The 65835-nt window shown below is 41.4% G+C and overlaps 1 protein-coding gene across 1 annotated transcript; it reads left to right on the forward strand.

Moving 5' to 3' along the window:
• The first annotated feature begins 18382 nt into the window (after positions 1–18382).
• SHTN1 (shootin 1) lies at positions 18383–60444 on the forward strand. Its single transcript, XM_054382379.1, has 14 exons — positions 18383–18477; positions 20601–20769; positions 23994–24091; positions 25131–25212; positions 26819–26913; positions 37437–37583; positions 38892–39045; positions 40717–40822; positions 42487–42569; positions 46644–46753; positions 47403–47456; positions 50720–50840; positions 51731–51914; positions 60234–60444. The coding sequence occupies exons 1-14, from the start codon at positions 18391–18393 to the stop codon at positions 60442–60444; spliced, it is 1701 nt and encodes a 566-aa protein (XP_054238354.1). The 5' UTR covers positions 18383–18390.
• Positions 60445–65835: the final 5391 nt, after the last annotated feature.

A 65835-nucleotide genomic window follows, 5' to 3' on the forward strand; every position in this document is an offset into this window, starting at 1 on the left:
AACTCAACCCATCAGAAACCCTCCAACCCCCTCCCCCATCTGTGCAAACTTCCCGCTGATAACTTGGGGCTCACCCTGATACGCCGTAAGTTCCTGCAGAGCCTTCGTATTGCCCGTGTAAGTGAAAGCATTCGTCCTGGGCTGGTTTGGTTCCATGTGTGAGTCACTCTCGGTGCTTTTGTAGGAAATTTCAGTACTTCAGCTTTGTGGGTGTTCAGCTGCATGAGTGTGTAGTTTGGCTCAGAAACTAAGCAATTGTAATATTCCATCTTTTGCAAGAAGGGAAGGGAAAAGAGGCAGCCTATTGTTTCACATCCTGGGTCAGACTGTCCCCCAGCCAGGTAGGTCCAGCAGAGTTTCTACCTTGGTTAAATAGGTAGGCAACATTCCCAGACCCTTGAATTATAGACATCTGCTTGTGACCATGCATCAGGTGTCTGGTGTGCCAGCTGTTTCCCAGCTTCATGCAGTAGTTGCAGAGTAGGAATGCTGTAATTCACAGCTGGTAATTTCCACAGTTGCATTCTCCCAGCCTGGGAGGAGCTGTTTAGAAAGGACCCGCTGGACAAAGTTGTGTGAAAGCATGAAATTAACAAGGTTGTGATCAGCACCCCTTTTTCTATCATTCATTCTGACCATAAATGCAGTCCATCACCTTTGCTGTTCTTCACCAAACTTCAGCTGGACATGCATGAGTTAGTTATGACCTGTTTTGGCACTTTTGGTTGTTTCTGTACGTTCAGCGTTGTGAATCCATGATTACCAGCTATGCTGGATAGATTCTTGACTTGCAGAAAATTCATGATAATCTCATAGCTGTGTATGTTGATAGTACAGGACTATAAAGTGAGGGTAAAAAGATAGGTTTTGCTGACTGACTGCTTCCCTCCCTCCCTCCCAGTTGGCTCCAGAGGAGTTGTTGGTACCAAAAGGACAGTTGCTACAATGTCAATTATCAGTTGCAGAAATAGACAGATTTAGGTTATTCTTTAGGCAGTTCCTAGCCTCTTGAAACTGGTAAGACTGGGGCTTCAGTTCTGATGTTTGAAAGTCTTCTGTTCCAGTGGGCTGAGAATCCTTTAGTGTCTAATGAAATTTTACAGGACTGCAGGAATTAGTTCAAGGGAAAGTTACTGTAACTTGAGGACCCAGATCCACTTAATCTATTGAAATAGAATCTGTACTCAGCAGACCCTATCCCATTGTTCTGGGTGGGCATTTGTCCCTACAGCAACATACTAATGTTTGTCCCCACAGTAACATACTAAGTAATAATGTTTTTGTCATTATATGACTGGCAAGAAAGCTGTTTTTTATGGGTGAAAAGTTACCCAGTGGGAAACTTCTGAAAATACTCTTCAATATGCTGTTTTGCATCTAAACCAATGCAAAATTATGGTAGCATGCTGTAGTTCAGTTATGTTCAGTGACAAGACAAAGAGTCCAAGTGATGAAAAAGTAATAAGATGCATAAAGTTATCCAAATAGTAATGACCTAAATATTATTCCCGTAAGTAAGCAAATTTGCTTTCTCTTTACAAACTGCAAGTTTGAATCTGTAGTTTGCTCTCCATTCTTATTGACCATAAGACTTATTTGAGATCCTAACAACTAACAACAAAAGCAATTTTAGGATGCTTTGTTAAATAGAAGCAGCCTGGAAAGAGAAAAAAAAATTCTCTTTACTGCGTCCAGATGTAGATAAACAGTATTACTTTGGAAGTAAATGCAGTTGATGGAAGGATCTGCTGCCTGAATATTTGGAATAATGTGTGTACATACTTTTCAGGAGGCTTGTCCTTACTGCACTCAGAAGGGCTTCTGGCTTCAGATCACTGTAACGTTATGGTCTGTAGTCAGATTTCTGAAAAACATGCTTTGATTTGAAGGAATCTCAGAGAAAATTTGTTCAGTTTGTTTGGTTTCTCTTTTACAATGTGTTTTTCTAGTCTTGAGAAGCTTGCCTGACACCAGGTAACTAAACCAAAAAGTGATGTGTAAGGTAGAGGGGAAGGCAAATAGCAGCCTGGGTAGACCATGGCTGATGATTGACACATTTCAACTGCTGCTCATAGTTCTCCTAAACAAGGTCAGCAGATCTAACCTAAGGCAGGTGTTTTGTAGCTGTCTGCTCAATTCTCAATGGCAGCTGTGGCACTGACTTGTGTCTGGGCAAATTCACTTGGCTGTTTGGCAGAGCTCTGAACAGGGACAATGACACTGAAGCTGTCTGTGTGCAAGATATGCTTATCTTTCACTCATGCTGAATTTTCCAAGTCCTGTGTGTTAGACTGAGATATCTGATACTGATCATCCTTCAGTGTGCTCCATTACCAAGTTTAAGGTGAGCATCATGAAGAAACATGATCTCTGTGTTGATGGTATTTAGGACTTTAAAGTATTGTTTGAGTTTTAGTCCAATGAGTAGCTTTCTGAGGTGGCTTGGTTAGATAAAGCAGGTCTGCCATGAATATTTGTATTACCTAACTGTACTCTAAGAGGTATTTCTAGCAGTGCATATTTTGGTTCAGCTAGCTGTTATAATTCTTATAGGCAAAGACTTGAAACAAAATCTTCTGTTGTTGATGGTTGGTTGTAGAACTTGAGGAACAGTAGCAAGCTAACAAGTGGTTGGTTACCTGGCTGGAAGATTGCCTTATTTGGTTTTATTTGCACTGCTGGCACTTTGCCCTTAAAGACAGAGTCATCTTCCACTGTGGTCACTTCTTTGTTCAGTCGAAAACAGGACTCAGCAACTACAATATCTGGAGTTATAAGCTTAGGAAAAATTACCCTTCAGCTGCCACTGCCAACAGTTGTATTTCTGGTCACTTCTCTAAATAAATTACAGTTAACTGCTTTTAACTACACATCTACCAAACATGTTTGTTATTGCCTGTATTTTCTTCATCAGTTTTAAAGGTCTTATCTTGCTCTTTTTAATAAGAAGAGTAGGTAAAGTCTCACCACATCACTCTGTGTAAATGAAAGTGTCTTTTCTGTTGTTCCTTATGAATTAGAGACATTACATACTGTCACCCTTATGACCTTGTTTTACTAGTAAGTACTTTTTAGCCATAGTATCTAATATATGAAGCTTCTACTTTAGTTAATTCATATCTTTGGTTGGCAAATCCAGGTTTGGGATTTTACAACTGAAAAAATCAAAAGACTAATGTGTAATTAAAGGAGCTTCTGTATATGAAGTTACCAGCTTAATTTAATGCAGATAAAGTGCATTGATATATGTTGACAGGACAGTTTCTTCTAGCCAACTGAGCTGAGGAGCAAGTAGCTGGTGGATGAGCAAGGTCATATTATGAAGGAGCATGCTGTGTTCATTCCTGTTGGCTATTTTGTGGCATGACTTTTTCACAGTAAGAGCAGGGTGAACTGGCAATATATCTTGGGTAGCCCAAAATATTCTGTTCGTTTCACCTTTTTCCAGCTTACTGTTTTTTCCCTTAGTCTTAATTTAAAGTTATAGTGCTGCACTCAGGCTGTATAAAGGTAGCTTGAAGCAAAATGATGTCATTTGGATCCTGATAAATGGTTCCTGAAATACTGCTGATTATCAAAAATAATTCTATTAGGGATAAATTTAAGTTAGCATTGGACATGGAGGTCTCTGGCATTTGTTACAATTCTTCAGTATTCACTGGGTGATAATGACCTACAGCATAGGCATTTACTATCAATAGGTACAGTCATAGAATCATTAAGGTTGTAAAAGACCTCCAAGATCATCAAGTCCAACTGTCAGCTCAATGCTACCATGACCACTAAACCATGTCTTGTCAATATGCTACAATACTGCTTCCTTGAGTGAATGATGTATAGCTCTGCAATTTTAGTGGCACCTTCAGCAAAGTGTCTTCACTTGTTTGTTTCATTCACCACTGATTTATTGGAAAGAGGTATCTTTATTCCGGGGTAAATTTTATATATCTATATCTATATATCTATATTTAAAATAATCTGAATGAATTGAGGTGAGATGTAAGAAGTCCTGAGGTGCTCAGGTTCTGGTGTCATGATCACCTTTAAAGGTTAAGGAGCTAGTCTCTATCTCTCAAAGCAGTCCTCATGCAACAGGATTTATTGCTTGTCAATCTATAAATGAGTGATAATAATATCTCTTAATCTACCAAAGAGAGTTTTTGAGGCTATATGGGATTTGGAATGTCAAGTGTTGCCTAGTGCTGCTGGTATTAATTGTTCTAGGGTAGTTTTAAAGCAAAGATTCTTGTCAGCTTATGCCAATCATTGCTTCAGTTACAGCTGTTAGACTCTTGAATTTTTTTTCTAAGGTGGCCTCAAAACTTCTGTGTACATAAGTCATTTGAAAAATTCCATGTAAAAACTTCCCAGTAATCCCCCTCAGTGTTGAGAAAAAGAAAAAAATCTTTGTCCTTTGCAGAGAATCTGATACACAGCAGAGAGTGGGTGTAGTGATTTCTAAAAATTATTATTTCTGTTTCCAGCCTGACAAAACCAGCAGTTTCTTCATTAGATTTAGTGTTTAATAAATCCATGGCCAAAAATCTGAATTATGGGAGCATCATGTAAAGGTTGCCATTCAGTGAAGAGCAAGCTTATTTTAAGATACCAGATTCTTATTGTGCATTAGCAGTGGTCAGTAGTCTTGCAGCAACAGTAAGGGAGTGGGCATGGTAAAAAGGCACCGAAGAAACTTTCTGTGTGAGTGCTGATGATTTTGTGTTTGCATTCCATGATGAGGGTGCCGTGGATTAGAGTCTATGGTAAAAAGGGAAAGGGCTATCCTGAACATAGAATCATAGAACCATAGAGCAGCTCAGGTTGGAAGGGACCTCAGAGATCATCTACTCCAACCTCCCCACCATGAGCAGGGATGCCTCTCATCACAGAATCACAGAACTATCCAGGTTGGAAAAGACCTTTGAGATCACCAAGTCCAACCTATCACCCAGGACCACCTAATCAACTAATGCATGGCACTAAGTGCCACATCCAGGCTTATTTTACACACTTCCAGTGATGGTGACTCCACCACCTCCCTGGGCAGCCCATTCCAATGGCCAATCACAGCTAGACTCAGCTTCTCAGGACCTGATCCATCCTGGCCTTGAACACCCCCAGGCATCCACAACCTCCCTGGACAGCCTGTTCCAGTGTCTCACCACCCTCATACTGAAGAACCTCTTACTAAGATCTAGTCTAACCCTGCATACAGTTTAATTCTCAGTCTCACACAGGCAAGTCCTTACTGGGAGTTGCTGGAGTCTTGTGTAGTTAAGTTTGTGTTCTCGTTTTTGGGTAGCTTTTTGTTGTATCCAAGCCTTAAGGGCTGATGATTCAGAGTTCTCTCTTCACAGAGCAGGTGAGAGGAGCTGTCAAGGGTGGGGCAAATCTGTTTCTTTTTCAGTCATTTATGAAGTATGGGATGGCTAGTATGTTTTTGCCTTAAAGGTAAGCAAACATTATTGGTCTTCAAGTACAAAGAAGTGTGAATTGTATCGATACAGGTTGATACTGTTTTTCTTACACCTGGATGCTAGAAATCTATCCTTTTCTTGAAGGCAACAGGGAAATAAATGGCTTAGAAGTGGGTCAGTGATCAAGAGGCACAGCTTTTGCAATTATGTGTAAGAAACATTGTTTCACTTGAGGTGCTCTTTCTTGGAACAACTGCATAGGTATGGGATTCCCCTCTACCTCCTTCCCATTCGTCTCCCTGTTGTTTTCTGCTTTTGAGTGTGAGGGGTGGGTAGGGTTAGTTAGGGAGAAGTGTGGACAAAGTAAAGGTGTGGATGGGAGACCCTGGGTTTACTTCTGTAGGGATGCAGGGCACCTAGTTTTATTTGTGTCACTCTGTACCACTTTACTTGGATGAGCAGGGCTGAGCATTTTTTCCAGCTGTTTAAATTATCATATTTCCTGTGAGTGTGCATGTGGATTGTGACTTTGGTTTCAGTGGTTTTATTTTACTTTCTTTGAGAGCCCTGGAAAATTTTGCAACACTTGTTGTTCATAGCAGAGCTGAGATTATGGCTAAAAGATTTCTGGCATTCCTCCATTTCTCTTTATGGTTAATAGAGTCAGCAAAGTCTTGCCATTTCCCCAGTGCTGGTTAGAGCATGCAAGGAACAGTTCTGTGTTTTGAGTTACTGGCTCAGGAGCTAATACTGCTGTTGTGTCCTGCATCTCTGAAATGAGAAATGAGGGCACTGCAGTACAGGAAGGACATCAGGACACTGGAGTGGGGACAGAGAAGGGTGACTTGTGTGATCTTGGGTAAATCATACAATTTTTACATGTCTCTGCTGCGAAGTTTAAAGAAAAAAAACGTCTTGGGGGTACTGGTTAACAGCTGGCTGAACATGAGCCAGCAGTGTGCCCAGGTGGCCAAGAAGGCCAATGGCATCCTCACCTGCATCAGAAATAGTGTGACCAGCAGGAACAGGGAAGTCATTCTTCCCCTATACTCAACACTGGTTAGGCCACACCTTGAGTACTGTGTCCAGTTCTGGGCTCCTTAATTTAAGAAGGGCATTGAGAGACTTGAACGTGTCCAGAGAAGGGCAGCGAGGCTGGGGAGAGGTCTGGAGCACAGCCCTGTGAGGAGAGGTTGAGGGAGCTGGGGGTGTTTAGTCTGGAGAAGAGGAGGCTCAGGGGAGACCTTATTGCTCTCTACAACTGCCTGGGAGGAGGTACAACTACCAGGTGGAGTTTGGTCTCTTCTCCCAGGCAGCCAGTGACAGAGCAAGAGGACACAGTCTCAAGCTGTGCCAGGGGAAGTTTAGGCTCAAAGTGAGGAGCCAGTGGAATGTGCTGCCCAGGGAGGTGGTGGAGTCATCGTCCCTGAAGGTGTTCAAAACAAGATTGGATGTGGCACTTGGAGCCATAGTTTAGTTGTCAGGAGGTGTTAGGTATTAGGTAATAGGTTGGACCTGATGATCTCTGAGGTCTTTTCCAACCTGGTTGATTCTGTGACTCCTGTTGGAAGAAAATGTTAATAAATAAGTAAATACTCTGGAGGTACATATGTGTGACAGTATTGCTTTAACCATGCTTTCTAACATTGATCTGTAACCTGAGCCAGTGTGGGTTTAAAATGGTGACTGCAAGCCAGTACATCCACATTGTAATTTTTGAACTCAGTCAACAGGGTTGTTTAACTCTTCATTGATCAAATATTGATTGTTTGGGGAGCCACCATGTTTTTTCAGACACTTTCCAATTACTTCACTTCTAGAAGGATATCCAGTTCATCTGCAGGCTATTAATGAAGCTTATGACCCATATAATTTAACAACTCTGTGTAGGTAGCCAAAAGAGCCCTAAAATTAATGAAATAGGGAGCTAATGTGGATGAAGAAGGTGCTGCAATACTAACTTTTTCCTTTTTTTTTTTTTTCCTTGCCTAGCCATTGGTGAATATGAAGAACTCAGAGCAGAAAATAAGAAAACAAAAGAAGAGGTTTGTGTCTATTGATTATTTCTTTAATAATAAAATGCTAAATTTTATCCAGAGAACTTTACTGGCCATGATAGGTGGTTGTCTGTATTTGTGAGTTCAGCTGATTACTTACAAATCATAAGTATTACTTGTATGTATTAAGGAGCAATGAATGCACTCTTAACAGCTATTTTAGCTCTCCCACCCCAGAAAATTATAAATAAATTAAATTAAATAAATATAATAAATTATAAAGAAATTAAATTTATAATTAAAATATAATAAATTATATTTTGACCGTTCTTGCTCCTGTGTTCTTGTTCTGCTGTCCTACATGAAAGCCTCAGATATCCTGGGAAAATGGTTCTCTTTTTCTGCTATTTGGAAGATTGTGGAAGTTCTTCTCCTGGTGCTCAGAAGAAAAGGAGAATGATATGTCAGACTAAGAATCCATCTAGCCCAGTGTCCTGTCTCTGACAGCAGCAGAGAGGGAGGAGTGTGAGGGCTTATGTTATGTCCCCTTTTAGTCTTCAAACGACTTGCAGCCTGCATGTTTTTTCCATGTGTTCTGCTCTTCACAGTTCTCTTCCTTGAATTTGTCCTGTCCTTCCAAGCCTCTGCTGATTGTTGGCTTCCATCACATGTGAGGATTTCCACACTGGGACTGTCCACTGCATGAAAGATGGGCTCCCCATCTTGATGCTGAACCCAAGTCCTACTATCCTGGTGTTTCTTCAACAAAGCTTTGTTTTGGGGTTGAGAGTGATGAGGAAGGTTTTCTTGAGCTGCATTTTTATTTAGAATTTCTTTTCTTCAGAGGCAATTCCAGTGAAAAATTTTATTGCCAAAGTTGAGATTAACTGAGATGTTCGGAGCTTGTTTCTTTCATTCTGCTCTTCTTTCTTCCTCACTCCTCTCTCCTATAACTGCATATCTCAGGCTACTCCTGTGTGTTTCTTCTGAAGGTTGGTATGACATTTATCAGAATAGTTGCATAACAACTGAAAATCCTCTGAGCATGTGGGGATTACATTCCCAGTCTGGCACACTAGTTGAACATGTGCTTGGGGTGGAGGATTTTTTAGCTGCTCTGCAAGTATTCTCCATCCAAGAATTGGTGTGCTTGTGTAAGCAGTCTGCTTAATTGTTTAAGTGCTTGAACTCAAGTAGTTAAGTGTGAGGCCCTAAGAGCGTTTCTACAAAAAGAAATAAAAGAATCTAGTTAATACAGAATTCATGGTTCTGTTTGCTTATGATGCCAATACTGGAAGAAATTATTCCATATGCTATTGCAGGGTTGTGTAATCCTGAAAGCTCATTAGCATCTCTGACTTTGTATCTTAGTTTATACTCTGCAGGATCAAACCTGATATTGGAGGAAGCATTAGCACAGGCTATCTCTGTGGGTCTGGGAAGTTGTGGGTGACTCTTCCAGTTTCTGCCACTGTCTGTCAGTACGAATGTAAGCAGATGGCTTCCTCTGTATCAACTGTGGTCACAGAGTTGCATCAGTAGAAGGAAGAGAAAAGAACATTAATTTTTTTAGAAGACATGGGGTTAGATAGCAATCTGTATGCATGTGCTTTTGGCACGCTTGGTGGAGTTGGAGTCAACACTACACTTGCATGGCTCTGAAAGATGAGCTGTGTGATGGAGAAATGATCCTAGTCTCTATTAGAAATGGAGAACCTGGTGGATAATGGGCAGGAAGCTTCAAATAAGAGTAATCTTAGTTTCTGAAAATATATGCTTTTTTCTCCCTATTTTTTCCTTAAGATTAGAAAGTAAATGGAGTTTTATGTAGATTAATTTGCTCAAAGCACTGCTGCTTGAAAGGATGCTAATAACCATGAAAATTCAGGAGTAAAATACAAGATCTTTGATCAGTGATGCCTCTTCCTCATTGCCTTTCTAAACTGCCAATTCAGAGACTTCTGGCAGGGTCTCTGACAAAACTGGAGCAGGCAATTTTCTTATTAGCATTTTAAAATATTTCCAAAAACTGGAGCAAAAATGAGACTGGCAGGTTTCTTCTCTTAGATCATTGAAGCAGCCGACTAAACATGCCAGTCCCCCAAAAGCAGATAGCTAACGTTCACAGGCATAGATAACTTAATGTGCAGTACTGACATATTAAGAGTCAGATAATGAATAAATATTTGAGTGCTTGCTAATCAGACAGGAATGACTCTGAATGCTGGTTTTGACAGTTTTGTCATGCTGCCAGTAGCAAGGGGCGATGGGGGAAAGGCGAGACAGCTCTCCAAAGCAGTCGGTGTAATGTTCTATCTGATACATCATCCATGTGTTAAAGCACACATGTAGAATGGGTTAAATGTTTTGCCACCAAATGGCAATGGAGAAGGAATTCTGCCTTGGTGACATACTCATTCTTTCTCTAACTAGAGGATAGCAAATGCCATAGGATATTTTAGAGCACTGTACCAAGCTTAATTTTAGGACAAGCATATCTACATAAATTTCACTGTCTGTGTAAATAGGAAAGAATAAATCTTGTTTTGCATAGCAATGGCTTAACTGACTATGTGGCTACTATGTGAACTTCTTGCATTTTAATATCTCTACTGAACAATCTCCTTCTTGTTTTTGCCCTTTGAAGGCCCTTTACTGAAGTCGGTAGGAGCTTATGTGCAAAATACTTGGCAAAAAAAAAAAGCCCATTAGAAGAGAATAGCCAAGCAACCCAGGCCTCTCTGGAATTAGTGGCAGACAGTCATTGGGCTGGTGGGAGTGGGTGTGTGGAAACTATTTACAGGCTTCCAGGGGATTGTGTGCACCAACTTCCCAACATGATGTTGCAGTGTCAGGTTCCTCTAATGGCACTCTCCTGGTATGGTGCTAGCTCAAGTACAGACCAAGTTCTTGACTGCTCTTCACCTTGCTATATATGCAGTGTTTGATTTGAACACTGATTTTGGACATGTACATGATTTACTTGTGAGTAATCAGTGTAGCAGTTCCTCATGCTAGAAATGAAAGTATTGCCTCATATCTTGTGTCCTAGAAGGGATCAGCAAAGCTCCTGAACTTCCTTCTGCAAATATGGAGATTTCGAAGGAGTTATTCACAAAATAAATTTTGGAAACTGAGCTGTTAATTTGTTTCTAAAAACACAGATGTTGTTTCATTGCCAAGTAGTTGTTACTGACTCCTATAGCTATTTCAGAACTGGAATGGGAATACTGTCTTTTACCTTTGGGTTTTTATTGAGGTAATGGTGCTATAAAGATGAGATTAAAAATATAGTGTGTAAAATCATATACATGCTTATTATCCCCAGCAGAGAAGCTGGAACTTTTAGCACTACGAAGTTAAGATCAGAAATACGACTGACAATCCAGGAGTTGCTGATTTTTCTCTTTATTTATCCATTTTTCATTTGAGAGTGCTTGAGTATAGAGCTATCTGTTAAAAACTGACAAGAGGAGACTTAGTAAACACTTGAAAACTGTTTCTCCTTAGCAGTTGCAAGTGCTTGAATGTGAAAAGTGAACAGTGGATTCTATAGTGATGTTGTGCTGTTTGCCTTTCAACATTCAGGATTTTCAATATTCTTTTCAATTAACAATTCTACTGTGTATGCCAGAGGTTGCTTTTTTGAAAAGTGAGGTGGTTGTGATATTTGAAGGCTGCTGTGTAGTATTTTGGGAGCAGCTAACATTTCTAAACTTTGTTATTTTTAAGCTTTCCTGTTTTAAAGGTGATGTAAATTTATTTTAAGGGCTGACACTGCTTTTATATCAATATTTTGTTTGCTTAACTTTCCAGTTTGAAACAGTACAAGTAGTTAAAGGCAATCTCAACTTTTTTCTAATGTTAGCTGATCTAGTTTGGGGTTTTTTTGGTAGGATTTAGAAGAGTTCTTCTTGCATGGTTCTGATTGTGAGCCAAAAGGCAAAGCGATTTCCATAGATCATTTCATCAGAGGCAACGATCTCCCCCTTTCCTTTTCTTCCTGCTTTCATTCTGAAGCACAGTAGCAGCAAAAAGAAAATATTCAGGAAGCTACAGCTGGAAGCAGGAATGGCTCTGCAGACCCTGATTGTGCAGGGAAACGTGTGGCAGTCAGGAGAGTAACCAGCTTGCTGTGGTCTAAACGGAGCGCTCAAGGTGAAGTGGAACTGAACTTCCCCTTTTGAACTTCCCCTTTTGCTGCACAGGGAAACCTGTTATACCTTACAGCATGTTGCTGAAGGATTTCAAAAGGAGTTTGTTCCTGTCTTTGGGTTAGGAAGTGTACCACATCCTCTACATTAAGGTTTCCATCCACAGGGAAACATCCCATTGACTTCCACAGGCAACAGATCCTTCAAATGCTAATCTTCCTGGCTTTTAAACTGAGCATTAAAAGTGCTCGTTCTTTTAACTTGCAGTGGGTTGAAAGCTTGCAGCATGCAGAAAAACCCGTGGGTGAAGTATGCCAGTGTGGTTACAGTGTCTCTCTTGTACAAAGAGGCACCAGCTCACGCTGATCCCCCTTTGGCAGCAGAGCTGTGCTCTGCAGGAACAATCTGAAATACTTTTCTGTGTCTTTTTGCTGCCTTCTGGTCTCAGACTGTACTTCTGCCAGTAAGGTAAGGTAAATTTTTACTGAGGAAACTGAGAGGGTGGGCAAAAAGGATCAAGACACATGCACTGATTTTTTTTTTTTTTTTCCACTTCCTCACCTCTCCTGTGCAAGGTTCTCTAAATAGCTTCTTTGTTAACAGGTCTAGGTGAAACAGTAAGTTCTTGTCCAGTGCTGCTTGCTCCTCACATCTTGCTCCTTCTGCAGCTCTGCCTTGTTTCACAGACCTTTTACAGCAGCTGGTGACTGACCTGTTCTCCCTGCTCAGCTGCTGTCCTTTTCTTCATCACCCCAGTGCCAGGAGATGAGAGACTGCTTTTTGTCCAACAGTTAGCTATCAGCAGTGGCTTCCAAGGCCTGTGTGGAGGCTGCCCCTGAGGTGACACTAATGGCATCCTGTCCATGCCCAAGAGCAGATCCTTCTTTGGGTGTTGTCCAAGGTCCCCTGGAGCTGATAGAAAGGCTGTCTTGAACTTGTCTGCCTTTGATTTGGGTTCTCTCTCTTCTTGTTATTTAACAGCAGGCTCCTTTCCCAGCTGACTCAGAGTGGGTCCTCATGTGGAAAAACTGAAAATTGAGGAAAAGCATTTCAAGGTCTTTTTGCAGCTCTGTTCCAGTGACCAATATCCTTGTAACTGCAGTTACATTGTAAGGAGCTCAGTCACGTATCTTCCAGAAGTTAACTCATGGTCTTGTGGTGATTTATTACTGTGAATGTGCACAGCCACATGTGAGGAAGGATGTCTGGCACACCGTGTGTGTAAGGCATGGTTTGTGCCAGTCCTACTTCCCCCTGGGTCATGTGTTTTTCACAGTGTGGTTAATCACTGACTGTGTCTCTTGTGAAGTTTGCTCATTTCTTTGAGTTCTTTCTTCTGCTTACAGAAGGGGTTTTCTTAGAGAAGTCTATTTAACATTTTCTTTAGTTATCTATTTAACATTTTCTTTAGTTATCTATTTAACATTTTCTTTAGTTATCTATTTAACATTTTCTTTAGTTATCTATTTAACTTTATTCTTTCTCTTTGAAGAAACCTTTCCATCATAAGATCAGTGGTTGTGGCCCTGTGTAGTGTTAGCATTAATCATTAACTCCATAATTAATGAAATTGGGGTGATTGGAAATCCTCAAAAGTATGAAACTGGGCATCCTCCCTGCTTCAGGGCTGAAGCTTTGCTCATGATGTTACAAAACTGAACAGCACATTACTGTTTGTTGGCTTTGAGGTTTTCCTTGCACATGGTAGATACAGAAATATAAACCTCTTGTCTATTTCTGTTAAAGAAGCTAGATTTAAAACACATTCTTTACATGCAAAATACTGCTTTGACTGTTGTGTGCAGCACGGATGACTGTTTACGTCAGTTTTGGATAGTGTGGCTCTTCTGAAATATTTTCAGAGTGGCTTTGAATTAAGAATGGAACATCAAGTACTGCTTGTCACTTTGGTTAGGGAGTACTCTGGGTAGTGAATTTTTTATGCATAATTTCTGTCAAACTTGCATGACTGAGAACAAAAAAAAACGCTTTGATAGGCTTCTGTAGGTTATTGTGCTGGCAATTGATCTTTGTTGCTTTTGCATGTTGTGACTGACTGCTAATTAAATAACTGGGATCAGTTTTTTATTTCCATTTTCTCTTCTCCTACAGTGTGACAAAATCAAGCAAGAACGAGATGAGGCTGTCAAAAAACTGGAGGAGTTCCAGAAAAGTAAGTTGATAATATTAGTGGGATTTTTTTTTTTTTTGGTATAGAGAGTTATGAACATCACTCTGTGTACTCTGGAGAGCTGTAAGAATGCTGAGATTCAGGTCCACTTGCTGTTTCTCCTTTGAAGCCCTGTGAAGAGAGCTGTTCTGGTGAGACTTTGACCATTGTCAGACTAAGTGCTGTCACAGCATTTATGCTCTCTGACACAGAGAGCCATTCCTAAGGTGCAAAGTGTTCAAAGTAGTGGTACAAATGAGGCTGTATCTCACATGGGTTCCACAAGTGACTTTTGGAATGATACATGATTGAATTGAGTGGGATTTGACCCCATTGCTGAGATTTGCTAATTATTATCATAATTGTAACTTCTTCGTGAAGAAGGAGTAAAATTACTGTAAGCATAAACAGACCAATAGAGATTTTTAGGATGAACTACTCTCTTGATAACTTTTAAAGCAAGCTCTGTCTTTTCTGGGTTGTGAGGATATCAATATTTGGTTTTACACTTTTATGGTAATGCTTCTGTTGAAACTGTATGGTGTCTGGAAGCAACAAAGCACATCTAATGGGAGTGGAAGTATTCTGGTGGAACAGCTCCTTAGAAGAGACAATTACAATAGGATTGTGGTCTGTTATGTCTGTTTTGTGCCAGTATGGTGAGCTGCACCATGAAGCATCAGAAATGTGCGTGGGTGAAGTTTATGCAGGAGAAGAAAATCACAAGGTCCATAATTCTGTGTGGCTGTGCTAATAGAGGAATTTGCTCACTCCCATTTTATAGTTGTTCTTCTGATGCAGGTATGGAAAATAACCTAAAATACACAGGAATCACCTACTGCCTTAAATGATTGGAGAGAACTGTTTAGTGAGGCAAGGATGTTCTCTAAGAACTCTAATTCCTTTGGGAAAAAACCTGCAGCCTGTTTTGTTTTCGTTACGATACGAGGAATACCAGAGTGTGGCAGAAAATGTCGAGTAGTTAAGACTTAAAATTTGAAGTAATATTTGATGCTGTAAAATTTTTATAGGTTTCTTTTATCCTCCTTTCACATTTTTTAAAGGACATACCTTGTAAACATAGTGATAAAATGCCAGGAATATTAGGATTTTAAGGCAATAATAGAGCCCATTATTTAAATGACAATATAAAAGGCAATTATATTGATGAAGAGCTACATTGGCTTTGTGTCTGTGAATAAACTTGGCCTGTACTCAGCTTCTATTTGTTCTCCTGGCATAAACACATATTGTGTGTGATTCCAGTTTAATGGGGCCCCGTTTGTATGCCAAGCAGCTGCATTTTAGGCCCTATTGCGTGATTTCATAGCTCTCTGAAAATTGGTTCTATTGAGCACAAGAGATAGAAGGTGGTGGTGGGGGGGAAAGCTTCAACACACAATCATTTCTTTTCAATTGGAGCCAGCAAGGTTGATGACAACATGACCATTGTGTTATAATGATAAGACCACTAAGGATCTGTACCTCTCATCAAGGCTTTCACACAACAGCAGATACAATTTAATTCACTGCTCTGTCAGCGGTGCTGATACCATTATGCCGTCTGTCTCCACAGTTATAATCACTGTCCTCCGAGAAATGCAGTTGAAATGATCTTGAGCAGTCAAAGAAACTCTCAATTAAGGCTGCCACTTCCAATGTGTCAGATTGTGTCTTATGCACTTGGTACAATTTTCACTTCCAATCCTGTTTATTTACAATGTCTACCAGTAATTACGCTTAACATGTCATTTAGTGAGGGTGCCCCTGCCAAGGAGATTGTTGGGTGCTGCAGTACCATTGAGTGGGAGTTTCTCACAGTCAATGCCATCAGCGGCTTTTAGTCCCTGATGGGATGCAGTAGTAATGTTGATAATGCAAGTATCGTGCTCATCAAGTCATAATTAGATGCCACTCAAATGTGCCACTTGTAATAACAGTGTTGATTCATGTTTTCTCGGTGACTGCAACTACTAATTAGTTAAGTGGTTTTTGGTTGGCCTGCATTTGCTGCGGATTATTATTACCCCTGAAAAAAAACTGTCAAGGTTAGAGATGTTTCAGGCCACTTAGTGCTGCTTTATGAATTTTAATACTGACATAATAAGAACTTCGGACAGACTTAGGAAATAATATATTTTTGGTTTTAATTTAGAAAGATTTTTTTTCCCCCTGAGTTAATCATAATTGCAGGTTAATTAAGTTTCAATGAACCAAGAGTAATCCCTAGTTCTGCCATGCGAGCCCAATCCTTGTTTCCTAACTTTAGCCTTGCTCGAGGCCATTAGACTCCTGTCTGTAAAATGGGAGCGGCTCTGTATCTCTGCTGCTCCCTCATCCTTCCCAAGGCACTTCATTACACCAGATTCCTGGAATAAAACCAGAAGAGAGATGGACCCTGGAGCTTTTCCTCTCTCAATTTAAACGTAGCATCTGGTAGCTGGTAGGGCACTCTTGGACCAGATATTTCTCCAAAGTCAGAAAAGACTGAAATAAAAAGACAACCCAAGAAAGAGGTGTGGTTGCTTTAATGTTAGAAGACTTCTATAATACAGTTTTTGACCAAGATTTTTTCCAATACTCTGCCTTGTTTTGGTTTTTTTGTCTACTCATACTTTGTAGAACTTGTTTCCTGCAGCTACTGATTTGACAGCAAACTCCGATGTATTGCTCATTTCCTATGGTATTATTTAAAATGTTAGTTAATACAGACTAAGTCTATATAGAGCTGCATAAATAACACTTGTTAATAGCCTCTTTTTCCTATCCTGAAGCCCTGTTTTGTAGTCATTAAGATGACCTCTGGATATCAGAGAGCTTTTGTGTCAGTGTGAGCTGAAATTCCCCCCATACACACTTTCTTCAATACTTAGGCAAAAGTCTTAGGACAAGTGGGATTTCCTACCCAGTGGTATAAAATCCCAAGGTTTTAATGCTTATCTTCATGAAAATAAAGGGAGGTACTAGAAAAAGTCCTCCATATTTGCACTGCATTCCTCCACCCCTGTTCCTGCCCCAAAAGCTGCAAACAGTCTTTTCTGTGTATTGAAATCCTGACACCAGGCTGAGAAGGAATCTGTGCCATGAAATGACTTGCAGAATTAGCTTCCAGGCTGCCACTTGGAATGGATAAGGGTGCCAGGAGCCAAGGAGGAGTTGCATCAGTGAGCAAGTTGCTTGCCTGAGAAATAGGAGACTATGGGGTTTTCTGCTTTGCTCCCCTGTGCAATTTGAAACTGTCCCTTAGAAGAAGACTTTGAACACTAGAAAGCCATCTACCTGCTGCTGGAAGTTGAGGTCAGTTGCCAGCCAATATATCTGCACTTTAAAAATTCCTCTAACTCATTGGCATCCTGTGTTAGAAAAGATTTGTTCCATAGGTTTTTGGTTACTCTAAGGATATATTGCCTATCTCTGCCCTAGTGATGTGTTCCCTCTGCAGTAGCAGGCAAAGGACAGATGTGTCTCTTGCTCTTCCAGCTGTGGCATCCGATGTAGTAGCACAACCATAGATTTCAGATGCAATCAAACAGCTTGCTCTCAACTCTGGTCTCATGGAAGAATGTGTCTGTGCATGCTGGTGTCTGAATCTTTGGTGTGGACTGTGAGGGTACGTTGTGAGTCCATGGTGCTTATTATAGGGCATGCTCAAACACAGAGAGACTTCAAGTAAGAAGCAGTTCAGACTCAACAGCCATGCAGTAATACAGGGTTGTTCAGCTTAGATTGTCAAAATTTGAGCAGTTCAGGCAGTGTTGACTTTCCATCAAGGCAACACCCATCAGGGTATATCCCAGCTGCTTCAGACAGCTTTGAAGGCAGAATGAGGTGAAGGAGCTGTGCTGTAGGTGGGACTGTGAATATGGAGGCTTCAGTCACTTAACTTCTTTCTCCATTTCCTAGTCAACTTGCCACAGGCTTGTGCTATATGTCATAGAATCATAGAATTGTTAGGGTTGGAAGGGACCTCAAGGCTCATCTAGTTCCAACCTCCCTGCCATGGGCAGGGACACCTCACACTAAGATTAGGTTGCCCAGAGCCACATCCAGCCTGGCCTTAAAAACCTCCAGGGATGAGGCTTCTACCACCTCCCTGGGCAACCTGTTCCAGTGTCTCACCCACCCCCATCTTGCAGCTCTTCTTGTGCAGTACATTTAGCAAGTGTGATGATACCCTCTAAACCTGAAGACTGGATGGTGAAACTAATCTTTGTAACACACCTGAGTTAATTTGGTTGGTTAAAAATACTGAGGTTTTAGTCTTCTGAAAACCACATCCATACCAAATTTTCATAAGGATTATGCTGACAATTTTAAGGGTTTCACTCTGATTCCTGAAGTGTTAATGAAATAAAGATGGTAAATTACAACGGTCAGGGAGGTTCCTACTGTCCTTCTGCTTCCATAAGTTTATGCACAGTTCTCCAGTTCCTTCTCTAGTGCCCCAGACATGGTTTGAAAGAGTTGCTTAGAGCAACTCACCAAATAGTGTTCAAAAGAGTTCCTATCCGTGGAGATTATCTTGGTATGTACATCCTTGTGCTTACATAGAAAGTTACCAGACAAAGATGTAGTATTTCTCATCATGGGATGCATGTGTCAAAGGCAGGAAAATACTGACTAATTTTTAAACTCTTTCCTTAGTCTCTCACATGGTTATTGAGGAAGTAAACTGTATTCAGAACCATCTTGAAATTGAGAAGACATGCCGAGAAAGTGCTGAGGCTTTGGCTTCTAAGGTGAGAACAACTACAATGATTTGCTTTCATCTGATATTTTTTTTTTAAATCTGAAATGATATGCATGTCCCATATATGTTTTTCTATAGTCTAGCAGATCTGTGAGATTGTTTTGAAGTGACAAAAACTATAAGCCACCTGTGAGCAGCAAAATACAATTCCTACCTTTAAAGAAAAAACAAAACAACAACCAAAAATCAAACCCCACCTGTTTTATTTTAGCTTCTGTTTTGAAACAGTAAGTCATGGGCCAGTACCTTGATACCTAGTTTTTATATGCATTTAGGTTAAATGGAGAACAAGTTTAGAACTGTCCTGTGTGAGATACAAAACAATAATGAGCATTTCAGTGTGTAAATAAAATGGAAAAAGTCAACCACTGCATTACATTTCAGGTGATTGTTTATGAAAGCAAAGCGAGGGCAGGGAAAAGGTGACCTCCACTGCTCTGTTGATTGCATCTAGTCTGATGAATTTAACAAGTGTGTAATTTTCTATATTCCATCTCATCAGAAGTGCATTATTATTAAAGAATGTTTTTATCTCTCATATATTTTTGGTTGTGTAAAATGCATCTGAGCCACTTCATCAGAAAATGGATTACAGCAATTTTGAACCAAATTTCATTAGCAATGCTGACTGCCTTTTTTTTTTTTTTCCTTTCCCCCCTTTTTTTTTTCCTCCCCCACCCCTTGCCCAAAGTACATCCTTAGATATGGTAAAAATCACACCAGCAAGAAATTGCTTTAATTTAGATGCATTAGCAATCTACTTTCTGGAGGTATTTACTTAATTGTTTGCATAATGACACTATATTAGAATTCATAAGATAGACAATCAGCATCTAAGTAAGAAAATAAATGTATTTATGGAACTTTTCTCCTTCTCTGCACTTTTGCTGTAATGCACTTAGAGGGGCAGTTCAAAGATTAACTTTAACCCATGGGGCTTCTTTGCCAAAGCTGTTTTGTTTGGTGCTATGAGCTGACTGAATCATGTAGTTCCTCACATCACACTTCCGCTTGCTCTGTTTAATTCTTTGGGAATGAGATGAAGAAGTTCTTAAGTGAATCTCCTATAGTTGTGGGGCTGAGGAGAAGGGAGATCAGAGGTGATTGCTCAGATTAAAAATTCAGGGTCAGCCTAGCTGTTTGAAGGTAAATATTTGGCTTCTGAAGTGCCTTCGACATGTCATTAGTAGAAAATTGAGTCTTATTCTTGGACTTGAATAGAGGGAGTGTTTGGCTGGTGGGTGAGCAGTCATCCCAACATAGACCTGAACACCACTGAGGCTGTGCTGAGCTTGCTGGCATGGGGTATCCAGGTGCAGAACAGTGGGAGAAATGGTGAGATTGAAACATTTGCAGCAGTCCCTTTTGTTCAGGTTTTCCTGGCATATTGATCAAGAAAGAGATGCCTTTGAATCCTTTTCTTGTATCATTCACCAGCTAGCCATGTGTTTAAGCATCCAACCCAGGGTGGTTTCTGCTTTGTGGTTTGACCCATAAAAATTGGTTTACATGGCTTTCATCTTATGTACGTTGATTCCACAGTAACAATTCGTGAGAAATGAAGATCATTCAAAATAATTTCGAGGTAGTTCTGTCATGACTGGGAGTGTAGTAGTTGTGTTTGTAGTTTGTAAGCAGCACAACAGCATAGGAGGAGGGTTTTTATTTGGCCAATGGATTGAGCTGACAAAACCAGATGAGCTTTCAGGCCCACAAGCCCTTCTTCAGGTCGTTCAGTTAGGGCTGCTGTCAATACTGGTACATGCTTAAGGGTAAGGAGCTGAAGCAGCTATCACAAAGAATCTGAACATTAGGTAAACTTGATGGTTGATTTGATTTGATACAGGGTATCTATTAATCAGAAGTACCAGAGAGGAAAGAAGGGCATGGATGAAGGATCATGCTGAATTCAAGCCTCTTCAGAGGAGAAACTGGACAAGCTTCTTGCCTTCAGACCATTTTAATATTGAATGGAACGTTTAATCTGTTTCTCTGTTGCCTTTGCTTGATAGATCTTTTAATGATAATGGAGAAAAAAAATACACTTGACCTACATGGTAGCTTAAAGGCAGACTATCTAGCTTCTTACTGTTTGTGCTTCTCAATTTTCAGCTGAACAAAGAAAATAAGACCTTGAAAAGAATTAGTATGCTTTGTATGGCAAAACTGGGCCCAGAAATTATCACTGAAGAGATTAACATTGATGAGGACGATTCATCCACAGATACAGAAGCTAATTCTGCATCATGTAATTCTGTGCATTGTCAGCAGCAAATAAAAGGTGAGCATTGTTACTAAGCCTACACCACCATGAAAGGCAGGAGTTGTCTGAAAAACGTCAGTATTGGTTTTGACCACAGATCTGTCTGGCTCTGAGTCATGCTTCAGAGAGTGGTCATGAAAGAATTTCCAGGAAAGACTGTAAGACCATGATCCTGTGTTGTGTATATGGTGGCTGTACAGCCTGCAAAGTAAGTTACATTGCAATAGGAAAATGGGATCTACACAGCTAAGAGTTCAATGTTACTGTGTTGGTAAAATTAAATGTTTCTTCAGATCTTGAACAAAGTAAAAGTTAAGCAGAAGAACAAGGTTGCAGTCACCTTGGTATTGCTTCAGCTGCAATGTCACTATATCAAAGCTTGCATTTCCATTGTATGCACAAACTTCGTTCATGGCTGTTGCCAAACAAGCGACTTCAAAAGAGACTGTTGTACTGAGTAAAACTGCAAGGCTTGGGAACATGGAAATACATTTATAGGAGAAACCTGTGCTTTATTAAGAAATTTCAGGTTCTTTTTTGAAAGACAATTCATATTTCTGTAAACCAAAAATCCCCCTTCCTTTCTTGTCTAACTCTGGAGTCACCATGAGTCTCTATGTTGTTACATCATAGTATCCTGAAAAGGGGAATGCTCAATTTCTGCATTGGTGACAGAGAAGGAAATGCAGTGGTTCACTATTAAAAAACCCCAAACAACAAACAAGCCTTAAAACTTTTTTCCCCCCCTTAATAATAAGATTCAGTATCAAAGAATGTTTAAATACAGCTATCCCGAACTTTCAGCCTGACCTTGCTGTTTCCTCTCTGAATGGAGCAGCCTCAATGAAATAGTACGAAGTACACCAGGAAAAAAAATTACTCTCCTAAAAATGCTTAAAAAAATTCCCCACCCCACAAAAAACCCCACCCAAGAAATAAGATGTCATAGTGCCCTTCTATAATAAGCAGTTTTCCATCCTCTAGATGTAGGAAAACAGGCAGGGAAACAACGTGATCCGCATCATGTAACCAATTTGAATTGGAAATAAGACTGGAGTTCCTCCTGTCTTTTACTGGAGAAAGATGTTAAAGGACAAATTTAAAGAGAACGAACACTCGGGCTGCATATCAGAGGAGAACATCATTAGGAGGGTAGCAGGGTCACATAGGAGGTGTTTCAAGACAGGTTCTGAAGTATATGCTTTCTGTCCTGCTGAAAAATTCATTAAAGAACAAAATATGTGGCATGTTGTAAAGAACTGTTTGGCTTCTGCTGCCCTCTCTGGCCTTATGGTTAAATATTAAAGACTTCACTTTTACAAGGGCTGAGTATTGTAAAAGCTTTGGCATCCCATTTACTATATGAGAAGATATTCCATCCCTGTGTTAGGAGAGAAGCCTGTGTGTGGTAGCAGAGGGAATTGACAGCATGTACCAGAAGGCAGTGTTAGGGCTGTGTCTCTAGCCCAAATCGAGCTGCATGGCCTTTGTCTTTGGGGGAAAAAACTGGAGACACATCTTGGATTAACTGCTAAGTGAAAGACCATACAGAATGAAAGATGTGTTTTCAAAACTTCCCTTAACTCTTTGTAGGGTTGCCCAAGGTGGAATCTGCTCTTCCATGCATGTTCATGATTCTGAGCAGTTGTGTTTTGTGTTGGGACCTTGGAGGTCCTTTAGCCTTTTCAACCTTCAGTAAAACTGGATGTTTCTTGGAATGATTCCCTCACTCCCACTACTTTTCTGTAAGGATATGCAGATAAGGTGGTACAGTCTGAGGCTTTTCAGTTAAAACCCCCTCATTTATTAAAGGGATAAAATGTTGTCCCTCAAATACTGTACCTCTATTTTTGCTGCCTCATGCATTAAGTAAAGGTGATAGTAAAGCTGAGGTTCCTAATGGAAGTGTAGAGTGACCGCAGAGCAGCACCTGCAATTAATTTACAGATTTTAGGGGTGGTTCTTAGCTGACTACAAGAAGAACTGAAAACTCAGTTGCATTGATCAAGCAGTTTCATGCAAACACTGTATTTGAAAAGAAACATTTCTTGTGCACGTTTATAAAGATTAGTTCATGTGGATATGCTTTCTTCTCTGTATGAGGTTGAAAGATGTATTGCAAGATCTACTTAATCTAGTTACCATAAATTTCAGTGAGATTTTTTTCCATTAATTTCACTGGAAAGCACAGAACCCCCCAAACCAGACCATTTTTTTTTCAAGAATCTTCTGAAAAAAAAAAATCTTTTTATTTACTTGAGAATCTATGTGCCTTCAATTTGGAGGAAAATAAATTAGAGGCTTCTGTATTAGGAGGGAGGGGCCAGGGTAGAATCAACGTTTTCGAGATGTGAGAGCAAACAGAATGGAATCCAGCAACAGTTTTCTCAACTCATGGCTGGTAGTCAGCAAACAGCAGTGCTGTGAAATACTGGAAGCAGGTGGGGAATGAGAGCACTTACTGAAAGCTAATATATATCAATGAATTTATATTTTTGTGGTGGTGTTATGTAAACCTAAACCTCGATATGTTATGTATGCAAACTGATCTCCTGTTAAGAAGTGATTATAATCAAATGTTTTATTTCATTGTGACTTGAATTTTATTTTGTATTTTGATAATTAAGGAACAAACAATTCTGAGGGGAAAATTGCAAGCATTAGCTCTTCCATCAGTAAAGGTTCTATTCTGACTCTGTTCACATAATGTTTACAAAGACTATAAATTGGCAGGTGTTCAGGACAATTTCTTCAGTGAAAACCTCCCAGGTATTAACTGCCTGTTGTTTTGTTTATTTCCCTTGTGACAAGAACTCATGATCCAAAAAAGAATTGATGTGCATTAATTTCTTTTAAAGGCCATCTATTAAAAATTGCTTTGTTACCTCTGTACCAGAGCCTCTGATGTTCCAATCTCCTGAGTGGGACTGAGGACACTGTGGTGGTAGGATTGGCCCTGTTGTAGCAGGAAATGAATCATTTAGAATGCAAATAAAGACAATAGGACTAAAGGCAGCTTACCTCAGTGGAGTGAATAAGAAACTGTGGCCCAGTTATAGATGTTACTTGACACTTCTGCAAAGTTCCTAAATTATTGAAGATGTACCTTGAATACAACTGGTTCTTTGTGTGCCATTAAGGTGTTTCTTGCTTAGTTGTTCTTGCACTGCTATAACATTTCCTTTGTTTTCTTCCAAGAATAAAAATACATTATTTTTCCTTCGTTTTTCCTCAAACTGTAGAGCTGCGAGATCAAATTGTATCTGTTCATGAGGAAAAGAAGACCTTAGCCATTGAACTGGAAAACCTGAGGTGCAAACTTGTAGAAGTAATTGAAGAAGTATGTATTGTACCATGGAAGGCGAGACCACGTTAGTCTGTAGTCAGTACTTTTGGTATCTGATTTTGCTGAAAACGCTCAGTTGTGAAGTTAATTGAATACTGTCAGGCCTGCCAGCCTGCCCATATGATGGACCACTTAGGACCTATGCCTAGAAGGGGCCTTCTACATCAGAGTCCAGTCTGCTGCTGTTGCTAGCACATGACTCTTCATGATCTGTTCTAATGCCCATACTCTAACTCTCATCTCCACTTCCTGACAACCCCTCGCCCATCAACAGCCTGTGGGTTGGTTTTTGTTTTTTTTTTCCATTTTATTAAACCTGTGGATGTGCAAGAAATACTTTTGGAAAATATCCAGTTTAATCATTGGTGCTACTCCATTGAGCATATCCTTCAGTTTAGCCATTGGCAGTGCCCTGTCGTGGTAATTAGACCAGCAAATTGGCTTTTTGAGCCAGCAGAGTTTCATTTCTGCTTGAAAACTGGCTAAGCCATGTACTGATGCAAATCAAGACTTAGTGGCTCTTCCTGTCTGTGCAACACTTGCATTCAGAGAGACACAGCTGACAGCCCTTGGACAATAAACAGAGCCTAGGAAAAAAAAGTAAACCAGCAGCCTGACTGTTAAAAAGCAAACAGTCAAGGACATGCTAGTGACTTTTCAACTAGGTGCTATGGTGCCTCATCCTGAGAGGTTCTAAAGATGATGCATTTGTAGTTTTGACTGGTGCATGCCATGAGTATGGGCCATGGGTACCCCAAGAGTAGGTATGGTTCATAATCTTTTAATGCCATCTCTGACAGGGTCTGTAAGTTGGGGTAAAAATGTTCTCTGTCCCACTGGAGATCTTAAGATCAAACCAAACCCTAGAAACAGTGTGATGGTTTTAAGGCTATACCTTTATTTTCTTCTCACAGAAGAACACTGTAACAGACAGAAATACTGAAAGCAAAATATTGCCTGCATTATGTATGTGCTATATGCCTTATGCCACTAAAATACTCCTATTTTTTATTTGTTCTTTATACTTTCCTAGGTGAATAAAGTGAAAGAAGAAAAAGCTGCTTTGACAACAGAGGTTACTAAGCAGCAAAAACTGTTGGAGAAATGTAACAGAGGTATGTGGTCTCAGCAGGTTCTCTAACAGTTTTCTGCATCCTTTGCAGAATCTTCAAAACCTTTATGTTGTAAAACAAAGAGCAGTTTACAGGACAGTGACTGTGATCCAGATCCAGTGCTCAGCCTCATTGCTGCAGGCACTTCATAAATACAGACTTACGTAGCCTCTCCTCCAGGGAAATGTGGCAATGTGAACTGCAGGTAGGATGTAAGTTGTTTGTGCTCTGGCACAAGTGGCAAAGTAGAGCAGGAAGGCAGTCCTTCACAGAGGTGAAGGTTGAGCCTTAATCTCTTGTTTTCCTGAATCATTACATTATCCTTCCTTTTAGCTGAGACACAGCTGGTAGGTTAGAATATCTAAAGACCTGAGAGCAACTTGTATGTTCAGAGGATGATGAGAAAGGAAGGCAGGGACTTTCCTTTCCTGGAAAGAGATGAGAGGTTGAAAGCAGAGCAGGGAAATTCTAAAAAGAAGGAGGGCTGGAAAGCTTTTGCTTAACAAAGGTAAGTGCTTCCACGTGAGAAATAGTCAACCGAAAGTTGTTCAGAGGGGAGGGGAAAGATTTAGGTGCTGTGAATTACTATGCTGTTTTCTCTGGTTGCTTATTTAGCCTTGGAAAATTGAAAATTGTTTGGCTAAAAGTCTCCTTGGCTGTTCCACATTTTCCTGAAGTGGGACACAGTGGGTCTGGCCTTTGATGCCTGCCTGTCTTGGTGCATTACTTGTTCTGCCCTCCAAAGGCACTCAGTTGTTTGTTCATCAATACATCCTGGAAGACCTCAGCTGCATTCCCAGTGCTTACAGTTATTCTGATTTATCTTCAAGTTCCTCATGCAGTTGTTTTTACCTGGGGAGCAAAAATAAAAAGCTCTTAAGACATCTCCCAGGAATTCTGAAGTGTTTGTCAGGCAGCAGAGGAAACAGCTTAGGGCTGTCACTTTTGCACAGGAGGACCTGTGAAACAGTGAAAATTCAGATGAAAAGAGCAATCTTTGGAGTAGTGGAAACTCCAATCATGCCTTGGCCTTCTGTGAATAATATTCTTTTCCTTTGGAAAATTATACAAAATTGGTCTAGTCCATGTTTTCAAGGAACAGCTGATTTTTGAGTTACAGGGAAATGTGTGAACTTTTAGTGGGAAACTCTTTCCTCATTTTCCTTTAAGGTCCAGTGGGAGCAGGACTGTATCTTATCTTCTATGAATGCTGTAGCTGTCTCTCTGCACACAAGGAGATCTGCATAGCAGGGCATCTTGTGTGAGCTTCCACCAAGTGTTTATCTCTTGCCTCTTTCTTTTGTCTTCATTGCTTTGGTCACTGAACACCCAAAGAGGCAAAATATGATCTGTGCATGATGCTTGATACTGGGGATTTGAAGTCTGGACAGGAGGAGTATCCCTCTAAGAAGATGAGTAATTATGTATACCTATAGTGAGGTTTAGAGCCAACAGGACAATACTGCGAAGGAGACTGTGTATGGAGACGTAAGTTAGACCTTCATTCAGGGATTCATGGTGTTAGGGACTAACATCTAGGTAAATCAAGCAGTACTTTCTTCTTTTTTCATCTGTTCCACTTCTGATCTTGTTTTATTCTTATAATCAGTGTCTGTGATGGCAGTAGAGGAATACGAAGAGCTTCATGTAAACTTCGAACTGGAAAAGAACCTAAGGAAGAAAGCAGAGTCATTTGCACAAGAGGTGAGTAGTGCAGAAAAAGGGAGCTTGTGGAATGTAGACATTGCAACTGGGCAAAAAGCTCTGAGCTTAGATGACTTGATTTCAGTTCCCAGCTTTAATGCAAATGATGTCTTTGAACATCCACATACTCCTTAGCTAATGTCTGTACTTCATGCATAAAACAGTGTTTATAAAGCACTCCATGTGGTCTTACCTCTTTTTCATTCTAAAGTGAGGCTTTAAAGTTATAATGGGCCTAGTCAGCCACAGCATTTCCATGTGGTGTATGTAGTGGTTGGACCTGGGAGGGATTAGCAGCCTTTCTAGGAATATAATTTGAAGCACCTTGATTTTCCTGAAAAATATGTTAACTCACAAAAAGAAATACCTTTGCCAAATACAGTATCAGTTGAGGTTTGTACAAGTTTGTTTGCAATTTAACACGTGCCTTTTGAGTAACCTATTGCAGGGAGCATTCAGGATTAAAATAAATAAACAAACAAATAGCTTCTGTGTTCTAGAAAAGACAGGAACTCCCAAAAAAGGAAAATGAGTTGCTGAGTAGCATTATGGAATGGCTGGCTGGCGGTGCTCTCGTGGCAACATTTCCCTTAGAAAGTGCTGACAAACTCATCAGTTTGGTTTCAGTTTGTTTGTTTCTTTTTCTCATGTGCTTTTTCTGTTCACACTCTGGATTTTGAGAACTCTGTACTTGGGTTATGTTTTCAACCTTTTCTATCCCAAGCCGTAAGTCAATATTCTCTTTTATTAAAAGTTGAGCATGCTAAGGTAGTCATTCTTCAGGGAGCTCAGGTTTAAAGAAAGCTGATTACATGAGTCATCAGTACTGAAATATTGTGAATTAGGGAAACTTCTGATACAAAGTGGGTTGCAAGCAGGTATTTAGTTTTCAACCTGATCTACTGTGAGGTGTCCATGCCCATAGCAGGGGGGTTGGAACTGGATGATCTTTGAGGTCCCTTCCAACCCTGACAATTCTGTGAAGTCAGCTTTGTCTGAGCAGAGAGTTCTTTGGTTTTTTGTCTTTACTGTTGCTCTTTTTCTCAAAAAACAAAAAAAGGAATTAAAAAACCCCAAGAAGGTAACTTGTTTTGCAAATGTAATTGTACTTAAGGCACACCTAAAGCAGCTGGCACATATTCCCCTGCAAGGAATGACAGAAATGAAAATTATTTGCATGTTATTAAAATCTCCTTGTCCCAAATTTTAAGTATAGGGAAACACTTTTCAGGGTGCTGTTAGAGTTAAGAAATGTGGGAGAGAAATCACTCAGGCTGCACATGCAGCCTCCCCCAAACCTTGCTTTTGAAGAGCTTTGTGCGATGGGGCCCCGATTCCTTTGCTGAGCAGAACTGTGCATGTCTCTCTGCCATGGCTTCAGTGCCATTGGGCCATTCATATTTTGATCAAAGGCTCACTGTGCTTTTTCAGAAATCAGAATGAGATCTGCAGATTCCATTCAGATGTATTAGAGGCATCTATTAGTGACCAAAAGATGTGAAATGAATTATTGCCTATGTTTATTATGTATTCATACAGATTTTTGCCCCCTTTTTTTTTTTCCCAAGACTGTTACCAGTCTGTGCTACAAAGCATTACCTTGCCAACTGTTTGTATGTTTTGGGAAACCTGCATTTGTTCCTTACCCATCTTTTTATGCTATTTTTATAATGACATTTATTTCAAACCTCCTGGGATTGTGCAGGCATGATTGTTCCAGTGGTTGTTTTGGGCTGTAATACCTGCAGAATTGTTATTTAAAACCAAAATTTCAATGTCCAATTGGCATGTGTTCTTAACGGTATTTATCTTGCATCTCCTACTGTAGCTTTGCAGCCCTGTGGAGAAGGATCTGGGAGTCCTAGTGGATAACAAGTTATCCATGGGTCAGCAATATACCCTTGAGGCCAAGAGGGCCAATGGTGTCCTGGGGTGCATTAAGAGGAGTGTGTTCATCAGATTGAGGGAGGTTCTCCTTCCCCTCTACTCTGCTCTGGTGAGACCTCACCTGGAATATTGCATCCAGTTTTGCGCTCACCAGTTCAAGAGCGACAGGGATCTGCTGGAGAGAGTCCAATGCAGGGCTACAGGGATGCTGAAGGGACTGGAGCACTGCCTGATGAGGAGAGGCTGAGAGCCCTGGGGCTTTTTAGTCTGGAGAAGACTGAGAGGGGGATTTCATCAATGTTTATAAATATCTGAGGGCTGGGGGTCAAGAGGGAGGGGAGAAGCTCTGCTCAGTTGCACCCTGTGACAGGACAAGGGGCAATGGATAGAAACTACAGCATAGAAGGTTCTACCTCAACGTGAGGAGGAACTTCTTCACTGTGAGGGTCAGAGGGCCCTGGAACAGGCTCCCCACAGAGGTTGTGGAGTCTTCTTCTCTGGAGACTTTCAAGACCCTGTGTGACCTGTGCTTGATTCTATGGTCCTGCTCCTGCAGGGGGGTTGGACTTGATGATCTCTGGAGGTCCACCGACCCCTAGCATCCTCTGATCCTGTGATTTTCTGAATTACAGAACAATCGTGTGCTTCTGTTCATTGACTGACAACAGAAGATTGCATGTAAAAGTATTCTGTTTCTCACAAGTAATTTGTAAATGCCTAGTTGAGCTGGTTTTCAAATCATAAAAGAGTTTAATCTGATACTTGGGGCCCAGGCTGTTGCTTCTGTTTAGATTTATAACTGTTGTATTCAGACACCTATAGATTTTGAAGGCTCCTTAAAGTACTTTTTGAGTTTGAGTAAGAAACCGACAGGCAAGCTGTTCAGTTCCATGCCAAAGAAATGCTGATTGTTTGCAAACAAATACTTTTTGGGTTTTGCCACTATTTAGTTGTTATCTCTTCTGAAAATACGGGCCCCTGTTGTTGCAGGTTGATAGGGTAGCTCTTTGGTCAAGGCTTTTCATTCCATGAGGTCCTCTTGCCCAAAATTGAGTCATTACAGCAGGGAACTTCAGGTCCATGTTACTCTTCCCTTTGTGTACCTACTTCTCTTCCTTTTGTGTTGTGCTATTCAGAGAGACTTTTGGAAAGTGTTTTTAAAACGCGAGAGCAGGTGACGAGAAAGGCACTGCTCAATTGTGTATGGGCGGCTAGGAGCATTTCAAATTACTTGAAAAATCTGTTGTTATTGGCCTGGTTTCACACTGATGGTGTCCCTTGAGTGACCTGAGACATTAGAGTGACAGGCTCTGGCCCACAGCTGCATCCACAACAGCAAACCTTTATGCTCGGGTGAGGTTGTTTGAGTGTCCTCTCGCATGGATCACGCTGCAAGGTCGCAGCTGTGTTTTGAAAGCTGGGGCTTCTAGGATGTGCTTACAGGAGCCATTTGGATTACACTAAGGATGTGCTGGGATTTTCTGCTTGCTTTCATCAGCAACATGTTTTCTCTGACCCTATATAATGTTTCTTGAAAAAAAAAAAAATCTTGCTGGATTTTTTGCTTGGATTTTGCAGAAGCTACAGCAGTAGTGATAAGCTATACAGTGTTGAAAGAAGGAATAGCTTTGAGTGAAGGGCAGCACTGCACCTTCAGTGTTTTATGCTTGACTTGTTTGGAGCACTTTAAGAAAGGAAATAGGCTCCAAGTGATTCAGGTATCACCACAGCACCATGGCATAGACTTCAGAATGGCAAATGTTAGTGTTTCACATTACTGTTTGTGACCTCTCGAACACCCTAGGTGTGTCTTTTAGCTCACTGAAATATGGACTTACTGCCTGTGGAGGGGCTTGTTTGACAGTGGGCACATTGTCTTCCTACTAGGCTAAGGTATCTGGAGCTTGCCTTGATGGAGGGAGTTGGCCCACATGTCTCTTTCTCCACAGTCTGGCTTCATCGTTTAGCTTTGACCTCCTGGGGTTGCATTGTGGCTGCTATGGGGGGAGGTCAGATGAGTGGTAGTGCAGGCTGCTTTTCCAAGGCATGCCCTTTGCATCCTGCCCTTCTGACAAGTCAAGAGGATTTGCCACAGAACATGAGCAATTGGGAGTGCAGGTGTGAGAGAGAATGGGTGGGTGAGCATGTGTGCAGAAGCGAACACACAATGGGGGGAGAGGAGAGACAAGGAATGAGAAAGGGAGGGAGCAAGCATATATAGGAGACAGCAAACTCTTAGAATCAGAGCTTTTGATTAAAAAAAAAATCCAATACAACTTTAATTATAGTCGTGCTGCTGGCACCACCATAATATATATTTAATTAATCAAAAATGATCCAACTTCAAACATTAGAATTCACACTCTTTAGAGGTTCTAAAAGAAACTGAGTAAATATTGTCAGCCATGGTGTAGAGAGGGAGAAGAGGAAAGAAAAAAGGTTTGAAGTGAGTCACAATCCATTGTGAAAGGTACAGGAATTTGCATAAAAGAACTAAATAAATAGAGTGTGTAAGGGGTGGGGGCACAGAAAAATCTGTACCTACCTGAATAAAACAGAGCTGTTAACACAGGAATCTTGGCAAGCTTAACCAGAATTCTAGTGTCATGTTTTAAGAGACACTTTAAGATCTTTCAGTTCTTTGTGGAGCAGTTTATAAGAAAACAAAGGAAGGCAGAGAGTATCTTGAAGGCCATTGCAATAATATAGAGGCTAGCCCTGAAAAGCACTCTTCCACAAAGATGAGCAAAACACAATACATACAGCCAGAGCAAGCCAAAAGGGGAGGAACACAGTGAGAGATGTAAATTGAAAGTCTATAGTGTTGTAAAAATCCCAGGAGTTTAACCAAGTAATCTGGCAGAAGTGGTTTATTGAGCATACATCCTGCCTTGCAACAATATTTTGTAAAGTGAACAGTTTATTACTGTCGTGTGTGCTGGCACGGAGACAACCCCTTGCACCTCAGGTTTCTCTGGAAACCTCCTGGAGAAGAGCCTGTTGCTCCCAAAGTTAGCACTGGGCTGCTGTTTTCTCTCTATCTTGAATAAATAGAAATGAAGCCTCAAACTGCTGAGCAGGATTGTTGGGGTTCCTCTTACTTTTGAGAGCAGCATGGGCTTTCACAGAACTTAAAAAAGAAAAAAAAGGAAGTGTTTCCCAAGTGTTTATAGCTACCTGTAACTGGTTTGAGAGGTTGAAAGGCTGTGTTCTAAAGAAATGTGATCCAGATGGATTAAAAACATAAAGTGAGTCTGTAAAGTGCATAAATCATCTTTTCCTTGTCTTATCCTCCACTTCTCAGTGCTTTCAGATGCATTAAACCACCATACTATACCAGTGTCTGTGTTTCTACGTAACTGGGACACAACTACATGTTTGCGTTTAACTGGTTCACCTCCAAATGCCTGCATCCCATACCTGGGCCAGTGCTTAGCTGACATAAGTTAATCTGAGGCTGATTTTTCCTTAATTGAAAGCTAAAACGTGGGATCCATTTTATGGGGGACTTAGGAAAGATTATTGTTATTCTTAACAAATGTCTGCACTGCCTGTGTGGTTGTGTGCAATGGATTTGGTTATCTTGATGACATGAGCTCCCAGAGAACAACTCCTCAGGTGCATTTGTGACCTTTGAGGTTAATGTGTGAGGACTTCTGCATTAACATGCTCTATCTGGGCAAAGCCAGCACTCATGGAGCAGCTCTGTGCTTTAAAGTGCCATACTGTGGGCATTACCAAGCATAAGCAAGTTAACAGCAACTGGTATCTGAAGATAATTAATTTGCAGTCCAGCTGACTGGACTGGAAATAACAATTAAAGAGACTTGATAAGTGTTTTGTACTTGAATACTGAGCTTGAATGTTACCACTTTTGAAGCATGATGTCACACTAATACGTTTCATTAAGCTTTTTCCCCAAGAACAGTCATGTGAAATGGCAACAGATGCATGCTCTAGGAAACTCTCTCTTTGGTCTTTCTCTCTTCCCCCTTCTCTTTTATGTTTAGGCAATTATCTATTGTTGTGGGGGAAGAGGTTTCCTCCTTTTTCATGTGGTGTATGATCTGTTGCTGAGTTTGTTAGGTGATGTCTAAATGCTCTAAGACTAGGAGCATTATAGAATGTATCACTGCACTTTTGCCATGGCAAAAAGAAAACTGCAAAGAATGAAGAAATAAGTAACAATGATTTATTTAGTTAGTTAGTTAGTTATTTCCCCTTCCCTTTATTTATTTATGTGACTGCCTTGGGCAGTTCACCCCATAAGTGAAGACTGAGTGCTGTAGTTTTACACTTTTGTAGAGAGCAGGCTGGTACAGTAAATAATATTGTGTTTTTAAGGAACTCACAGTGCTGATGGAGACTCAAAAGATATGCTCCAAGCACCTCTGTGGTGAAAAGCTAATGGTAGAGAAGAAATAGCTCATCTACTCTGATACCCCCCATTGCCTGTAAACTGCACCTCTTTTGAGCTGCAAAACTTCCTACATCTTGTAGCTCTTTAGAAGTAGTCCCTTTAGAAGTTGTCTAGCAATTAGCCAAATAATGAAAGCAACTGTATTGTATCTTTATTAGTCTAAAATCCTTACAAAAGCTATTAACCATAAAATATTATGGATCATCTGGAGAGAGAGGAGTGGCTGTTTCTCAACTCTTCTATTTACAAAACCCCACTAGCCATTGTTTCCTGCAGTGAAGCTCACAAGCCACATATTCCCAGTACAGTGAAGCAGCCATGAAGTTAATGTATTTTTTTTTTCTCCTGATTAGCCATTGAACTAAAATCCGTGCTTGAATTTATGTTTTAAATTGAGTACCTCCTGAATTAGGAGCCACTGCATGCCCTTCCAAGCCATCATCAGAGAAGATCACTCTGTCCCCCCATCACATAAAATTCTTCAAACAGCCTGTTCTTTTGGAGAGATAGAACTACCTTGACCCCACCTCTGTTGTGACTTACTCAGGTCTGAACACAAGGCTTCAGGGTACACATAAAGCAAAAGACATCAGGTCCTGTAAGCTATGAGAAATGTGAAGAAGTGGGTTACCAATCTGGAAGGATGACTTGGTGCTTTCTCACTAGGATGAGGAGGGGATGAAGCAGTGCTACCAAGTCTTGAAAAGAGCAGTTGAGTTGACTGATCTCTTCTTTCTCTTTGAGGCTTCCAAAGTTTGATTCTGCCTTGCTCTGTACCTTTTGTTACTCTGTTCATAGTAGGGACAGTTTGCCATTAGTTTTACTTTATGGAGTTAGTGATTACTGTATTATAATAATGCTGCTCTGATGAGATATTCTTCTTCCTTCAAACTGTAGCTAGGACAAAAAAAAATCCATGAGTACCCAAATGATGTATAGATGGAAATGTAGCAACGTGTGGATATCAAAGCATTTCCTTTGGCCTCATTTTGCTCCTGGGAGAGGAGTTAGTTGGAAAGCATCCAGTTATACCCTGAATGCTACTTGAATGAGGATCGAAGTTCCCAGGGACTTGACACTAACAGAGATGCTTCCTAACTTTTTTAATGAGGAAGAATTCCTTTTTCAGCTCTGGTGTAAACAAAAAACAGCTGCAGCGAACGCTCTGGAGGGTAATGGTTAGAACAAGGCTCTGAGAATGAGGTGTGGCCCCATTAAGGTCAAGGGAAAATACTTCTATTATTTTCAGGATTTCACCCCCTTCTCTTCCCCTCCTCCCCAATTCTTGTTCAAACTCTGCTGATGGAAAGTGGCCAAGTCCCGGATTTCCTTCACTTCAGTGTTTTCTGTGTGCAAACTCACCAGGGGAATGTAGGTAGCTGGTTTGCATGACAGTTGGGAGATTCTGTAAATGAAAATGATAGATGTAAGCAAACTGATGTCCTCTGTGATCTGTTTTTAGTTGCAGTCATGGCTTCAGTAGATTCCTCCAGCATTGCTTTACTTTTCCAGCATTGATTGGGATACTCTGCAGATAATTGTCTAGCAGGTGGCAAAGTCGGAACTAATCCATCAATTGGTTAAATTCCACCTAGTCCAAATAATCCTGTTAGTAGCTGTTTTGCCCTTTCAGCAGTCACTTTAATTAATATTCAGGGTTGTGCAGGCAGTCAGGTTTCTGCCCTGCTGAAGCAGGAATTGGCATTTTTTTAAGGTATTTAAATCAGAATTAATTTCTAAGGATCTTTTTTTTGTTCCGTGTGAAACACAGGAGAGCAACCTCTCAAAAACTTGCAATCAGTTCAGCAGCAGCTTGCTTTCTGCTTCATCTGCCCTAACTTTTCTTGTCTAGTTTTGTCCCTTTCATTTACAATATGCTGGCACTTTGAAGATGTGTAACTTGTGAGATGGATGGGACTCCTCATCAGAAGTTGATTGCCCATGTGTCTGGTTGCAGCATTTAAGTTCTAAGCAGCACACTCATCTCTTTGCTGTAGGAGATGCTGTCATATATTGTAATCAGGAATGTATTTGCAGTGTCATGAAAGCAATTTGTAAAGGACTTCATGTGAAAACTTCTGAATTGAAAGGTGTTCACCTAGGTCTTCAAAAAGATTTACTTTTTTTCATTTTGTTGCAGAAGAGCATGAAACAAAGTGAATATGAATTTTCTACAATTGGTGAAGTATCTGCTCAAGTTGAAGAAATCAAGTTGCCCTACTTGATTTCTTCTTGTTTTGGCAGCTTTCTGCTCCCTCTAGGCTGGAACAACTCTGTTCTGTTAAGTTTAGTGGCAGAAACTCAGGGAACAAAAATCTGGAGTTATCACTGCAATGTTTGTTAGAGGCACCTTCTAGAGAGATGCTGTTTCTGTCAGGGTTAAATAACTTTGGACTCACTTAGCAGGAAAGTGGGAAGCTTTGAGACAGTTTTGAGCTCTTTAGCAGTGATTTAGGTTTCTAAAGTGATGTTTCTTTAAAGAAGATAAAACATTAAGTGTGAGCTGCAATAGAAAGGCAAGCCTTGATGTGTTGGGTGGGTAGCTTTGGTTCTGAACTTCTCTTGCCTTGGAACTGTTTTTGCTTCAGCCTTACTGTTGAGTAAGGTAGCTCAGGAATAATTGGGTTGACTGGGAGAATTTTGGGACAAGCAGCTGATGTCCAGTGCCCATTTGTACCACATCACAGCAGCCTGTGTGTAGCTACACATTTGGTTTTGTTTTTTAACCAAGGGTAGTTCTGGATCCTATATTCACTGTTTTCATCAAATACTTGCAGTCCTTGATGGCCTACCCCTTGGCACAGCTTTGCCCAATGAAATGTTCATTGGAGGTTTTATTGGCATTAAGGCTGTGTGAAGTGACTCTTCTTGGCACGCAGGGTGAAGCAGGCTGCGTTGTGAGTTAAAAGTTCAGCACTGTCTGTGTGTACAGCCAGAGAGAGAGCTGCTTGCTGAGAGGACTCAGTTGAAGTGTCCATGCAAAGCACTGGGAAGAAGGCTTGCCATGAATCTGCATCAGCTGATATGTCCTTAAAATCCAGTTGTGTTAGAAAAAATGAATACAACACACAGCACTGCAGTAGCACCAAATGGGAAGAATCCATGTCTTGTATCTGTGGTTTTGGTTGGTGAATCAGTAGTATGGGAACCTGGAAAGATCTCATGGGACTTTTGTGTTTCTAATACTTGGCTCTTAAAATACCTTCTTGCTTTTGCTGCACTACCCAGCAGCGTTGTTTCAGTCTGAGGGAGTGTCTGCATTTTCAGGCTGTTCTCTATTCTCCTGCCATAAGTGGCACACTTTGCTGACCTGGGCACACTCACTGGATGCCTCAGCATGACCCAGCCCATTTCTGCTCTAAGAATAGGCACAGCTGAGTTTCTCAAGAGTGGAAGCTCTATAACCTGACAGGCAATCCTCTGCCTGAAAGAGATGTCAAGATGCAGAATAAATTCAGCAGGATTTTTCTTTTTGGCAGGAAACTCTCTTTTTTTTCCTCCTGAACAGTCTAAAGGAGCAGATCACTCTTATGGAAGTTGCATATGCTGACAGCTTCTGCACCACTTAGGTGAAACCTAAAGAAGTATGTGGTATTTTTATCAGTGTCAAGTCTTTAGACTATTTGATTATTTTTTTTCTCCCTTCCTAATGTATCCTTTCCCCACATCCAAAATATAACTGGTGAAGAGGAAAGGACCCAAGGATCAGAGCTAAAAGGCTGAAATTGCCCTGAAATGCCTTTTCCCAGAGCAAGTGGATACACTGATTACATAAAACGTGGACTGAAATCCATTTCCTGAAGACTCTCCACCATTCACATATCCAAGTAACCATCAAAATAAGTGGACTTCAAGCCTAGGCTTGAAGATGTGTTTTAGGAGGTAGCCTGTGAATTCATAGACATTTTTTTCCTCTCCCTAAGAGTTCTTTTAATCTCTCCAGAGCTCCCAGAATAGGGATCAGGTTGTTCCCATTTCCAAGAAACAAAACTAAGAGACTGTTTAAATTCTAAATGCTGCCAACATGTGGGCGGTTGAGGTGTAGCAGTGGGTGGTTCTCAGCAAACACCTGGTTCCTTTCAGTGTGAGCTTAACTCCTCTAAATTTTACCCTCAGATTTCCTTTCCCTTTCCTTCTTCTTCACTATCCCTACCAATTGCCATTTTCCCAAGTGCCTAACTTGGTTTTTGTTGGGGCTGGCTTTTGTTTTTGGCAGATGTATATCGAACAAAACAAAATGAAAAGGCAAAGTCAGTTGCTTCTGCAAAATTCTGCTCCTGATCAACAGCTTTTGAAGGCTTTGGATGACAATGCTAAGCTAACTCACACATTAGAAGAGGAGAGGCTTCAACACCAACAAAAGGTAAAACAGGATTACTTTGTATCTTGTGCAGAGGCTTTTCAAATCATCTTGAATTTAAGGAGTGTCATGTATTTGTTATGTTCAGAGTGATCTGAGATCTTGTCCCTCACAAGAGCTCACAATCTGAAAACTAAAGAGAAGATTGTGATTCCCTACTTCTGGGTCACTGGTAAGATATGAGGACAAAACTTAAAGGTTTTTCAGTCTGAAGGCTCTGGTCTAGGTAAGTATTTTATTTTGGGTGCCAGTAAAGTGCAATTACAGGCATTAAGTCAAGTTCCATTAAGTGAAGAAGAGGTGTCAGGGTAATATTTTGGATGTTGAGTGATGTAAAGGGTATTTGTGGGGATAAGCTAAGAAGGCCAAGAGGTAAGATAAAATGTAGGCAGTTCACATTAGTAGTCTGGTGACTTGCTAAAGAAATGGATGGAGAGTAGCCAGACATAATGGAGCATGGAAATAGTAGGTGAATGTTGCAGTGGTGTGATAAGATCTAAGGTGCTGGCATCTAAACAAATACATTCTTTGAAACTGGACTAGATCAGTCTCTAACTGGGAGAAATCACCATTGCTTCACTTGAAAGCCTGAAAAGGAGTTTTCCCTTACCTGTGCAGCCTGTTCTTAGAACTCTGGTAGTAGACTAATGCTAGGAGTAGGTAGTTCCTGCACGTTGAGCAATGTAGCAACACTGAGGCAGAGGCATGTGAGATCACATACCAAATGAATGTTTTGGAAGAATGATTGCCAGTTCATAGCAAACCTCTGCATCCTTGTCTCCTTGACAGAACAAAATGTGTGTATTTAGGGAGCTGGGAAGTGATTGCTGCTCTGCACCTGAATGTTGCCTCTAAACCTGATGTTCTGTAATTTGCCCACTGACACCTGCATGAGTTGAGACAAGGGAGTTTAAATAACCAACCTGTCAGTGGAAGGAAGCAGTGAGAGAACAAAAATGTCAACTGTCTCCTGCTTCAAATGGAGAATGTTCTGAAATGAAATCTTAATTATGTGGTAAAAGCTCTATAAAAAGAACAAGAGAACACCTTACAGCTTAGGTACTTTGGAGCTAAATGGGTGTTCTAAAGAAGAGATAAAACAGGTTTGGATCATAACAGGAAATTCTAACACCCTTTAGAAAAACCTGTCCACCTTTCATTCAAAAGTTGTCCTCTTTCTGGGACTTGAAGCTCACTTCATTACTGTAACATCATGTTTTCAGGCATAACTGTGACATGTGGGTTATTTGTCAAAAGGAAGGTCAGAAAGTAGCTTTTACTGGAATGATTGCTGTTGTGTGCCAATTGCAGATCAAAGAACTGGAAGAGCAGCTGGAGAATCAAGCACTACACAAGGAGATTAGCCGTCTTAAACAGCAACTAGAACTTTTGGAAGAAGACAAAAAGGAGCTAGAGCTGAAGTGTCAGAATGCAGAAGAAAAAGCTAGAGACCTGAAGCATTCAGGTAAAGTCAAGTGATAACTTTGATTTTTAGTGGTACAGCTGGGGGCTGTGTGAATGGAGCACATATAACATGGTACATACGAGAACCCAGCAGCAGCTTTAGTCTGGCTGAGATTCAGACCTGTCCTTCACAACACAAAAGTACAGCAACTGCCTTCAACCACACAACAGTCATGTCCAGAAAACCTTGCAAAACTTCACTAAAATATAAAAATACTGTTGTTACATTGCCCTGAGTCATGCAGATGGATTTCTACATGCAAATGGGTTTCTGTGTGGAAGACCCAATCCTTTGTACTCAGTTAAAATGTAACCTCTTACTTAGTTTTAAAAATAAATAAGGCTCTAGGAGGTCACAACCATTGCAGTGCAGATGTTCATACAGTTATTGCTGCCAGGACGGTGCCTGGCTTGTCTGCAGCATCCTATCTGTTGAATTGGGAAATTTCTGAACTAATGTTCCTTTATTGAAAATTGCTTTTAAAAAGAGTCTCTGCTGTGTGTGTGTGGCCTCACTATAGGGAATTGTGGGGCTGTGGCTGGTGAAGTTTCTGCATGTGCCTTTGCTTTCAGTCCTTGTGGAGCTCAAGGCCTAAGCCAGGTGCTGGTTTTTAAGTATGACAGCTGATCAGAGAAGTATTTGAGCCCCTGTCAGAGAAGGCCAAAGTCCCTCTCCTTATTTAAGACTCCATGTATAGCTATGCTTTTCTGAAACATAAGAGCAGGATTATCTTTAAGCTTGTTAGCAGTCTTGCTTGGAAGAACTGCTTTGTGTTACAGTTTTGCATTACCCAGCCTTAAAAATATGCCTAGGCAGCACAGGAGTTGTTCCCAGCTTGGAAAAGATCTGACTTTCACAGCTGATTCTTTCCTACTGTGCTTGTTTGTCCTTCAGAAAGAATTTATCAGCGTAAAAATTGTACCCGGAATTTCAAGTCACTCGGTCCTTTTTAAATGATAAAAGTGCTAATTTTAATCTGACTCCATCACTAGGAGAATGAAGCTTACCTGCTTTGGAAATCATATTCTGTACTTTTAACACAATTCTTACCTTCTTCAGAACAATTGCTAAGAATTTTGCAACTGAAAGACATTTAAGGCTTTTATTTCCCTGTTTCTGCCTTTCCCCAGTTAATCGCTTTGAGAACATTTCAAGTGCAGAAAAGTTAATTTCTACTTTTTAGCTCTGATGTAAAAATGGGAGAGAAAGAATCCATGCTGCCCAGTTTTGTCCATTTTTATGGGGAATACCCGCACCATCAGCAAGTGAGAGATGTGTGGAAGACAAAATTGTTAATTTCTTTGGTTTCTTGTTAGTTCATTCTGAAATGCAATCTTAAATAGACTGTTGCAGGAATGTGCTAAATTTTGCCCTGCTTTGTCATTTTATGTGAAGAACCCTGTCTGAGGAAGAGTGTCATTTTAGTTTCCAAAGTAACTCAGATTGGAGGTGACTGGTTTGATGAGAATCCTGTGCATCTGGAGCATTTTTCTTGGCAGAAAATGTTGCCAAAACCCAGGGCTTCTAGCAGCTGTGGGGTTTAGTCTTGTGTGGTGGTTTGTTGTTTTTTTTGGTAAATTAGTAGCTTTTTTGCTTCAATCATCAGAGCTGGTTTTCAGAGCAGCTGTGAGAAACCAAGAACTCACTGTAGTTTTTGTTGCTCTTGTGCAGTTGATGAACTTCAGAAACGAATACAGCAGTCTGAAAATCCTGCACCACCTCCTCCACCGCCGCCCCCTCCTCCTCTGCCTCCTCCCCCTCCGCCTAACCCTATCCGGTAAGTGCTTAAATCAAGGGTCACAGCATTAATGCTTTGCTGGAACAGAATACATAACGTGAGCTTGACTCCAAGCAGAAGAATGTCTTTAAAGGGAAAAAAAAAAAATAAAAGGGCTTTCTCCATCTGTCTTGGGCTCTTGACCGGCAGGACACGCTCTGTGCTCCATCTGCCAGCAGACTAACACCCTGACCACTTTTGAACACCCTTGCCAAGCCTAACAAAGTATCTAGACTGTGACATTGGAGGAGGAGAGATACCTGTCCCCTCTAAATTTAACAGATTATTTTTCCTTCTATTCACCTGATAGCTGTAATTAGAGACTTGTGCTAAAAAAAACCCTTTGAAGAAAGGGGATTGGATTATTGTGTGTCCCTTCCTGCTGGATACTCCATCCCACAATTGCTTTCATAAGCAGGAAATGACCCTCCCATCATCAAACAGTTTGGGGTGAAATTATCAAAATTTGCCCTGATTTTTTGCAAGGACTGTAAAAGCAGCTGACAAATGTGAGGTACCAGGTGTTAGACCCAAATGAGTAGTTACTCTTAAGAACTCAACTAATCTTCATGTTGTCTGCTTGGTTTTAGAAATAAATGGACTTGGGACACTTTCTAACCTTCTGTAACAGAAATTAGGTACAGGAGTATTGTTAGTTACTGTGTCAAATATAGAGTAAGAAAATGTGTAGTATCCCTTTGTGCATCTTACTTTGTTTTTAGAAATCTAAATAAGCATGTTCTGAACAATTGTTTGGTCTTTTCTGTCCTTTAAGTCATTTGGCTTGCTTGCTTCTTTCTCACTAATGTGTAGCTTGAATTAACTATGTGGGAGTACTGTGGGGTCTTAGTTTGTTCTTAGGGTTTGGGGTTTTTTGTTGTGGTTATGGTTGGGTTTTTTTTATCACTGTTGGGTTTGGGGTTGGGGTTTGGTTTTGTTTAAGTTTGTGCCCTTTACTATTTTGAATGGAGAACGCTATTCATTTCAAGTCCTCCAGTAGCTAAATCAGAATATTTCCTTCATGCACTGTAGTGTGCAGAGCCTAGGCACTGCATACTGCTTTTTTCTGGGACAGAGTTTTCACACTTTATGTTGGGAAGGTCACTACTCTGTAAGCAGCAATGTTCAGCAGGCAGTGATAATCCTCACTGGCACATCAGATGCATAGGAGTTTATATTCGAGCTTTAAGATGAGTCATTTCCTTGCCTGGACTCTTATGCTTTGTCTGTAGTGAAGGGATAATCATTTGACACTGTAAAAATATTATAAGCTTGGAGTTGGTGAGGAGATACTGATCACCATATTTAAGTATCCTCTAAAGAATAGTACTTCAATACCCACAGCTCTTCTTTCCTTTTGTTATGCTGGAGCAGCTTCAGTTTGTCATGTGTCACAATGAGACACTGTCTTTTAATATTCAAATGTGGAGTGTTTTGATTTGTGCCTAATGTCTGTTAAAAAGAAACGAATTTCTCTGGTGCATTTGGATGGAAGGTGTTGTGGGGGGTAAATCAACACCACTGGAGAACTGCGCTAAATGAGTCTTTTGTAAGCAGCTGTATGATCAGGTATAAGCAAGCTGTTTGTGTGTCATGTTCAAGTTCATTCTAGCAGTGTGTAATACAGGACAGAATGACAATCTGCAGTTTCATTTTCCCCAAAGGTCTCTCATGTCAATGATTCGCAAGAGATCTCACTCCAACACCAACGTGAGCAAGAAGGAGAAGCCTCCTCAGCAGGAGGCAGGTATGGCTCATTCTTTCTCAAGTCATGCAGGTTATTTGCTAGACACTGTAGATAAAGCTAAAGAAAATGACCTCTGGGTACAGACAGTGATGAAATGCTTTTATCTGTCAACATTAACTACTACCACCTATGTTCCAACATACTCGTCTGCCTTGCAGTCCAGAAACGTGGTTGTGGCCCAAGCATGGGTGCTCTGAGATAGGAAGTAGTATATTTGCTACTGTGTCTTTGGTATTCCTGTGAGGAGCAGCTAAGAGCTTTGGCGTTGTCTAGTTTGGAGAAAAGGAGGCTGAGGGGCAAGATTGTTGCTCTTTACAGATTCCTGAGGGATGTGGAGAGGGAGGCACTAAGCTCTTCTCCCTGGTATTCAGCGACAGGACATATGGAAATGGTGCAAAGCAGCATCAGGGGAGGTTTAGACTGCACAATGGGAAGCATTTGTTTACCATGAGAGTGATAATGCCATGGAACAGGCTTTCCAGAGAGGTGGTTGATGCCCTAAGCCTGTCAGTGTTTAAGAGGCATTTAGACAAATGCCCTTAATAACATGGATTAAGTTTTGGTCAAGCAGTTGGACTAGATGATTGCAGGAGATCCTTGCTGAGTCTATGCTATTCTACTGCAAGCTTCCTTGAGATCCCAACCAAATGTGTGTAGTCCTTGTAGCCACTTATATCTCCACAACTGAGCTGCTGATCAGCATCCGATTTACTTTTTCCAAACAGATTTTAGTGTGAACAGTCTTTGAGGCTGCAGGTTCAAAAACCTGAAGTGAAGGCTTAGCACTTTCTGTAAGTGCAGAAAAGTTCTGATCTTCCTGCTCTGGCTCTAATGCTTCCCAGTTGTGTCACTGAGTTGATTTCATTCACTGAGTTGATTTAATTCACTGATGGAGATTATAAATTACCTTTCTTTTTTCCCTTGGGGAGGAGGTGGTCATGTTTCTTACAGGCTCACAGAGGGACCTGACAAGCACAGAGTTGGGAGTGGTGATTTGCTGGGGGAGGTGGATGTTACACTGACTCCGTGCAGTTTGTTGAGTTGCATCATGACAGTTTGGTACTGCCTGTGGCAGTGCTGAGAGGCTCAACCTCTGTCTCTAAACTAGAAACTGCAGCAGGTAGCTGCAGCTACAGTATGTCATAGAATCATAGAATTAACCAGGTTGGAAGAGACCTCCAAGATCATCCAGTCCATGCAATCAACCAGCCCTAAGCAATCAACTAGACCATGGCACTAAGTGCCTCATCCAGTCTCCTCTTGAACGTCTCCAGCAATGGTGACTCCATCACCTCCCTGGGCAGCACATTCCAATGGGCAATCACCCTCTCTGTGAAGAACTTCCTCCTAATATCTAGCCTATACCTCCCCTGGCACAACTTGAGCCTAAACTTCCCCTGGTACAGCTTGAGACTGTGTCCTCTTGTTCTGCTGCTGGTTGCCTGGGAGAAGAGACCAACCCCCACCTGGCTACAACCTCCCCTCAGGTAGTTGTAGACAGCAATTAGGTTACCCCTGAGCCTCCTCCTGTCTAGGGATTTGCACTTCCACAGGCTATCTGGAAGAGGCAGAACAACAAACCCAGCAAACATTAACCATAGAGGAGTTATATAAAGCATGATACAGGAAAATATCCATCTTCCAAATGGCTCCTTGTATGTCATTTCTTCTGTCCAGAGCCTCTCCACAGAGCTAGTTTGCTTCAGTTTTCGTCCCTCAATTCATATCTTACAAGATTACCACTCAGAGCTGACTGTAATGCTAAGCCTTTTATGATGCTGAAAACCTAAACTAAAACAGGATCTTGCACTAAGGTGGCTCTGCATGCAAAGTAACAGCTGAAATTCCATTTTATTGTTGTTAATGGACGCTGGAAACTTAGTAGGTTGAGAACAGGATTTCAGTAGAGATGTACAAATGATGAGTGTCTGAGGAGTCAGAGCTAGTTAAACAAGTATTGCTAGTTGAATACCAAGGGTATTCTTGCTGTTTCTTCCTTCTGGAATAGCAAGAGTGTGTTTGTAGTGAATTGCTTAACCCATTTGATGCCATTTAAACAAAGAAGGGGGCTGCAGAAGGGAGCCTGGCTGAAATTACAGGTGTAGGATGGAAGTGTTAAATTAAAAATGGCTGTTAACAGACTGCCAGCTGGGCTGGGTTGTTGGATGGACCAACAGGCAGGATGTAGGAGGAAAGGAAGTGTTACATCTCCCATTTTCCAGGTGAGGAACTGAGAAATGGGATGACTCAGGAACCTTTGGGAACTGGTTACCAGTCTGAGAGAAATAAGAGAGAGCAATAATTGTTGGTCTAGGTAAAATAGAGAAGTGACCTTGTACCGAGCTCTCTGATGAATCTTACCTTTCAGTAAAAGTTCAGTAATGTTGCCTTCATTTGTCAAGTTTCCTCACCTTGAAGCTCCTAGACATTTTGATTACACCTTTTTGTTGATGTTACAAACAGTGATTGCAGGAAATGCTATGAAATTCACTGTTAAGTTCCCTACACCCCATTCTTTCATTATTTGTTAGCAAACTAAGAGTTCTGACCTTTCTTCAATCACATGTAACTTGCTTCTTCTCTTAATAGTTGAGCTGTTCTAAAAAAAAAAAAAAAAAATCCCCCAAATTGGAAAGTTCTTTCTTAATCTAGTTATTACATCCAACTTGAGTCTTGTTTTGACCCTTGTTAAGAACTTAGAATGAGTGGTTTCCATCCCATACCATCAATTAAGCTTTTATGTTTGACACAGCCTGTTTGTGAAATTAAAGCCTGACATTAAATAGGCTTACAATACAGAAACTGCATTTCTATGAATCATCAGCAATACTACCCTGACAAGTGAGAGAGCAAATGTCTATTTAAAATTCCTCTTATGTAAGGTACAGTGTTTGCAGCTTTGAATAGTGTCAACTATGTATCTCCATCTATTTGCTTTAAGTATGCTTCCCCCCCAGCCTTTTTGGGATGGCATGTGAAGTGCTTTTTGTTACATTATCCAGAACACTGAGAAGCTAGCAGGCATAGTTTAGGTTCATCACAAAACTCACCCATTTCATCTCAATGTTTTTGCCATCCTGACACTGGAACTCTTGAAGAAGCAACCCTCTTCTTTCATGGCATTTAAGTTTTACCCTTTAACTAAATGTTGTTTTCTTTACATGTATGACATTAGGTCAGTTTGAGGTCTTGGTGTATTGTGCCAGGAGGTTCTCAAATGTTTTCACATGTGGTACATGTTTGGTAGACTTGTGATGAGCTGCATATAGGCCTTGCCATGGGACATTACCAATTTGTCCTGTGTTAGAGAAGCTGTGGAAATTTCTGCTGAGCCACACTGAAGAAGAAGTCAGGCCCCATTCTTCAGTCTCTGGTGTTTCAGCCTACAGCACTGAGCTTTTTCAGTTCCCAGTTCCCAAGCAGTTGTAAGAGCTTTGTGGTTTTCAGCATCTGGGCTCTGCTTCTGTCCAAGCATCTGCAGGCTTTGGTGTTTGTAAACTCCATGTCTGGATCCTCAGCACGTGTAGGTTCTACTTTATCCTTGAAGAGCTTGTGACAGTTTAACTGATAGCAAAGATCATTAATAGTGCAGAAACTAGAATTCCAGATAAGCAGAGACAGGGCTGCTGGTTTCTGCTACCATGTAGATAGATCAGTGCAGTGTAAGGTAAAGAGCCTCTTTGTGGTGGGGAAAATGAAGAGTAACATGGTGGTCCTTCAAGAAATACCCTGTGAGCAGCCCACCTGTGGGGAGAAAACTAAGCCTATGTATTTGTGCTGATCATACAAATTTTTAATAACACTGGGAAAAAGCATGGATTGGGGTAGTAGATGAGCAACATGCATCACAGGCAGAGAGTATAACTAAGCACATTGTATATGTAAATGCTGTTTCATCATTAAAACTAATTTATCATTATGATAACTGGCTCTATATGGTAAGCAAGCTGCTTAGGAGGCTCTCTAGTTAACATGTATTTTTTTCCTCTGTACTATTTATTACTCTATAATTCATGTCTGGAATGTGATATGCTCTTTGATTTTTTTTTTTTTTTTTTTTTTTTTCTGAAACAGGAGAAGAAGTTACAGACCTGAAGAGACAAGCTGTTGAAGAAATGATGGACAGAATTAAAAAGGGAGTTCATCTGAGACCAGTCAACCAGTCAAGCAGGCCTAAAACAAAGGTTTGGAATAAAGGGCAGAGCAATAATACTAGATAAGTACAGTAATGTAGCCTGAAAATAAATCAGACTTTCTGGAAAACAGTCAAGAGAGTACATTTGCCTCACCTTATTTGCTGTGCATGATTTTAAGTAAAATGAATTAGAACAAGATATACCTGAAGAACAGCAAAAGAACTGAAGTCAACAGTAGAAGCCCAGCTCCTTTGACACAGAAAGGAGCTGAAAGCAAGCATCCTGTAAACAAACAGCTAATGAGAACAACAAAAAAAAAAAAGGCACAGAGAGAATAACTGAATTGGGTGAATGGAGTCATCAAGAAGTAGCCTGTTGTATTTTGCAGTATTTTCTCTTTTGGGGAACACTTAGCATACTACTATAAAATGCTGCTTAGTATCTTCACAAAAGCATAATCTTTTTATATAGGCCACAAGGCAGTGCTGAGTTGAGAGACAAGACTCTTCCCTTCATCTGTATTAGAAAACAGACTGAAAGTTAAGCCATGTGCCCACGAGAGGAGAGAGCAGAGGAATTGCATAAAACTGCAGACCTGTGCAGCAGACCCTCGTGAAGTTTCTTTGCTGCAGTACAAAGTTTGGCATGGTCCATTTCATGTGTTTTTTAACATGCCTGTGTTTGTGTTTGTTTACAGCCAGAAACACCAAAGCCCTCTGAAAGTGCAATGAAAGAATTAAAAGGGATTCTGGTAAGAACACTTAAGATTTTGTATTTCAGTTTTTGCTTCTCACTGAGCTGACAGGGCCAAGCATTTGAAACTTCTGTGTTAATGGTCTGAAGCTGTGGAGCAGTTCTGGGGTAAACTCAGCAGTTCCACTGTTGACTTTTGGTCCAATTGAAAGAGTGGTTTTGGTTTTGCTGACAGAATTAGTTTTGGAGAAAACTCACCTTGTAACTCTGCTCTGGATTTGTGTGTTCCTGCCACTAGAGGGAAGGGGTCTGCACCTGCCCTGGATCCTTTGGAAGCTTTCCAAGTGCTCACATTGGGGATGCTTAGGAAGGGAGAGGCAGCTGAATATATCTGCTCCAAAGTCCAGCCTCTGGACTACACACAGCAGAGATGTAGGGTTGTCCTCATCAGCTGCTCTGCACTCCTGCTCTCTTCTGAGGCATCAAATTTGTTGTTAGTGTAGAGGTAGCCTAAATAGAGCAAGAGCTCTCATCTGCCTGCATTTGTATGTAGAAAAAATTGATCCCAAGTCACTGCCCACATACACATTTCTCAATGAAAAAAACCCTAATTAGGTACATATTTGTTGCTCTTCAGAGCAATGTGCTGATGTGTTCCTGTACTGTCCTTTACTCATAACTTGCATTGATTATTTAACTGCTTGCAAGTCCTAAAATTGTATCAAGCACTCAGAAGGAGCCCTGGTTCTTGCTCCCTGACTTCTGTGAACCAGAAGCTTTTAAAGTTGAAGTGCAACTTGGGCACAGTCAGGTGGAATTTTCCCTTTGTACAGTGAAATACGGACTAGGGGGAATGGAATAAAGCTGGAAGTGGGGAGATTCAGGCTGGAAGTGAGGAAGAAGTTCTTCCCCATGAGAGTGGTGAGAGCCTGGAATGGGTTGTCCAGGGAGGTGGTTGAGGCCCCATCCCTGGAGGTGTTTAAGGCCAGGCTGGATGAGGCTTTGGCCAGCCTGATGTAGTGTGAGGTGTCCCTGCCCATGGCAGGGGGGTTGGAACTGGCTGATCCTTGTGGTCCCTTCCAACCCTGACTGATTCTATGATTCTATGATCCTAAAATTCTGCCTGTGGTGAGACAAAATGCTTCACATGCAGAAGGCAAGGCTGATCATCCTAATTTTCCATGATACTACCCAAACAGCTCTTAGGAAAATAACTTCAGGATTGTGTTGAATGATGCAGGACAGCACAGCAAAGAGTGTAGCCACAGCCTGTGCTGTGAATTAAAACCATGAGTGTGGCACCCGTGCAGCACGTTAAACTCACTGTTCTCCAGTCACATGAGGGCAGGGGAAGAAGAGAAGAAATGATCTAGAGAGTCACCAGACCTTAATGGTGGCTCTAATTAGAGGGACACATAGTTAAATATGGAGGTAAATAGAAAAGGAATAAAATGCAAGACAGAGGTTATGTTTTAAGTGGCAGTCTGTAATTACTGCTCTGGCATGCTGCTCAGACCAGTGAGGGTTGGACTGAAGGATCCTGCTAAAGGCCCTTTCCTTTTCTAATAGCTGTTTTATTTCTTTGACACTGTATCACTGACATCAGGAGAGACTTGATTATGTGCTTCAGAGGGGGCAGGGAGAAACCTACAGTCACTCTACTTCTGAATCTAGCTTGTTGCTTCTGAGCCCTTCAGGATATTTTGCAGTGTAAAGACAAACTGCATAAAATCCAATTGCAGTCTGTTCTTGAGACCAATCATTATGCACAGTCAGACAACAAACATGGGGGTGGGATGTGATGGAGTAAACATTTGTTGTTACTATGCTAATTATGCAGTTCATGTGGACCTCCATATAATTGTTACAAACAAAACACATTTCTGTTGTGTAAATTGCAGAGTTTGGGTGACTCAGCTGCTCGAGTTGCTTTCGTGTGTGTATGTTTGTACAGACCTGCCACGTGCTACTAATTAATCCTGTACCTGAGCAGTTACATTTCAAATAGTTGCCAAAGAAAATGTTTTAGTTTTTTGGGGGGGTGGGGGGGAGGTAAAGAATTGGAGTGACTTTGCTGGGATCCTGAAAGTAGCACAGCATTTTCAACTTGTGATGCTTGCTATTTCTGCTCAAAAGTTACATGCTCATCAACAAAAGATGTTAAAGAGATGTTATTTATGCTCTGGAAAAATGCTATGTGAGCCTGACATGTTTTGGAAGGCTGAATAAAGGTGAATCCTGGGCATCCCTAAGGATGTCAAGACTCAGAATGAAATAGCATTTGGGTCCCAAATTTCCAATTGCATTGTGAACATCTGGGGGAAGTTTTGCAATCAGGTTGGTGCTGATCCAGTAACTGACTCCTGTCACTTGGCAAATGCATGCAGTATGCACTGTGTGCATGGTAAAATTCCTGTGGGCAAGCCTGGGAGGTTGCAGCCTTTGATTAAAGCTTTTTTCACCCCTGCCTTAAGAAAAGTGTTGCTGGACTTGTAGCTTCACAGATACAAAACACCAACCTTGGCATAAGGAAGTGGTAGCTTGCATTTCTATTTTACACGTATAAGAAACCTGTTTCAACTTGAGATCTGACTCTGTGTAAGAGAAGCCATGAAGTATATGGACACAGGGTCAGTTTTATGTCAGATCAGCTAGGTTATAGAATTCTCATAGAATGGTTTGGCGTGGAAGGGACCTTAAAGATCACCTGGTTCCAGCCCCCTGCTCCACCCTTGTGATATGCAGGAACACCTAGGTCAAATTGCTTACATTATAGGAGTTGCAGCTAGTATATGCTGACTTCTGCAGATGTGTATACACCAGGGTGCAGCAACACAGGGCTATTATGAAATATAAAGCATACTGCAGCAGTAAAATGTGGATCTATAGTTTTTTTTGCAAGTAGAGAATAACTAACGGTTCTAACAGTTTTTTAAGACCCTTTTTTTTTTGCAAGCAGAGATTAATTAAAGGCTCTAGCAGGTTTTTAACACCCTTTCAATGTTAAGGTGAAGTTGGCAGTTCCCTGCAAACGTCAACATTGGTTTATTAGTGACCCAGATCATCTCTAAGCCCAGTATCATCAATCCTTTAATATGTAGGGAAGTACAGTTAATCCCTACATCAGGAAATCCAGGTAAGGAGGAGTGGTGAAGCAATGCTCAGATGCTTCCTTTTATACTAATGGCAGAGCTTTGCATGCTGGTCTAGAACCACAGTTGCTTTTCTGCAGTTTAAAAGGTTCTCATGTTGTGCATCTGGGATGTTTGGAAAGGCAGAATATGTCCTCAGAGAGCTTCTCATGCCTGTCCCTTGCTATAGGAAACACTGAATAAATCCACTAGTTCCCGGAGCTTGAAGTCCCTTGAAACAGACAGCAGTGAAACGGAGCTGGAGCGAGTTCTGCGACGACGGAAAGTAACCACTGACCAGGACAGTGGCAGTAAGTGGTTGGACTCCTTTGGAGTCCTCTTCTTCTCCCTGCATTGAGTGACTCTTGAAGCTTTACTTTTTCCACCAGACCATTGCCATTTCAGCCATTGCAGAGAACCCTGCTTACTCCTGCAGTGACTCACTTCCCCGCCGCACCTGTCACCTTCCATCTCCATTTTCTCCCAGAGATGCCTGTGTCAGGATTTTCTGCACACACAGCCATAAACAAACAGGTTCTTCTGTCCTGCCTGGAGCACAGACAGTTAACAATCTGAGCCTGCTATGAAAATACTCTTGAAAGTAAGGGTATCCAGAGAAACCAGAGCTAGGACTAAGGTTTTGAATGACCTTTTGCAGAGCAGATGTCTGCAGTTTTTTAGCTGTGCTTTACTGTAGTCATCTGTGGGAAACTGTTTATGTTCTGCCTGGTTAGAAACAGAGCCTGATCAAGTGTGAGTCCATGCCACAGTTGATGCTGACATGGCTGATTCTGATGTGACTGTATGGTTTTAGCTTGGAATTTGCAGATAGCTCACTGATTACTCATTTGTATGAGAGCAGGTTTTATGGTCATTGGGCTGGCGCTTGCTCCAGCTGCACTTCAGACTGGGTGAGTGTTGGCAAGTTGTGAGCTGGTACTTAGCATCCCAGAGGCAGGGGATGGAGTGCACAACTCTGCCAATATAGCAAGCCCTGCTTGTGCTGCAAGAAAGGGTTGATCTGGCCAGGGAGAGCAGAATCTGCAAATACAGACTTTGATACTCTTCATTCTCTGGACACTGTTCTTTAAAATTCAGTTTTGATTTCTGCAGTTAGCTTGAATTCTGCTCTGCTTATGTGCTGCTTCTAGACCAGTCAATCTCAATAACAGGAGCATTAAACTTTTTTTGTTTTTTTTAGGTCCTACTGGAATCTTGGCCACATCAGAATCAAAATCTCTGCCTGTGCTAGGCTCGGGGGCCAGTGCTGCACAAACAGCGTTGAACAAGAAAGACCTGGAGACAGCATTCAGTTCCAAAGTACCCAACTCAGGTCCTGTCTCTAACCAGCCTAAGGCTGGCACAGGCTCTAAGCCTACATTCCAGTAAGTAGAGTATGGTTTTCTAGATTTGTTTGAGTACCAGATCTGCTTAGCTGGTGCATTTTGAATGTGATTAATTACTGATTTTGATTATCAGGTCTGTAGTCTGCAGCCTTTTACCACTGACTCCTCAAATAATTTGCAGATTCATGTGGAAGCAGAAATAGAATTCTTATTAATAAAGCTATTTCCCTGTAAAACCTGTAGACATTCTTAAAACTAAAGTTCACCTCTGAAAAAAAAAATTCCAACCAAACAAAAACAGAGGGGGAAAAAAAGAAAAAACAGCAACGACAAAAGAAGAGCAAAGACCAAACCAAAACAAAAAAACACAACCTCAAAAAAAAAAACCCTCAGGGAACAGCAAGAGTGAGGAGTTTTTCCATATCCTAAAGAGAAGAGGGATGATAATTATATAGTTAACTCTTGATTTTTGAAAAAAAAAAAAAAAAAAGTTAATTCTAGCATGATGTTTTAAAAAATAGAATCATGTAAGTCATACTGCTCTGTGTTCAGGGCAGTTTCTCTTGGACCAAGGCATGACTTGACTGCTCTTAAATATTTGTTGGTAAAAGTTCAAATGACCTTGAGATATGAAGTTTAAGATTTTTCTTAACAAAATTCAAAGACAGTTAATGCTGTGTTTGCCCTGATGGGCAGAAGAAGTCTTCATCAAAACACATTGAAGACCCAGGGTGCCAGTTAAGCATTAAAGAATTAACCCTGCTTCAGAAATATTTATTTCATACAAATCCCATGGAAGGATTGATTTGTTTCACAACAGTACCAAGCTCCTTTTGAAATGAGGCCGTGCACTTGCTTCAGCTCCCTTACCAGGTTGTTTGTCAGTTTGTCGCTTCAAGAAAAGGAAATAGATGAGACAAATCAGATCAGCAGAATATTGTCATCATGGCTAATTAAACCTCTGATTTTCTGCTCTGTCAGTTAAAAAATATCACCAGCACCAGTTCTAGCAAGGCTTCCTTACTTGGTTCAAAGGACTAAGTCATGACAAATGAGCTGGAAATTCAGTTCACCTCTTATTTTCATGAGCTGATATTTACTGCACTCTCCTGCAGGTACTTCATGCCATTTATTATTTTTTTTAAATGGATAAAGAGTCCAATTTCCTTTTGTGCCCAACAATTTCATTTCATTTGCACTGTTTTAAAAGCAGAGTGTCTTTTCCCAATCATATGTGTTTTCCTCCTTTATTGTGTTTAAGTATCCTTGGGGGAAAAAAAAATGGTGATCTTCATTTTAATTTAATCAGAAAGATGAAGATCTGTTCAGCAGTTAGTTTGACACCAACAGTGCCATTGCAGTTTCTTGAGCTGCTGCCCTGGCAGGAAGGTGAGGTTGTTCCTGAAAAATACCATTTGTAGTTGGTGGGTTTCTACAATTTCAAACCTTAATCAGAAAATGCAGCGACTCCTACCACCTTTTGTCTACCTTTATTCCAGCAAAATAAGTGGAAATTGCATTTACAAGAAAGGCAATGAAATAATTGCAGGCCCCAAGGTCTCGCAGAATGCATGGTGAATTGACAGTGAAAAGGATCTTGTGTTGACAGTCGCAGTTGTTATGTGTTATAAAAGCATATGTGAAGCTCAATTTATTTCTCAGCTTGCCTATTCAGTGACATCCTAAAAGAGACATTTAACTTTAATTTATCTGTTTAAAGCATTAAAACAAGTGTAGTGGGCTGGATTCTTTAGTGCTGCGAGGCTTCTTTGCAGGGAGTCACTGGTGTAAACCTGCTTGATTGGAAGGGCTTATCTTGGGGGGCTGGATTTCTTGTGAGAGAGGAGGTGCTGTGGCTCTCACACTCTTCTGCCACACTGGGCTGGCAGGGAGGAGCAGAGAGAAGCTAGATGCTTCATACCATGCAGAAGTGCAATCCCTTTTCTTTTTTTCTCCTGGGTACTGTTTGCAGCAACAGTTGTTAGAAGGAGCCTCCAGACTCCAAGGTGTGTAAGTGCCGTTTTGAAGCAGGGCTCATTTGAAGCAGACATCTGAAGGAAATCCACGTGTCTAGCATGTCTGACAACTTGGCTCTATAACTAGGCAGTTGTCTGGGTTTCCCTGGGTATCTCTGTACTAGCAGTTCAGTTTGGATTAGCAGAGCAGTTCCAAGCAAATCACCCTGTTGTCTCCATTTGCTGTGGTTTGGTTCGTATCCTGGAGTGGTTTTAGTGCACAAACTGGATCCCTGGATTCACTGGATGAGTGAAACTAAACCAGAAGATGTGATCCAGCCTTTAGTGGCTGTCCAGGGGCCCACACAAGAGGGAGTTCAGTGAGTAATGTCCCCTGAAACGTGTGTTTGGGGCTGAAGCACAGCCTGTTCCCCCCACACGTCTGCTCCTGTTGCACCATGTGATTCCCTAAAGCATGTTAACTGAACAAGCAGCATGCTGCTCTGACCAGGTACCCTAAACATCAAAGGCAGACAAAAGATCTATTGTGGCTTTTCTTCTCCTTACTCATAGCTGAGGTAGAGCTGTCTCACCACTTGCAACTCCTTGAAACCTGCCAAAGGTGTGACCTGCTTCCACTGTTTGCAGAAGCCAAGCAAACCTTTTACAGCACACTAGAGGAGACACTGCATGTCTCATAATTGCCAGGTGTCTCTTGCAGTGCAGTGTTTATTCTTTTCTTCACCTTGATTTTAATGTACAGCCTCCTATAGAAAACCTTAGCAACAGTTGTGCATGAGCCATTTCTCTTTGCTGCACCATCACTTTACTAAGGCTTGGAATCTGCAGGCGGAACTAATATATTTAAATGTGAACAGCCCTATTCATCATTTTTTATTCACTTTGAGTAAGAGTTGAGCTCACCTCTTGTCAAAGCTGTGACCTCCTTTCTGTCCTATGAGGACAGATGGAGAGAGTTGGGGCTGTTCAGTCTGGAGAAGAGAAGGCTCCGAGGAGACCTTCTTGTGGCCTTCCAGTATCTGAAGGGGGCTACAAGAAAGCTGGGGAGGGACTTTTTAGGGTGTCAGGTAGATAGGACTAGGGGGAATGGAACAAAACTAGAAATGGGTAGATTCAGATTGGACATTAGGAAGAAATTCTTCCCCATGAGGCTGGTGAGACACTGGAACAGGTTGCCCAGGGAGATGGTAGAAGCTCCATCCCTGGAGGTTTTTAATGCCAAGCTGGATGTGGCTCTGAGCAACCTGATCTAGTATGAGGTGTCCCTGTCCATAGCAGGGGGGGTGGAACTGGATGATCCTTGAGGTCCCTTCCCACCCTAACAGTTCTAAGGTTCTATGATTCTCCAGGAAAAAGGCTCAGCCTTGAAAATGTATCTGTGAATGATGTGTAGACAGAATGCAGTTCCTTGAGTGAAATCCTGGGTCCTTCCCCACCCCCAAGTCAGTGACAATCTAACCTAAATACACAGGGGGTAAGGAATTTCAGTCTTTGGTTGATGCAGGACTCCACAGGTAATATGACTGTGCTCCCATTACCAAATGACTGTCCTGCAGCTGAGTCAGCTGGGCTACTTGAGTGAGTTGCCAAAGGAGGGATGGTGAAAAAGGGCTGGAACCTTGACAAATGCAGGTTGGGCATGAAATTTTCCTGTTATTAAACTAAATGATGACAGCTCAAAGATGTTAATCCAGAAGGAAAACATGGGCTTTGAATCACTAGGTGAGGTGTTACTCCAGGACAAGAGGTTGTTGGAAGGGTCAGAAGTCATTAAGAGGATGATTTGGAATGTGTGAAGTTTTGCTGAGGTGGTGCTGAGGAGGAAGACATCCATAATGTGTGTCCTACAGAAGAACTGAGGCCTCACCTCAGTATTCAGGTAGCTTCCTTTGCAAATCTCTTCCCAAACGTTTAACACAGCGTGAGTGCAATCCTGTGACAATTACTTAGAAGAGAATAGGTGAAATTTGGTTCCCTTGGGAGTAAAGAGAGCTCCTGTGACTCCCTGTGGTGTGCAGACAGAGAAGGTAAAGGTGTGTCTGGCTCTGCCCCTGGGTTTTTTAGTTGTGGTTGTTGGGTTGTTGGGTTTTTTTCCCCAGTATTTTGTAATCATTTGGTTTCTGGGCAGCAGAGTTCTCTGCTAACAGAGTGACCCACAGAGAGGGTTAGTCTTAATCTGATGATTTCATACAATTAAAGGATTTGTCGTCCTCCTCCTGGCTGTAATCTTAGTACCCCTGAATCATCTACCAGCTCTGCGGGAAGCAACTCAGCCTCACTTAGACACAACTGCAAAGGTTTTCCAGTGCAGCTTTTGAACATGGGCAATTTACTTTGAACAACAAATGAAGCAAAGGATGGGATGCTCTGGAAGTTTGAGGTCTCCTCAATTTCGGCTGCTTTAGGAGCTACTGTCATGTATTTTTCTTAGAGGGTGCTCTTCCAGTGCAGGTAGAAGCTCTCCAAGATCCTGCCTTTAAATTTGCCTAAACTGGGAACAATTTCCATGCTAAAGATTTGTCTGCGGTTCTGTTCTGCTCACGGCTATGTTGACCACCTTTCTACTCTGATAGATTTAGCAGGGGCATTCCTGAGATGGAGAGGGCTTCTTGCACTTTCTTTACTCATGTCTGGTGTTGTAGATAGTCCTGGTAGTATCAGAGGAGAGGACCAACAGACTAACTCTCTAGTGCCACCGTTTGTGTTCCCTGTAATTTCCTTTTCACAAATAAGGTAATGTGATGGAATTCTTTGGTCATTGAAGACTTTGAAGACTTGGAATTGCTCTTTTTTTTTTTTTTTTTTTTTTTTTTACACTATTGCTTGGTGTTAGCAAAGGCTAACACAGCAGGTCCTGTCTGCTGCATTCCCCTGCCTTGTTAAGTACTCTGAATTACTTAATAAACACATCTGGTTTGGGTTTAATTCCCAAGTTTTTGACTGAGGATAAAATTAACTCATCTCTTGTAGTCTGGCAGACAACAGCTGGACCATGGTGGCACTCTGCTGAGCTGAGACCCACTCACCTGGACAGCCTGACACTGTGGGCTGGCTTCTTTGGGTCAGATGTAAGACAGCTGAGCTGCTAGCATCCAGCAAACCCTCCTAGAGTGGCAGTTTGGAAAGCACATAGAGACTGGAGTATGAGCTTTGTTGCACAAGTGATGTTTGTCCTCAGTTATGGAGAACTTTTAGGAAAATGGGAACGCTGGGGTCAGGGTGTGCAGTAGGGAGGTGAGTAGCAAGCTCTAACTGCCACCCCAGGCATGGTTTTTAAGTGATATAATGAAGAAATTGGTGGTGAGCAACTGTCAATTTAGCTTAATGCTTCAAATCTCATCTTTGGGGAGTAAGGAATAGCACTGGTTGAGTTTTATTGTGGTTTTGGAACAATTTTGCCCTGAAGACTGATGACAGTTATTTCAGCATCCTGGATTAAGGAGCTCACTGAAAGTCAAAGAGTGCTAATTTGATGCCACATTAGTGCTGGCTTTTGTAGCAGAAATGACTTCATTTACACCATCTCAGATTGCAGGCGCAGAGTATCTGTGTGGAGTCTCCCATGTCTACACTATGCACTTGCAAAACCAGTCTGTGTTGGGATGGAGTTTTGCCAGTATTTTCTAAATATGCTCTAAACCCCATGGATGTTCCTGCAGGATTCTCCTTGAGTGGTTTCCTTTAGCCTTCTGCTTTCACATGTTGGTGGAAAATGGGATGGGACCTCATCCACTAAAACTTTGCAGGGTGTTTACATACAATTCTGATTTCTAATGGAACCCTTTTACAATGATGTCATGAATAGAGCACCAAGTAAGGCTAAATACTAATTCTAATATTAACCAGAGGAAACAAAGAAACTTCAAGTCCCAGCTGACAATCAGATCCTTTTGTACTCCTACTGTAAATGATTTACAAAGGGTGCAGCAGTGCTGGTTCACAGATGGGCTGTCAGGTGTAACCCTTTATTATACACCTTCTGTAGCTCCTGTAACTCTTTAAATAGAACATATTGCTTTAGATACTCTTTTATCATGGGCAGCCCTCAGTACTGCCTGGGACTTTGCGGCCTCTGTGCAATTAATCTCAAATGCTTTTTTGTCATCTAAATCTGGATTTCTTGATCTGAATTTTATGTATTTAGTCATCAAAATACATGCAGAGTTATGAACAATTATGTATGAGTGAGTACAATAGAATCAGGTTCTCCCATTTCTGGCTTAAATATGGGGTTGGAGAAATCAGAAGAATACTGATAACAGCATTAACAGCTTTAATGAGGGAAGGGCTTTGCATAGAACTAAATGCAAATACCTCGGCTGGACGAATTTGTAACTGCTCAAAACTGTGGCCAACTGTATTGGTTACTAATTGCTTTCCCCAGTAAAACCTGAGTTTTGGAAAGGGAGCATGAAAGTGACATTCATTCTCGTGCTGAAACTTTACGATGCCTGCATTCTGCTCTGGACAAGCTGTTGAAAATGAGCCCTGAATACCTGATAAACAGGGTTAATAATTTTTCAGCTGTGCCAGCAGTGCTGTCAGGCTGGTGCTGCGGCAGTGTGAAGGATTTGAAGAAGGCAATGCCTAGTGCAACAGCGTCTGAGCAGTAATTCTTATTTTTATTCTTGAAGTCCTGATTTAATCACTGGTTTTCTCCATTAAACTCTTTTGTATCGACATCTTTCATTTTTCTGTCCTTTACAAGTGGTAAATATGATTGCCATTTTATCCATTTTTTTTGTTGTTGTTATAAATGAAACAGACTTCAGAGCGTTTGGCTGTGCATCAGTTGTTGGAATGCTGCCATACACTAATGCAGACTCCCCACTGTGAGCCCAGTGAAGAATTATACTTTGATTCACCAGATTGTATTAAATAGTCCAGCTGTTGGGATTTGAAAGATAGTTACCTCCAAAGTGAAATAAAAATGAACTTGGCATTTATGGCTTTGACCATTTTTTTTTTTTATAGTGTTGGGCAATCAGCTTTTCAGAGGTAGCACTTTTAAAAATAACCCTCTTTTGGTGACACTACTTTGGGGGGGGGGGGGGAAACAAAGGAAAAAAAAGTTTAATTTGATGTAACATTCAAAATAACCCCACCTTGTATTTGCTGCAGTGATTGACAACTGCTGCATCAAAATAAGCATTGTTTTCCTTATGAAATCACTAGCTTCTGATGATAATCAAATGAGGCTGAAACTGTATCCATTAGCACTAATTTCTGCATTAATTAACTGATACCAAAGTTCTAATGGTAGAGACAATTCTCTTGTAATTAAAGCCTGAATGTGGAATTTCAGCTGCTCTATCCAGCGCTTCAGCAGCAAGCTGAGGAAATTCTTTCTGGAGTGGGAAGTGCAACAATTGTTGTTTCTCTGGCTATTTGTGTTTCTAACCTGGACATTTATTTATTCTCTCCCCATCAGGTGGGAGCTGGCACACCCTCCACCCCGTGCTCTAATTGTTGAGTGGGGTGACCTCTTTTTTTTCTTTGTCATTTTCTCTAGGACAAAGTTCATAGCAGATGGATCTAGTAGCTGAATTTCTTTCTGTGGCCTCCAGTTGATTTGATTCTACTTCTTCCTTCTGATGGTGTTATCTTAATGATAGGGAAGGCTGTTCCTTAAGCATAAGCATGAAAAATGAGGGCAAAAATAAATGAAAAGGCTCTGGACTAGCACATGCAGCTAGCACATGTAGCTGCATTCTGCATCTCTACAGTTGGCCTTCCCAGGAGAACAGAGCCTCCCACCCAGTGGTGTGTGCAGGACCTTCCTGCACTGGGGAGTTTTGCACTTGCCCAGTTCAGTGGCTGTAGCTGCATGGGTGTGGAGTGTTCATACTAGGCAGTGTTCATACTGCTGTGTAAGGCCAAATACCAAGTCCACACATGTGGCTGTCCTGACCTAGTGCGAGGTGTCCCTGTCCATGGCAGGGGGGTTGGAACTGGATGATCCTTGAGGTCCCTTGCAACCCTAACAATTCTATGATTCTAACACCACCACATCAACTAGACTTAAGTCCAACTCTTGAGATGAGCAGAGAGGAGAATAAATTCTTAAGACTCTCTTGAAACGGATTCATAGTAAGCAGGATTTTTTCAGTGCTATGTGAGTTCATTTTTTTCCCATGAAGTAGCTGAACAAATTCTAGGTAGCTTCACAAATGATTCAGGAGGGGTGCTGTGACTTGCATTTTGTATGCCACAAAATCTGTGTGTAACAGCTGTTAAATCTATCAGCCTGCTAGTTCAGCAGAGCTGCCCAGGCAATTCAGGTTACTAACAACAGAATTGCTTTTCTGTGGGATTTATATTCTTTCTCCCAAATATGTGAACACTTTTTTCTGTATTCATGTGTTTATTCTTTTTCTTTTAGATCCACCAGCCACACAGAATTTACAAGGCAAGCTTCTAGCAGTGAAAAAGAGACAGAATCTGTTGTAGTTTTAGATCCTGTTTCCACCCACGGGGACCAGCTGTCTGAGAACACACTGAATCAGAGCAAAGTGAAAGAAGAAAGGAGCAAGCTGCTGCATAAAGAAACCAATGTGGAGAAAATAAAAGAAACAGACAGTTCTAACTGTTAATTGGTTTTGGTTTTGGTTTTTTTTTTTTTTTTCTGGAAGGCTGTAACTTTTGGGAATCAATATCTGGACATGTGAATGGCTTAGGTGTGTTACTCGGGGCTATGGTCTGTACTCCAAGCAGTTTTCATTAATATAGCTTGAAATGGTCTTTTGTATGCAGTTTTGGTACATGATTAAAGCGTTAAATAACTACATAGCACTCAGAATCCCTTTCCACTTAATTTTGCAGCTATGGTTCTTACTTTCATAGTCTAGTGTCAGTTACCTTTGCTTTAAAACTGTATTTGAAAGGGCTTTTTTTAATTACTCTTTCGTGGAGAAGATGCCTTCTTAGAGGTCCATTTTCAAGCTTTCCAGAAGCCCCTTGCCCCCTTCTTGAATCAGACAGTTTGGGTTAGACCTGATGAAGGTCACCCACATCAGCTTAGTATAGGGGGTGTATTACAAATTGTTAAAAGGTCAGTGTTCAGACACATTGCTTTAAAAAGATTCTGATACCTACTCAAACCAAGATCTTGTAGGTCTCCTTACTGCTGTCTCCACACACACTCTTTTGAGGAAATTAAAAGCACAAGCATAACACTTAGTTCTGTTTTAGGCTCCCCAGTGGACAGCCAGCCCAAAGACCAAAAAGCAGAGGCAGAGCAGCATCTCAGATTGGTACCAAGACTTCTGGTAATGCTAGCCAAAGGTAGAAGTTTGTGGGTTGGGACTGGTGCTCTCTCGTTTGGATTCAAAGCCTTTCCTGGGAGGATTCACCTCCTGGCTTTTGTTTCAGTGCACTGCTGCAACTGGAGTCTGCGTTTACTGCTGCAAAGAAATAACTTACTCCAGGCTCCAGTCAATATGGGCTGTGGTTGGGAATTGGGAATTCTAGGATTGCAGCTTCCTGGGAATCAGCATTTTGAGAAGTCCCAGCTGAAAGCTCGCAGCTCTAACAAATAAGCCTTTGCTTTGAACCTGGTACGCACCGGGGGCATTAATTTCTTTATTAGGTAACACTTTAGATGTCTGTGTTTTGATAACACAAATCCCAATTTCCCTCAGCCCTTCTTCCCTCCAGAGGCAGTGAGCTAGGATCATAATTGACTTGCTCCACTGCCAATGCACATTCCATTGTAGTCTCTCTTTCAATTCAGCACAGGCTCTCCTTCTTTCATAATGAACGAACAAATGCAATCAGGGATTTACCTAAAGATCGCTGTAACTGGAATTGGGTGGTCAAGTACTTGAATGCACTTGGGTTGTTTTCTATTTAATGATTTGAAACAGTGATAGTACTGCAGGATGAATGTTCAGAGTTTGTTGGTTTGGCTCTGCATGCAACTGTCTGGTGCTTTTTCCTGGAAATAAAAATGATAGTGCTGAGTGTGGTAGTTTCACATCTTATTTTTTTGGTTGTTGTTGTTGCATGTTTGCTAAGAGAGTCTTGGACTTGGTCTAGTTACTGAACTACATGTAGCTCTGAAAACTTGGGGAAATTTGTCTCTCTCCTTGATTACCTTCATTGGTTCTGGTGCTTGATTTTTCACTTAGGTTATCTGTTACACTGAACATTTTTATATCTGTTCTTTTCCCTCCGATTCCTGCTGCTGTAATTCCGTGTTCAAATTTGAACATTTATGCAAAAGCCACAAGTTTTTTAAGGAGTATTTCTTTTACTTCAAACTGGTTTTGTTACCTAGGGCATAAATTATTTATTTATCTTTTCACTGTTGCTTATTAAAAAGACTCCTGACAAGTTTCCCAGACCTTGTGAAATTGACTTGTTATTCCCTGCCTCCGACCAAAGCAAAGCTTCCTAGCGCTGCCAATTACAGCTTTGTGCCCTACATTTGGGGTTTGCAGTGGTGCACTTGTCCTGGTAGCTAGCTAGAACTGGAGCAAAACTTCCCTTGTAGGCTAGATCTAAGAGCAGCATTGAGGGTGCATGGGGGGATGGAGCAGCAGATAACAGTCAAGGCCTTTGTTTTTTGTAAAATGGTGGTGTTTTTTTTTACTGTTTGTCAATAGCTTGCTCTTTGTATGGAGAGAGATTTCCACTTTCCCAAACCAAACATTGGTCGTGGGTTTGTTTGTTGATTTTGGTTTTTTTTTGGACTATAACACAGGAGCTGTTTGTTTTGTCAGTTTGTGTAAATACAGCACAGAATTTCTGTGATGTTTTCAAACTGCAGGCACTGCTGAGTTAACTTGGTTTCAGCTGAAAGCAAAGGACTTCTGGGAAAAGAGAAGCCAGGGTCTGAATGCTTTTTAAAATGTTTGGCTAAAGTTACTAAAAATAAATGGAGCAAGGAATAGATAAGATGTGAGATGAGAGTTTCTTACTAGAAATTATTTTTAAAAGAAACTTATCCAAATGTTAATGCTGACACCCTAGGTCAGCCTGCTGTTCTCAGGGGGCAGAGCAGGCAGGCTGGCAACCTGCAGGGGTGGCTGAGAGTGCTACAGAGACAATGAACCCTGCTCTGGGGCAGGGAGCACATCAGAAGGTTTCTCTGGCTGTGATTCTTCAGCAAAAGTAACGAAATCCAGATTTGCTTCACCTGAAACAGAAGAAAAAAGTAACTCAAGTTTGCTGAAATCTGGTTTCTTCTAATGTTCTCTGGTGCTTTTTGAAATGCCACAGGATGCTTCCAAGAGTCTCTGAACACCTTTAGAAGTCTGGTCCTTAGAGACAAAGGAGCATCAGTACGGTACTTTGGATGCAGGTTTAGGGCATGGTGCACAGGTATTTCTTGCAATCCCTTCTTCACTAATCACCTCACCCTGCTGCCCTTTTCTTGAGTGCCCATCTTCCTGTGCACTGTGCTCTTACTGAAGCTCCCACAGCTGTCCGTGCCTCCTTCCTACCCCAGCCTTTAACAACTTTAATTAAACCTGTGCTCAGATGTTGCTGCTGTAACTAACACTTCACCTCTCCTCATGGCTATTTTCCCAGTGCTGTGACTCCACTTCCTCCTTGATCTCACCACCTGACTCTGCTCAGCCACACACACAGTGCCCACCCCATCACTGAAGGTGTCCTGACTTCATGTTACTGATTTAGCAAAGGGGTGGCCAGTCGGCGGCTCGGCTGGTGAGCAGCTCACCCGCGCTAGCCGGCTGCGGCTGGAGGCTGAAGCACCACATGGGCATGGCAGCTGTGCTTGGGCCAAGGCTCCTGCACAACCCAAATTACCGATGGCTTGGAGAGCAGCAGTGCTGCAGGGGTGCCAAGGGTTCTTGGGGTGCCCCTGGGCCCAGCTGCCTGCCCCATTCTGGCACTGCTGGTGGGGGACTCCTGAGGGGTCAGTGTCACCTCTCATCTAAGAGCCACTTCTGGAGTCCTCTACGTCCTAGCTCCCCAGCGTATTCCACCCCTGGCAGCCTAGCCAAATGAAGAGTTTGGTATGCAGCTCAGATGTGCTAGCTCAGTGTTTCCCTGCTGTTGATTTAGTGATTGGATTTTATTTCTGCCAAATGATTAACAGCTTTGGGAATTGTTGCCGTTTCATTTTGTGAGACCTAGGTCTAAATATTTGTCAAACTCGAGTTCCTTTGTTTAGACTATACCATTTGACTCAGGAATATATTAATGCTGCTGAGGCAGTTAAAATTCATAGTTCTATAATTATCTGTCTTGTTTTTGAAAAGTGCATTCTGTGAAATTACTTTCTAAGCAGAAAAGAATTTCTGCCTCTGTTTTTTACAATGGTTCCACAGATGCAAGGGGGAATTTTTTGAGGACTCAGAATATTTTCAATGGAAAAAAAAAAACAACATTCTAAAGTGTAAGCTTTGTTCTACAGTGTGCATATCAAGTGCTGTACCCAGTGTGAAACTATTAGAAATAGGGTAAAAATGACTTAATTCTCCTTCATCTTTCTTTTTTTGTTGTAGGCATAATAAAATCTTGCAACCCCTTTCCTTCCTTTCCTTCCTTTCCGTCCTTTCCTTCCTCTCTTTCCTCTCTTTCCTCTCTTTCCTCTCTTTCCTCTCTTTCCTCTCTTTCCTCTCTTTCCTCTCTTTCCTCTCTTTCCTCTCTTTCCTCCCTTTCCTCCCCTTCCTCCCCTTCCTCCCCTTCTCCCTTCCTCCCCTTCCTCCCCTTCTCCCTTCCTCCCCTTCTCCCTTCTGCCTTCCTCCCCTTCCTCCCCTTCCTCCTTTCCTTTTCCCTTTTCCTTCCCCTTTTCCTTCCCCTTTTCCTTCCCCTTTTCCTTCCCCTTTTCCTTCCCCTTTTCCTTCCCCTTTTCCTTCCCCTTTTCCTTCCCCTTTTCCTTCCCCTTTTCCTTCCCCTTTTCCTTCCCCTTCCCCTTCCCCTTCCCCTTCCCCTTCCCCTTCCCCTTCCCCTTCCCCTTCCCCTTCCCCTTCCCCTTCCCCTTCCCCTTCCCCTTCCCCTTCCCCTTCCCCTTCCCCTTCCCCTGTCTCTCTGCCTCCCCTTCAGGCCATATGCCTTTATTCTATTTTGACTGATACCTGAGCAAGTGAGAAGTGGCACTAATGAACTGTTAAGCATTTAAGGCTGCAAAAAGAAGATGCAGGTCCTGAAATGCAGGCAGATGCATACAAGGTGGGTTATTTGGCCTAAAACTCTGAAAGAGGGTTGTGAGATGAAGTTTTGTTAGCAATATATGTTGAGGGGTGTGAGGAAGATGGGGTATTTGGCCTGAAATTCTGAAAAGAAGGTTGTGAGATGAAGTTTTGTTTTCAGTATTTGTACAGGGACGTGAGGAGGATGGGGTATTCGGCCTAAAAATTCCAAAAAGAGGGTTGTGAGATGAAGTTTTGTTAGCAATATATGTTGAGGGGTGTGAGGAAGATGGGATATTTGGCCTAAAGATTGTTTTGGAAGCTTTTCAGCATGCTATATGCATAGTTTTCTGTTTTGTTCTTTTATGCACTGTGGACTTCCAGACTCCAACCAATTAATTACAGGGGAGGGGGAACAGGGGAGGAAAGCTTAACATAGGCTACTCCTGAAGAAGGGGTCTATTTTAACATTCAGTACACAGATAATCCATCAGGACAACAATATACATTGTGGCAAGTGCTGTCCTAGGTTTTTGGGTTTGTTTTTTTGGTGTTGGTTTTGTTGGTTTTTTTTTTTGGTCAGCGCTGATTTGTAGCCTTTTGATTTCGCCTCCCTCCCGTGGTGCGGTTTCAATCGTTCTCCCTCCAAGCTTTGTTCTCGTATTCATGGCAAGCTGAAAACAAAGTAAGAAAGAAGCTCATACGTAGCCTTCCATTCTTGGCCAGTTCTTCCTCTAGGGCGAGCAGGCGGTTGTATTTGGTCACCCTTTCTCCGCGGGAAAGACCTCCCAACTTGAGAAACCTGGCACCCACTCCAACAGCCTGCGAGGAGAAAAGTGCCTGCCTTAAAAACTCCACACTTTGGGAAGTGAAGTCATTCTA

The sequence above is a fragment of the Indicator indicator genome, chromosome 7, assembly GCF_027791375.1.
Source record: "Indicator indicator isolate 239-I01 chromosome 7, UM_Iind_1.1, whole genome shotgun sequence".
NCBI lineage: Eukaryota > Metazoa > Chordata > Aves > Piciformes > Indicatoridae > Indicator > Indicator indicator.

Bases quoted from the DNA above. Each gene is read 5' to 3' on its own strand.
- SHTN1 (XM_054382379.1), top strand. From the start codon at position 18,391: ATGGTTATTGAGGAAGTAAACTGTATTCAGAACCATCTTGAAATTGAG. The intron at 25,213-26,818 runs GTATGTGGTCTC...TCTTATAATCAG, and splicing joins GTTGGAGAAATGTAACAGAG to TGTCTGTGATGGCAGTAGAG. The intron at 26,914-37,436 runs GTGAGTAGTGCA...TGTTTTTGGCAG, and splicing joins CAGAGTCATTTGCACAAGAG to ATGTATATCGAACAAAACAA.